The sequence below is a fragment of the Ruditapes philippinarum genome, unplaced genomic scaffold (assembly GCF_026571515.1).
Source record: "Ruditapes philippinarum isolate M1 unplaced genomic scaffold, ASM2657151v2 ctg4816_1_1_1_1, whole genome shotgun sequence".
NCBI lineage: Eukaryota > Metazoa > Mollusca > Bivalvia > Venerida > Veneridae > Ruditapes > Ruditapes philippinarum.
In genome coordinates, this window is record NW_026851957.1 from 1 (window position 1) to 72,089 (window position 72,089).

General features: G+C 32.3%; 3 protein-coding genes across 4 annotated transcripts; 2 read left to right on the forward strand and 1 right to left on the reverse strand.

Moving 5' to 3' along the window:
* Positions 1 to 69: 69 nt before the first annotated feature.
* On the forward strand, positions 70 to 37,801 carry LOC132744068 (interferon-induced protein 44-like). Its single transcript, XM_060732678.1, has 10 exons — positions 70 to 269; positions 2,799 to 2,939; positions 3,225 to 3,396; positions 16,607 to 16,873; positions 20,088 to 20,146; positions 26,157 to 26,369; positions 31,047 to 31,202; positions 31,369 to 31,537; positions 35,651 to 35,860; positions 37,353 to 37,801. Exons 1-10 carry the CDS (start codon positions 75 to 77, stop codon positions 37,466 to 37,468), a joined length of 1,698 nt encoding a protein of 565 aa, XP_060588661.1. The 5' UTR covers positions 70 to 74; the 3' UTR covers positions 37,469 to 37,801.
* Positions 37,802 to 47,214: 9,413 nt separating this feature from the next.
* LOC132744088 (uncharacterized) lies at positions 47,215 to 54,560 on the reverse strand. 2 transcript variants are annotated; one of them, XM_060732700.1, is made up of 7 exons: positions 54,402 to 54,560; positions 53,302 to 53,391; positions 51,951 to 52,047; positions 51,521 to 51,591; positions 50,347 to 50,773; positions 48,712 to 48,924; positions 47,215 to 48,287 (listed from the first exon to the last, which is right to left on the reverse strand). In XM_060732700.1, the coding sequence occupies exons 2-7, from the start codon at positions 53,380 to 53,382 to the stop codon at positions 48,061 to 48,063; spliced, it is 1,116 nt and encodes a 371-aa protein (XP_060588683.1). In that variant the 5' UTR covers positions 53,383 to 53,391; positions 54,402 to 54,560; the 3' UTR covers positions 47,215 to 48,060. The 2 variants fall into 2 exon arrangements, with proteins under 2 accessions (XP_060588683.1, XP_060588692.1); XM_060732709.1 differs by lacking the exons at positions 53,302 to 53,391; positions 54,402 to 54,560 and adding an exon at positions 52,680 to 53,286.
* A 104-nt stretch (positions 54,561 to 54,664) lies between these two features.
* Positions 54,665 to 64,213, forward strand: LOC132744079 (interferon-induced protein 44-like). Its single transcript, XM_060732689.1, has 15 exons — positions 54,665 to 54,845; positions 55,815 to 56,333; positions 56,399 to 56,456; positions 57,344 to 57,381; positions 57,993 to 58,196; positions 58,520 to 58,660; positions 59,173 to 59,338; positions 60,249 to 60,512; positions 60,853 to 60,908; positions 61,229 to 61,459; positions 61,601 to 61,756; positions 61,956 to 62,124; positions 62,386 to 62,595; positions 62,760 to 62,857; positions 63,733 to 64,213. The coding sequence occupies exons 2-15, from the start codon at positions 55,827 to 55,829 to the stop codon at positions 63,775 to 63,777; spliced, it is 2,343 nt and encodes a 780-aa protein (XP_060588672.1). The 5' UTR covers positions 54,665 to 54,845; positions 55,815 to 55,826; the 3' UTR covers positions 63,778 to 64,213.
* Positions 64,214 to 72,089: the final 7,876 nt, after the last annotated feature.

Genomic DNA, 72,089 nt, shown 5'->3' on the forward strand with positions numbered 1-72,089 from the left:
AATTCATGTATTTTGTAAATATCATTCTTTGGAATATCTTAATCTCTCTTACTATTTGAATATAGGACGACGATATGAAGAAGATGAAAAATAATCTGGAAAACATCGAACCTTTAACTGGAATAGGTTTACAACATTACAATATTCTTCTTCTTGGAGTGATTGGAGCTGGAAAGTCCAGTTTTTACAACACAGTAGCAACTGTTTTCGAAAATAAAGTTAAAGATATTGCCCCTACAGCTGAAGAACTGAGTAGTGTTACAAACGAGGTACGCTTTTTTTCTGGCCAATATTTTGGGACTTTTGATTTGCCTTTCTTGTGGCATCCATAAATGCGTCAGTCGTCACTTTTTATTCAAATGACTTCTCCTTAGAAACTACCGTGTGAAATATGATTTAACTTTCCTGGTACGTTCCTTGCATGAAACTCTTCTAAAATTGTTCAAACGATTCTGCTCCACGTCAGAAGAGCCCTGTTCGCTGAAAGAGCAAGCCATAGACTTAAAATAGTTTGTGTGTAGCATAATAAATGCTTTTTTCTTTTATATTGTAATGTTAATACTTCAAAACTCTTCTTAAATACTGCAAGGGCTATAAGTTTATATATTAAGCATTAAATATTGTGTGGTGGACCTCTACACAGTTGTTCAAATTTAAGCCCTTGTGCCTAATTGCCCCTGCCCTGGGGAACATAGATTTTCTTTGTATGTTTATAGTAAAAATATAACAAGTATAGTAGACATTCTTCTTCTCTAATACCATGAAAACTTTAGCTTGTATTTTTTGGTGTGTAACATTAATAAATAGACCTTTTGTTCACATTAAAATTTTATTCTTCTCTTAAACTGATTATTCTTCTCTAAAACTGCAGGAGCTAATTTTACATGAAACATTTTTAGAAGACCTTCACCGAGTATGTTCAAATTATAGCCCAAGGAATTATTATAATAATATCACAATATTGTTCAAATTAAAGCGCTGGAGTTTAAATTGGCCACGCCTCAGGGGTAATGAATTTTCTTATTATCTATAAAGTAAAACCTTTCAAGAGCTAGAACATAGACATTTGGCAAACAACATTATAATGTTGACCTCTACCAAGTTTGTAAAAATCATAGCCCAGAGATCTAACTTGTCAACTAATTCAACTAATCTTTCATAGCAGCCTATGACTTCTCATAGCTTCCATTGACCATTGACTTTCCATAGCAACCATTGGCTTCTATAACAACCACCGATTTTCAATAGCAACCAGTGGCTTCCAATAGTTCTCGCTGACTTTTTGTAGCAAGCAGTTGCCATTTCATAATGACTAGTGGCCTCTATTGCAACCACTGAACACCCATAGCAACCATTGACTTCCATGAGATCCATTGACTTCCATTGTTATGGATGGATCCGTTGCCATACTAAGCAAACAGTAAGTTTCAATATCAACCAGTGACTTACATGCTACCATTGACTATTCATAGCAACCAGTGACTCCAAAATCAACAACTAAGTTTCCATATCAACCAGTGACTTCCCATAGCAACCAGTGACTTTTAATAGCAGCCAGTGACTTCCATAGCAACCAGTGTCTTTCATAGCGTCCAGTGACCTCTATCGCAACCACTGATTTTCCAATGCAACCACTGACTTTCCATAGCAACCTTTGTCTTCCTCACCAGTTAATTTTACAGCAACCATTTACTTCCACAGTCAACAATGACACCCGTAAGCAATATGTGACTCCATAGCAACCATTGACTTTTTGTTGCAACCATGGACTTTCGGAGCAACTATTGTCTTTCAATAACAAGCTAAGATTGAATTTCCATAGTAACCATTTGCTTTCTATAACAACTATTGACCAGTGTTTTTACATAGCAGTCATTGACTTTTTATATAGCAACTACTGACTTCCATAGTAAACATTAACTTTCAATAGCAATGTAAATCTGCCATTGGATTGACTGACTTCCAAACAAATTCATTGAATTTGTTAAACAATAAGTAACTTTTCCCTTACATGTGCAATATTTCAGATACAAATATTCTCTTTATGATAACGATGTTAAAGATTACTATATTACTTATTTTCGGGCTTTTTAGCTATTTTTGCAAGAGGTTCACAACAAATGACTATATTTCCATATGATGTTTAGGAAACTTTTGACTAAGAATTCAAAATCTATTCTCATCATCATTATCATATTATATTAAGAGACTAATATCGATTGTAAATATCTGAAACTGGGTCGTTTTAAAACTAGTATGTTTCTTATGTTTTAGATAACAACACGCATGCATGTACTTAAAGTTGTTATGATGGCGTAACTGGACGTTTTAAATCATTGAAAATTAATTGTTTCATCATTAGATTTTAAATTTTAACCGATATTGCAATATATATACATTTTTTAAATATATTAAAAATAGCAATGCAAGTGCCTATTTATAGACTTTGGCAGTACTTTAAACATGATCACCGATTGTTTCGTTTAATTTACTTCTTTATCATAATGATTAGTTAATGTATATAAAATAAACAGTCAAATACGATGAGATCAGTCGACATATATGTTAAAATTTCAACGCATTAAAAAACGACTTATACACATTTTTCAGAGATGAATTTTGATATTTGATTGCTTTAAACATAAATGAAATCTTAATGAACGTAGGCTAGACTTTTTATTCCCCGTCAAAAAAATATATCTAAAGGCTGTATTACATGTTTTTTATGCCCTTGTACAATGAAGTATTGATAAGTAAATCACTTACTGCAAACATCCTTTCTTTGTTTACATATACAGGTACATGCCTATGATATCTTGAATGAAAATGGAGATAAAATCAACATCAAACTACTGGACATTCGTGGGTATGAAGAAGAACGAGGCTACGAGCATGAGCTAGACTTAATTCTGGATGGAAAAATAGCAGATGGATACGAGGTAAGTAAATCAATACATAATTTATTCTTTTTAACAATTTACCATTCAACTTGCATGAATGTGTTAAAGTTTGTTTAAAATCGTAGAGCCTGTTCAAATAATATCAGATTTGTAAATTGAACAAGCAACACCTTCAAAATTTTAATTGATACATGTTTCGAAAACAATAAGGTTAATAGACTTTAAGCAGGAAGAATAGATAAATGATATACAAACATTTCCTGAGTAAAAGATCTATCTGATTTATTCAAAGTTTATTAAAGAAATTTGAAATATTTTAACCAGTTTCCTGACAAGTCTCCAGCACGTGATGATATAATTATAACAAATACCAATCCTACGATTAACGATCAAGTTCATCTAGTATGCCTTATAGTGGATTCAACAAAATTTAAAATACAGTCCGACAAAATGGTTGACCAGATTGACACCATAAAGAAGCTTATCCGTCGGAGAGGTATTTATGTTTTCATTATATAAGCCATTTATTGACTTGATATTTTTGTAGAATATCTAAATAAAGTTACCATTTAGTATTTTGAGGGATACTCAATTGTTGTCTCCTCTTCATACAAAAAGCAAACATCCTTTTCTTAATATTGTCATGATATTCAGCGGAGTCTAACTCTAGTGTGTCCTATTCTACATCCATACAGAACTACTTGATCACGACTTTTAGAAGAGACAGAAATGACAGTACGTTAAGACAATGATTTATATCTTGAAGTTTGTTAAGTACGGCTTTGTCCTAGTTTGATTGAACCATTCAGATTCGCTTGATTGAAGGTTTAGTACCGTTTTTCGGAAAAGAATCTACTTGTTGGCTATTTAAGGCCTCTTTAGATAAAGAACCTGTTTCTACTTTTTAGATCACCTTTAGCTTTTGTGATCGTTTTTTGTCCGGTGTGCGTCATCCGGCCGTTCGTCGTCTGTCCGTACACTTTAACTGTAAACTCATAAACCGCTAAGCTAATTTAATTTAAACTTAACAGGAATGTTTCTTTGGTGGTAACCTTTAAAAATTGTTCAAAGAATTAAATTCCATGCAGAACTCTGAAACCCGAAAGAAAAACTTAAAATATCTTCTTTTAAAAAAACCAAAGAGCTAAAGCTTAGTTATGATACTTGGCTGAACATCTTCTAGTTTGTGTCTACCAAATTTGTTCAAATAAAAGCCATGGTGTCATAATTGGCCCCACCTCGGGGGTCATTGATTTTCCGTGAAATTATGTATATATTAAAAAGTTAAAAAAGTCTTCTCTTAAAAATACCAAATAACTAGAGCTTAGAAATTAAGCATAAAACATTTTCTTTGCAGTCAAAGTTTTTCTTACTACCCTTTTAATTTTCTTTTATGTCCATTATATTAAGCATAATCATCCATGTCTGCCTTTCAATAAAATAACCTCCTAAACTAGACACTTTATCTGACAAATAAGCATTTGATTCGTCAGTAACAGATCAGAATTTTCAAGCAAACTAATTAATGGAAAAACTAGCTATTATTGAGTGCTCATATACTTCCTATCATTTTGTTCTTTTTGACTAGTTAAGCATTGCATAATTATGTTGATGCGGAATGACTGTTGATTGCTCTGACACATCAAAGCAAATATCAGGTCTTGTTTAAGTAGCTATTCGATGCCATTACACTTTTTTAAAGTTTATTTGACCATATACATTTCTGGAATCTGTTTCCATGTCAACATATTTAAATTCATCAATGCAGTCTTGCTGATCTTGTTCAGTTTGTTAACCAATATACTTGAAGTTATTATCTGATTCTTTCCCGAAAAATAAGTTCCTTCTAAAAGGCAAAATAAATACAGCCTTTCCATTCAATGTCAATCGCATGCATGGGAAATATGTCTTTTAAGTTTCCTTTGTGAAACCAAGGAAACAGTAAAGTAGTTTAAACTGTGTTTAAACATATATTCATTTACCACAACACATAATTATCAAGACCACATTGGAGGATGCACAAAAATTGCTTGTTGAATATTTTTGCCCTGCAAAAGGGTAGCCAGTTAAATGTCAATTGTATTATTTAGTAACAAAGGCAGAAAGAAACATTCTCAACCATTCTTTATAAAATCTTGATGAAACTGATTTGATGTTACATTCTTCTTAAAACCCCTAACAGCTAATCTAAGCCCTGTTATCCTGTCAGTGTATGCAAATACCCATCTTTTTGATATTGTACATGTAATGTTTTTTATACTTACCAAATTTCATTCAGCTTTCTAATTCATTTTCCTTAGCATTCTCAACATGTGTTTCACCATGTCTTGATACTGAGACGTGAACTACAATTACATATTTTATTTCATCATAACTATGCCCTTCCTAAATATCTTTACAATCATTATATTTTTTTTTTATTTCCCTCGTCATGGGTATGTGGGGGTCGAGGGCACCTCCTTCCATACCTTACAAAGATTTTTTTTATCATATCTATATACACATGTATCAAATATTTGTTGATTTAGTAACAATTATTGTCATTGAGTATTAATCACAACTTCACATTTCCACAATAATATATACAAATGTACATACACAAAATAATATACAAACAAAATCACAAGGAAAATAAAAGAAGAGAAAAAAGGAAAGGTAGCTCATACATTGAACAGAGAAAACATTATGTAGTTGTTTCTTATACTCAAACTTTTAACAAAAGCAATGGCTGTATATTAATAAATTATAAATTTATATTACTTTAAAAAGAATTAATGATTTTTTTGAACAATTGTCCAATTTTCTTATGTTATCTTTTGTATTTGTTGCACATGGATCAATAATTGAAGAGGCTAATTTAAAACTTCTAAATTAATCCATCTATAATTGGTAAAATATTTTTTTCTCCTACATATAAATAAACATATCTCTTTTATTCTCTAGACATAGGATATTGTACTTGACTGGCTCTTTTTTGTTATAACCTAATATAAAAGTTTGACAATTAATATCAAATAAAGCATCATGATTCCTAACAATTTTAATAATTTCTGTAATCAATATTTTGACAAATGAGCATTCCCAAAATAGGTGTAACAATGTTTCATGTTCTGATTTACAAAAAGTAACATACTTGTAACAGATAAATTCCATTTTCAAAAGAAGGTAATTTAGTAGCTAATATTCTTATGTGTTAGTCTTGTCTGAAACCATTGCAAGTAGAATCATTGGTAATGTCAAAACCCAACTATGTATTTATTCCAGTCAGATTGACTTAATTGAAAGCAAGTGTTCCATTTAGTCTGACAAGTTGGCATATCATCATTTTTTATGTATATATTGTACATGTCTGATGTACCTTCAACACAAAGTAGTTTAGGCTTTAAATAACAACATATAATGGGAGAATAGGAGGCAATTTCATAATTATCACATAACTTTAAACTTAATACACTTCTGTATTTCTTGACAGCACTTGTAATTAATTCATATTAAATGAAGTTTACTTTATCTTGCTTCCAATTCATTCCTTTCAAGGAAAATACCATTCACATTCATAATATCTTTGATAAACCTTATACCTTTATCATACCATGTTTTTATAAAAATAGGTTTTCTATCCATCAAAATATATTGGTTATAGAACAGAGGCATTTCTAACAACATTTCCATAGAAATAATCGGTGTTTTTTCTACAAATTCTACATAAGCACCTAAAACAACTTTCCAAAATGAATTTTTCAAAATATTATTATATATATGCTGTATATAACTTTCCACAATTAAATAGCTTCTTAATATCTAAAAAGTTATCTAAAATAGTGTAACATTTATCACATTCAGATGATACAATTCTTCTTAACCATGAAAATTTTAAACTTTTCATGTAAGCACATACATCAATCATTTTTAGACCACCATTTACATATTCTTTCACCAATACAGAAGATTTCATCTTTGGTGTACCTTGCCACACAAAATCATAAAACATATTACTTATTTCCTTTAACATCTGAGAATTTGGATTTGGAAGTGATATTATATTTTTCTTAAGGCTTGTCTTTAAAGTTATTTTGGGTGTTCAAATATGCCAAATTATGTCTTCCAGACCTAACCGTACGAAAAACTATGGATTTTACCCATTTGTCACTGCCTTTGTTTCCATTCATTATCTGTTCATCTACAGACTATATTTTTGGCTTCATTTCAAGTGTAACAACAGGTTGTGTTTGAATATAATATGTACATCAGACTGTTTTCTAAAATATTACCTCTGGCTGAACTGCTCCGTGCACTACTTGTTCCTTATGTTCGTCATAATCTGAATTTTTGCCAGCGCCTGTTCCTTCTAAACGTTCAAGGCCATGGTAAATAATTATCAAACTGTCTCTACAATACTTTCATTTGTCATTGTATACAGCGTTTTCATTCATATTAAATTTCGAACCGTTCAAGGACAGGAATGGACTTTAACTTATTCACAGTCATGCTTAACAAACACAACTTTGTTATCCTGTCCTATGACTGTCCCTGGTCTTTTCCATCATTTATTATCATCTCTCTTGTAATTAAGTTTATAATTATGCTGATAATATTCTTCTGATGCTCTAATTGTGTGATGGCAATGACTCTTATGAGGACTTCTAACGTGTTGTTTGCTCCAGAGCTAGTGGCTTATCTGTAAGAACACCAGGCAGATTTGAATTACAACCAAACACAAGTTGATACAGTTTCCACCATATACTATAGACCATTCAATGCATTTACAACCTACACCAAAACAATCTCTAAATCAAGCTAAAATATGGGTCCCTACATCCAAGGTCACACTTAGAGATCAAAGATTAACATAGTCTGTAATAGGGTATATTTTGTGTCCGATCTATAACTTCTTCATAGTTCAAAATATTTTAAAAATACTTAGCACAAATAGTTGCAATAATAATACGATATGTCATGCACAACACCTGCACCCCTTCCTCCAAGGTCAAGGTCACACTTAGAGGTCAAATCTTAACATGATAGATTTTTAAATTCCGTGTTTCATTTTATTTCTTTAATAATTTTTTTGTATTTGCAGATCTAGCATTGATCATAATTTTGGACTGAAAGTGTTTAGATCCATACCTCAATTTTTTGAAATAGCACAATTTAATGCTTCCCGAGGCGGGGGATGTTGGTAACTACTCTGTTACAAATTCTTGTTTGTATTGTTGTGATTAATGCTTCCGAGGGATCACTTGGTTCCAGATTGTTTTACTAAAAAGTCTTATAGTGTTTAAGTTAAATCTTAGAATACAGGTTTATTTCTTTTAAGTAGTCGATCAATGTTTTGGAAAGAACTGAGTCAAAAAATTCTAAAAGTGAATTTATTCAGTAATATCTAGCACGCACCTGTACAAGATCATGGCAAAAATGTTTTTACAGTGAAATATTCATTGCAATCTACAAAAAGGAGCACCATCGCCTGTCAAACGGTGAAAAAATGTAACCCTAGAGTGTCCTTTTCGACAACTATGAAGAAGCACCTGATCATGACGGTTTACAAGAGATAGATATTGCGTCACGTAAAGGCTTTAGGTAAAGTGGTATCGGTTGAGTATTTTAAGACTCTTCAGCAAAAGCACCTCGTATTCCCACACGGTTTTGGGTCAAAACTAATTTCACTGACTTAGTTTTTAAGATCATAGTTTCCTTACCATAGTGTTATCAAAGTTTCGACATTTAATTGATAATTAACCAGGGAGTGAATCTAAAAAAAAAACAAATTCGTGAACAATTATGCTGTAAAATGTATAAAAACGCTAAATTAAGAGCGTTTGCTTCAGCAGTTAATTTAGATGCATAATTAGGTAGTGTCATTCAAGATGTAAAATGATTTTCAAAGACGGCTGCAACCTTCTTTGCAACCGTCCGTGTAAATATGGAAAAATCCTTCTTGTTTTTTGAATTTGAAAATGTTTCATAACATTTTTAAGAGAATTGGATGACATTCTGTAATCATCAGGTTTATCTTAGCATAATTGACATCTTTATACGTCACATTGACTTATTCGACCTTATTGGTACTAATGACATTCAGTTTTTAATCAAAGAGGCATGTTGTCCAAACCATTTCTTCAGAGATGTGGGCATCTGCTGGCTTTTGCATTATCAACACCAGTCACAGTAAATTGCCTTTTATCTTTTATCTCAAACTCTGAAAACTCAAAAGTTTGAACACCAACTCAGGTTCTGGTTGAGACATAATGACCTTTTAAGTCTTATACAATTTTTTTTGTTTCAATTTGTGACATATACCTCAATGCGTAATACCTTGCTAGCATGAATCTTAACAAATTTGAAATTAGCTTCGTAAGATTCATATAAAGGTCATCTTTCTTGAATATCATATTTGAGAATTCTATCTTAATTCTATATGATGTTCAATGTGTCTACATTCAATACACCGAAAACTCTTGTCTCTTACTGATTTTTGTCATTTTTACAGAAGTGACAATGCTATTGCCTGACCTATTTTACGCGTTCTTTCTTTTTCTTAGAACATCTAGAACATGTTCCAACCGGCTTGTCACATAAATCTTTATACAACGCCTTTTTTCTGGGTAGTTTTTTCACCACAACTTGTTTTACTCGACAGGCGATATGATTTTCATGCGACATAAGGACTGGAGATCCTTATCACTAAAAAATAACCGTAAAAATTAAGGGATTTATTTTTCTTGATTGTTTTTTATTAATTATTTCTGATCACTTCGTGATTCCGCCACACCGGCACACGACTGATCATCATATTACCAATTGTTCTGCTACATTTTGCAGCAGATAACCATACGTGCAGTATATCACGATAAGATTTGAAAGAAAAAATTCTACTATATGATAGGATATTATTATTATCAGACAAGTTTTTAAATTGATTCGATGTCATGTCATGTCATAAAACTGTGTGTAGAGTATGTCTGTCCGCAACCATTTTTGTGCATACTATTATCCTTGGGATGGCGAATATTTGCCTGTTATGCAATAATCTAGCGTGAAAGTCTGAGAGAAAAGCAGATTTATGACGCTTCCTTTGATGCGCGTAAAACTAATTTGAATCGGCTTAATTTTTTTATAGCTCACCTGCCACAAAGTGACATTGTGAGCTTTTGTGGTCGCTTTACGTCTTGCGTCCGTCCGACCTCCGTCCGTCGTCCATCCGTAAATTTTTACTTTAAACGACATCTCCTTATAAACTACTTAGCCAATGTCATCCACACTTCATAGGAATGTTCCTTTCGTGGTGACCTTTAAAAATTGTTCAAAGAATTTAATTCCATGCAGAACTCTGGTTGCCATGGCAGCCAAAAGAAAAACTAAAAAAAACTAAAACTAAAAACATCTTAGATATTTTGCAGGAAACATCTTCTTTTGGGTGTTTATTAAGTTTGTTCAAATAAAAGATGGCGTCAAAATTAGTCCTGCCCCGGGGGCCATTGATTTTCCATACATGTATATATGTATATCATGCAAATTTAAAAATCTTCTTATAAAAACCCCAAAGAGCTAGAACTTAGATATCTGTTGTTCCCCTTTGCAATAGTAACCAGTTATGTTTTTCGCGCAAGCACCTTTTCAGATGCAAATATGAGCTTTGTGATATCAGTTTTTGATTTAGATTTTATAGATTCAGATTTAAGATTTTATTGCCAAATACATGTGGGCATTATACCCGTGAGAACACAGCATACATACATACATACATACATACATATATACCATACCATACCATACCATACCATACCATACATAAATACATACATACATACATATATACAGAAACATAATATCAAGGTCATAAACATATATAACATATATTTAACATTTATTGTATATTTCAGGCATAAGTTTGAATTAATATGAACAAAATAATCATATAACAGCAAGGTTTAAATGAATCTGCTATATATTACAACACTACTTGTGTCTTGTTAAAGAGAGTTTATATTCAGGTGAGCGATTTCAGGGTCATCATGGCCCTCTTGAAATAAACAAGCAATTAACACATGAAATGGAATTTATCAACGGAGGGATCCGTGTCAAGCATAATTGTTTGATCAATCAGAGACTTAATTTTCTTTAATTACATAATATGTATGGTGAAAAAAGTCGCAGAAAATGTTTGACGTTACTTAATATCTTTATGAGAAAAGATAGAAAAAGTCTGAAACACTGTTTCCTCGATAGAATGATGATAGTTTTATGTCCAAAAAAATGAAAACTATACCTTAGATGATGGGACGATTGGAAAAATTGAAACCGTCTTCGTTCAATAAATTATTATTGTACAAAGGGATAGATTTTTTAAAAAGAGGTCATATTTCTAACAAGATCAAATATTCTTTAACTGCTATAACATTTCACATTAACATAACAATTACTTAATTAAATAGAAGTTGATGTTAAATGGTATGGTTAAGGTAGTACCGCAGGTAAAGTTACTGTTGTATCTTAATTCATTTAGTCTGTTTGAAAGTGTGTCACTATTATTTTGTATAAAAAAAACACTTTTGTAGCGGGAATTTTTACTTTTTATGATACTCTAGCAGCATACTGAAGCGAACTCTTTTTTTCGACGTTGAGGGACTATTTACTGGCGATGTTCGAAATACACCTTTTGCTACTAAGCCACGTAGGAATACAAGGAAACGAAAAGTAGATGATTTGGCTACAGAATGTTTTTATTCTCATTTAGATTTATTGCTACCAAACGGCGATTTTAAACCCTTAATAAGTAAACTTATTTCATCTGAATGGAAATCAAATAGGGACATAGGTATATTTAACAAAGTTCACGATATCAACTCATGTCTTTATAAATCACCATCTCAAATTTCTTTATAACTGCTTGTGGTCAAATTGAAAAAATACTCACTTATGTATAGCTTGCAATGAATATTTTACAGTCAAACATTTCCATCTTGAATGTTATGATTTTGCACATGTTTGTGATAGATTTTATCGAGTCAAATCACCTTGGGAACATTATTCCTCAGTTCCAATTATAGCCCTTATCGATTACGTAAAGGAAGTAAACTTATATTCTAATATTTAATTATCTCGCTGGTGCGACTCAGTTTAAATATTCTTATCATTGTGTTCGGGTCGGTATGACCAGTATTGTGTCAGTGTCGACATTAAACCTGAACAGACAAATAAGCAAAGGTAAAACTTTAGTTGGTACTATGACATTGGTGGAGGAACAGTGGTCACTCGGGTCAAAGTAAATGTTGCAAGGTTGATAAAAACGAGTTTTACAATTTTGTTTATGCAACCTTTATTTATAGACTAATGTATTTCATGTGTAGATACATTTGGTTGTTCTATTACTTTAGATGGAGCTAGGAATAACTAGGGTCAATGTCACTTGTGCAAAAATAAGATTTCTTACTTTAACAGCCTTTATTGACCATCAATGTTCTTGTGTTCAGAGTAATTGTGAGAAACTACAGGCTAAGTACATAACTTTTTATAAAAAGTCCCTTTACTATTAGGTGTTCACAACAGCAACATGTTTCAACATTGATGATTGCTGAAAAATGAATATTTTTTTCACTTCATGTTTTTCCATGATTTTTTTCATAAACATAGATCCGTCGAAATCATATGAAGCTTCATCATTATGTGGTTGATTCATATTTGCAGCATCTTCTGCTCATTGATATTTCTAAAGATTATTTAGTACTTTAGCATCTTCTCAGGTGTACTTTTTTGTCCGTATTGTTTCTCAGCAATCACTTACTGGAATCCATAGGAACTTCATATAAAAATACTTCCGATTTCCAACAGAAGGTTTGCGAAATAGTAGCATTTTTGGTTGAATGTATTTCACCAAAAGTTACTGCTCCCCTTTATGATTAAATTCAACAAGACTGCTTTAAATGTATCAAATTGTATGAGCCCACGAAAAAATCCTAGAAACAAAGTGGTGCGCCTCGGAAGATAATTCACAACAAAATTTAACATAAGAATTTGGCAGAACTCGGTGTTTGATTGAGTCTGTAACATGAAGGGATAATGAATAGGTGGGCACACTTCCTCACGCTCCCTTAGCACTTCAGCATAGCGGTACTCAGTGTTCCAACACTTAAAGCTACATTGAATAAATATGTTAAAATAGTTTTTGCCGTCGGCCTAAAAACCAAAGCATTCTACAGTTTTTCATTAACCTTTTTAACAGTATCGTTGTAAATCTCATCAAATATTGTTCATAAATTAGGATTTTAAATGGAAAACCCCCACGGTAACACTAAAGTTCGTATACGAATTTTAACATGCAAATGAAGACTATAATCAGCTCGTGTATGCGGCTACGTCACGGTGTTATAGGTGCTATCCGGAACACAGCAAAATTAAGATTTTCTTGTGCAAGGACGACACTTTTACCCGTTTAAGCTTCACGGTGCACGAGGCCTGTGGTTCAGAAAAAATAATCATCTCATAAAAAAGATTAAATTTGTATGAAAATATCCGTTACATGGCGGAAAATATTACCGTTAAAATTTAGGACTGCTACTTATAGTCCATGTTTGTTGATTTAATATTGATGTACGGATGATCTGAAGGCGGAGTTTCTCATGTCAAACAGAAATTGTACTTTCCGAATTCGCCCAATAAGGTTGCAGGCATTTGTATGCTCATTAAACTCATTTCTGGTTTGTCTGGACTAACCCAAAAATAAGATCTGGAGTCGATATGAAAAACCCAACCTTTTAATGAAATGTCGCTATTTCCTTTTTTAATGGAAAAAATTTTATTTAATGTAACTTTAATTTAAGCCTCATTACTATTGAGATTTTGTCCATTAAATAATATTCATTTTCTAAAATGACACGGTTTTCTATTCACCTTGTTGTGAAGGCTCCAGTTTCCTTACTTTACGACACTTCCAAGCTTAGAAACAGGTTTATTAATAAGCGAAGGGATTACATAATATACATAATTAATATTTTACTTAAAAATTTGTATTATACAGAAAAAGTTATAAGGCCCGAATATTCGACTTAAAATTTAATTTATCTTAATACTTGATAATATTAAATATTTAACTATTGTGTTTTATGGACATTTTATTCTTATCATTTACTAGTTTAATATTAAATATTATACTTAATTTAATTGTATTTGTATTGATACCTTATTTTACCGTTACCCAGAATAGAGTAACATTCTTTTCTATAGTTACACACACTATAAAGAGATTGGTTCTAATGTCACTTACACTGGCCTTTAAACTTAATGAAATACTAGTTTTTTATTTAGCATATGTTTATAAATAATTTTAGTTTCTTAGAAGTAGTTTGATTCTTTTAATTACTTTGTAATACTTAGTCATTATTATTATCTTTTGTAAAACAAATTAAATTTTTTTCATGTTTAACTTTTCCATGCATTACTACCTATTATTAGGATAGTAATGTAAACATCTAATAAGCCCTTGAAAATTTATTGCTGAATTCTGTTTGGCTGACCAATCAGATAAGTTGTTACAAACAGGGCCACCTTTATGTAGAAAGCCCCCACTGGGCTTTAATAGTTCATTTAATCAAGTATTTTATTCTGGACTATTCAGAAATCATGGAATTTTAATAGTACATAGAGTTTCACTTCAAAGACAAGATATGCATATAGACCTTTTAAGGTCGCTAGCCGCTTTTCTCGCGCATGTGCAATCTGCGTAGGGCAAAAAGAGATCGCCCTACAAAGAAATATAGTAGAAGTTCATAGCCAATTTCGAGTTGGTTTATGGAAAAAGGTAGAAAATTATATGAAATAGCTTTTAACAAAAACATAAAGGATGCCTTTATAGCTCTGTGGCCAATTTTGATAAAGAGATAAATAATTCCCTCTTACGACCACGGAACTGACATTGACATTTAAATTGTTGTAAAAAAAATATCTATTATAGCAAATAATAAAGAGTTCATCATAATTGTTTTTGAAATAATTTATATAAAACCTAAAGAAAATTTAAAAATATATGATATCGAGGTTAATTATCATTCTGAAAAAAGTCAGAACACGTGATAATGCATTTTAAGTTTTCAATTTACCTGATTTTATCCTTTATCCAACTGATGCCGGACAGACAATTTTAAAATCACATAAACATATTTACATATTTTTTCAAAATATTGAGATGAGTAGTGGGTAGTGAAGTAACACACTATTAACATCCGGTTCCTCGTAACACATTTAAAACGTCATACTATTTGTCATATAAAAAAATCAATAAAAACTGATGAGATTGTTATTTAGATTACGATTTTCATATTTTTACTGATGAACTACGACGTGGTATTAAAACGTCCCGGTTGAATAATATTATAAACTCGCTGGAAAAAACAACCGGTCGCGTGCCAATCTGTTTGACACTTACTGCCTTGCCAATCCGCTTAGTTAAAGGAAGTGTACAATACAAAGTATGCAATAATATGTATTACAGGGGTAATAAAATTAAATATTTAACACCCTGCTGGTTCAATTTAAATTTCAGATGGAAAAGTCGTCCAGTGATATCTATATAAGAGGACCCTTAAACATGCTCTTTTTTCATAGAATTATTAGTCCCCCTATATTTTCGTACATCTGTTAAAGATACGTTTTACGTTTTAAGTGCCAAAATTACTGTTTTCTGGGTGACATAACTTGAAAAGGTTTTAAATATGATAAAATGTAGTCATCGTCATTGTGTGTTTTGCCGTACGCAGAATGCGCATGCGCGAAATACAGAATTCGTTACTATGGAAAAATCGTATTGTAGGAAGGTCTATATGCGACATGTTCTGGTTCATAGATTACTTCAAGGTGATGCCCTTTGTTTAATTTTCGTTAACTACATGTATGTTTTTTTTAAATAAAAATTTCTCGCACAACGATTTCAACTTCACGAATGAACGATCTCAACTTCGTAAATTCACGATTTCAATTTCGTGAAATCTATAACTCATGAATGTGAAATCGTGAAGTTGAAATCAAAATTGAATTCGTGAAGTTGAAACCGAGAATTTGTCAAATCAGGAATTGACAGGACATTCGTTATTTTCCTATTATTATTCCAAATTTAATTTTAATGGACAGAATGCATTCAAATATTGACTATACTGTATAAGAATTTGAATGTTAGAAAAGTTTTTCCATTCTGTTAAGGTTTCTTACCGAGCGATATCCTTTGATCTAATGATATTTTACTCTTTTTTTTCAAATTGTGATTGATTTATTGTGGACTACTAGCATTTGGACATTTCAGTTACAAACTCAGTTTCATCAAGGAATTGTTTCGTTCCCAGGGTCCAATCCTTATATGTTTTTGTTTCATATCCTCAATTCTTTCTTGTAGTTTTTTGTTTGTGTGCGTGCATGCGTATATTTTTGTGTGCGCGTGTGTAAGTGTGTGTCATAGTATATACTTTTAACCGTAAAAGCCTGTCAAAATCAGACTTACCCTTACAATGGTATCTTCTTTTAAATATGATTTATGGTTTCTTTATGATATAAATAATAAAAAAGAATATGAATCTAAATTGCGCATTCAACGTATCTTTCATCAAGCCATTTGAATTACTTGTGGTCTATATAGGTGCCTAAAATGTATTATTCCATAGATCATACCAAAATCACTTCCCATCAATACGTCTGTTCTTACGCTCAGTCTTCTATTTCAGGACTTCCTTTAGTAGCTGTCGCAACAAAATTTGATCACCTTTGTCCGAAAATATCTGAGGATGCTGATCATATTTATTTGAGTCCTAAAGCTAAAGATGAGACTTCCGCAATGTCTGAGACATTTGGTATTGAACTGAGACATATATTTCCAATTGTCAACTACATAAATGATCACGAAGAAATTACGCCAGGAAAAAATAAACTTGTGATTGAAGCTTTGCATTCCATGATGCAAATCACAAGGGATCATCTTTTCCACCACAGAGGTAATGATAATTAAATATATATGTATCTATAATGATTAAATTTAGCATGTAGAACATTACAATGGTCATAGTATATGTTATGTTAAAATGTTTATAAGGGTCTCTGGAACAATGGAATAAGTCAAGGAGAAAACGCTTAGACAAACACATGTATAACGTGAAAAGCATCAAGTATAAAATTTAAGAATTGTAAAGGTTACTACACCTTATATATTGCCTAATGTCAAATAAGATTCTTCAAATATTGCTTGATGTTATTCTTCTTTTAATAATAAAACAAATATTTGAATTATAAAAAAGCAGAAATCTCGGGTTGCCCCTATATTCTGTGACAAGATTGTTTAAAAGCCATAATAAAATAGGTACGAATTTGATATTTAATGTGTCATAAACCCATTGGAAACATTTTTACAAATTTACAAAGAGAGATATCAATTACCAACACAAATATGCAATAAATACCATGACAACTATTTGAATCCCGGCGCACGTCAAACGTCAGAGATGGCGTTAAAACTATATAAAGCAACTTCCGCAAATACTCTCAGTGGCATTCAACGCATGAACGTTGCAGATTTACCAATAAATCGTCAAAACAAACTTTAACCATGTGGTTGTTAGTCTCTGTTGAATGTTTTGATGGCATACATTAAATTTTTGCACCTGCTTTACCTATGGAAAATAGGCGGTTAAGATCTGTCTTCCTATCCGTTTTTTTCCTTATTTTTAAATTCTGTAGTACAGAACTCTGGTTCTATTCGACACATTTGTTGAAAAATCTTAACATGTGTCATCCCGAAATACTCACAAAACCTGATAACTATTCACTGCGCCGCTAATTCTTCGGACGTCGCCATTTTAACTTTCTTTTTTTCCATGAGATATTTTCATTTTACCGTATCTCGTACGTTTCTTACAAATTTCCAACTGAAATTTTCTGAGATCATGTAAACAAAGCAGGGGGATCAACGTGATATTGTGCAGACACATCATCAATTATTTGAAGTTTACTTGACTTATTTATGCCTATTCATAACAAAATGCAAATTATTTGACGTGCGCCGGGAACACAAATCAATGTCGTGATATTGATTGATTTTTTTAAGTAACTAGAGTAGATTCTTTGTAAATGATTTGTTGTTACGTAAAATAATAAATTTTTAGGTTGAATGTGTGAATATTATCTATTGGCGTTATAACTAAACCGTCTGTAAAATTTGTCACGGATTTTTGGACAACCCTCGTATCTTGACATTAAATCCAAATAAGTCTAATCCTTAAGACGATAAAATTATAATTCGGTCGAATGTTGTTAGTCGTCGCCTGCACGCACTAAGATGACATTATGGGACAAATATAAATGTTAATTCCTTGTACACTTTACTCTCGGAAAAACACACCTTGTTATGGGTTGACCTTGACCTCGAGTCTGTATATCCGTTGCATGGGTTATGTACATTGTCTTGTTCAGGTGATCTTTTTTGAGCCAATGCTGAAGGAACTCTTTCAAGGGATTTAGAACTTTGTGATCTTTACCTTGAGACGATACAGCAGTGGCATAGATCCTGCACTTAACTGTGTTAAGGTGAACATTCGAGTCAACTTTGAAGCAAAAACGACGGATGGACGATTGACTCCATTTAGGCTATTGTATACCATAAATTATAGTCGATGTTTCCCGACATTCTCGAAAACTGCTTTACAGTTCCCTGTTAAACTACAAGATCCCAAGATTTTTCAGATTTTTCTCTCCAGTTTTATTAAATATGCATAGCATATTTTCAACAAATATAAACAATGTTGAAAATCAAGCAACAGTCTACTTTTTTGGGCATCGTTAATATTTTTTTGTTAAACCGAAAGAATTTAAATCAGGCGCTAGATCCGAACAATAACAAATGTATTAAGTTAAGCAGACTGTCTTGTATTCGTGTTTGTGTTAAATAAGGGCTTACGCCTAAGCATCAATGTTAAGGAAAGGGAAGGAGATGAAAATGAAAGCGATCCTGATAACGACAGACGTTTATTTAATACATGTTGCCGGTGTTCATTTCTTGGGGACTGTTCAGTAATTTGTGGTACCAATGAGTACTTTTAACAATGGTAAAAGTTACCAATGTCAAGAAATACCCGGAGCAGTAATATTAAGACAATATCCCAAACAAGCCGACTAACGGACAGACAGACAGACTCCAGAATAGCTCCCTCCGCATCACATCGTATTATTGGCGCCAGTTAAAAGTAGACAATTATCATCAGGTTATTTTTTATTCATTTCTCTATTTTTTAAAATATGTTGTGTGAGTTAAAATGACAAGTTTGAGAGATCCATGTTAATAATATACATAAACATTTACCACTTAGTCATGCATCAGTGTGCATGTATCAGTGAGTGTTTAAAGGGTTGTACAGGTGTTCAAAGTAGCCCAGTTAAAGAGAAAATGTTGTCGGTGTAGGTAGAAATGTAAACTAACCAACCAATTATCAGTAGTCCAGCGTCCGCTGTCCTCTCCGGAGTAAGCTGTAAAAGGCTTTAATATGAAGGTCCAAAAATGATGTTAATGTGATAGAATTTCAAGAATTCATTTTATTCAGTTAAAACTATGAAAAATAAGATAAACAAGAAAGGTTGCCATTCAGAGAACGCTTAACCCAACACTGAATGCCGCTCTTCCTTGTTTTGTTATTTTTTTATTTTTAAATATTTAGACACGTGTTTTTGGGAGTTTTGATTCAAGAAATATTTGCAGATTTGTTCATACGGTGGTTATCATGGAACCTTCAATGTTTCACATTAAGGCATGACTCCCCCCCTCCCCCCACCGTGATCACTATAGACAAATGAAAAAATGACAACACAAGTCAGTTATAGGCCTTTATTAAAAGACACCCTTATTGTTTTATAAATCACTACCAAGTTTGTTCAAATCAAACCTCATTTTTAATGTCAAAAATTGCCCCTGTTGTCTGAGATCTACGAGACATAAGAACCTTTTAGAAAAATAACCTTTCAACAACCCCCTTTTAAAGCTTAAGTTAGAACAAAGATTGTTTAGCATTGCCATTTAATTTGCTCAAAGGCATTGGATTAATTGTCTTCATTGCCGTCTTGTATATTTTCCTTCTAAGGGCCTCAAAATTGTTGATATTAAACGCTTGTATCTAAATACTGTATCATATGATTATCAGCATTGACTATAAATTTTCTTTTAAGGAGCATTGAGGGACGAGGATAATAGTTGGTCCATGCGTGTTAAACGATTACAAGTCTGCGTAAGTATAAGATCACTGTCATATATACTCTCAGCAAAACTGCACACTGTTTTAATATACCCGCATCAGCATTTGTTTTGACATATTCAAAATTGCCTTATCTCAATATACATAAATGAAATGCATTTTCAGTTTTCTGTGGAATAACGGCTGGTAAACTGATATAGTAATTCTTTCCTTGTTGGCACACGCTCGCAGTCTTTAAACAGCAAGCTTCAAGAATGTAACAAAGAAAATGCCGTCTTACTAATATTTCAATAGCTCTATTCAAACAGATTGTATAGTTGAAAAAATCTGAATGACACTTCTAAACATTCATATTTTAACAGTTTTCTCTGAAAACAGACAATTCGCTTTTCCGTCCAGGGCATAAAGCTTTTTGTTATAATATGGATTTTTATTTTTTAACTCACATTGCACATCATCTTCACTCAATTGACAAAGGCTAGGTGGTGTAGATATTTGGCATGAAACATTGTATAGTGAATCTCTACCAAGATTGTTCAAATTATAGCCCTTATGTCAAAATTTGCCGCGACCAAGGGGTCATTGATTTTCCTTATATGTATATAGTAAATACTTAAAAACTATCTTCTGTTTCAGTCCAAATATCCTGGAAATTGGTGAGAAAGGATGTTTTTGTAATTTATATGGCAGTCTCGAATATCGGTTATCTGAGGTCGAAAACAAGGTCATTCAGCACAAATATGGAAAACCTCGTTAATACTTTAGAGGCTAAGATTTTTGTCAAAATATCCTGGAAATTGGTTAAAACGATGATTTCTAGCTCAAGTTTGATTTTGGGTCATCTTGGGTCAAAAAGTAGATCATACAGCTCAAATATTGAAAAACCTCGGCTATAGTTTTTGGTCAAAATATCCTGGAAATTTGTCAGAAATGTTGTTTGTATCATTTTTAGCTCAAGTTCAAATATAGTTTATCTGTAGTTAAAAACTAGGTTACACAGCGCAAATATTGAACCTTGCTAACACTGTAAAGCATACTGTTTAGGTCTAAATATCCTTAAAATTAGTCAGAAAGGTTGTTTAGATGGTTTCTAGGTCATGTTTGAATATGGGTTATCTGGGGTAAAAAAACTAGGTCACACAACCCAAAATATGGAAAATATTGTTTACATTCTAGAGGTAATATTTTCATTCCAAATTTCCTGAAAATTTACCAGAATTTTATTTTGATGATTTCAAGCTCAGCTTTGAACATTGGTCATCCATGGTCAAAATTTAGTTCACATAGGCTTGGTTTATACATAATTTATTTTAATTTGATTATGTAGGAAGCTATAAGCTTATAGACACATTTCCAAATCAGTTCCTGAAACCAAACAATACTGAGCAATGAGTGTAAAGTTTCTTAATTAAGGAAACGATTAGCCCCTGAGGGGGTTGGAACCCATGCGGCTAGCAATCATTAGATAACTTGTACGAAGCGTTAATCACACAGACCTAAAAAGGAAAAAAAAACATGTTGTCACACTAGAGGTTACATTTTAAAGCCCAAATATCATGGCCATTGGTCAGAAAGATTGTTTGAATGATTTCCAGTTCAGGTTTGAATAAGGGGCATCTGATGTCAAAAAGGTCAAAGCACATAAAAAGGTATTTACGAAAAAACCTTATTAACAGTCTCAGGTGCAGATATGAATGTTATGATATCAGTTTAAAATTATGGCATTTTATCTGCCTTTTATTCATTGCCAGTCTGCCTAAATAATCAGGTGAGCGATATATGGGTAATCATGGCCGTCTGGTTTTAAATTTAGTACAACGTGATTCTACAGAGACAATATCACGAACTGTGATCCGGATGTACGCAATCCGTAATCGTATCAAACAGTCATTGAAATGATGAAACTGCTTTGGTTTTGATATCTGTAGTAATTCGTGGCACTCAAACTAACAAATGATTAATTATTCATATAAATGATGACCAGTGTGTTGATCTATACTGTAACTTGAAATATCACTACGGCCTACTAGTGGGCGAACACTGATAAACGACCAGGGCGTACCGGATACCGAGATCTTTCCTAATCACTGTTGTGATACCAATTTGAACGTCCTCGGCTATTATTCATAAAACCTCGGAGTTAATACGGATTGAAAGTAGTTCTACCACCTGGTTTCAGATGTTGATTTTCGGTAATGAAAAACAATGACAACCATGTTTAATTCAATATGCCCACTGATCTATAATTTTAAACACAACTTAATGTCTACAGGTTTTTTTGGGAAATAACTTGTCAACAAGTATTAAATTACTGTAATTTGTTTATATAGTCAATTTCTTAGAGTATGTTAGACCGAATTACTGTATCCGCTCTGTTTAATCATACTATTGAGTTCAAAGTCCTTATCCGAAGACTAACGGAGAGGGCCGAAAAGTTTTGATTGTTGTGAAACGTGACCATTTTGGATGACATTTCTTCTCCTATTTATATGTGCTTTAGCGTTAGTGACGAAGCAGATTGTGCAAAAATGAAACACGAAAAATTGACGCTTTTATGCTCCCAGAAAAATTTCGAGGGAGCATGTAGTCGTCGGGTCGTCCGTCCGTCCGTACGGACGTACGTCCCGAATTCGTCAGTGGGTAGGTGACTATAAAATTCAAGTGCCTTCCCTCTAAGAGAGCCTGCCAAAACAAGAGCCTTTGTGTGTTGATTCCAGTTCCCTAACTTTGCACATACCTCAAACTGAGTTTCAAATATCTCCCAATCACTTTCACCTGAGTAAAGGTCTGGCTTCAAAGTTATTGAATTGTTCTGACTTCTATGATGTATAGGAAAGAATGAATAACTTCTATTAGTGCGCAGTTCAAGATATCTCTGCCTTTGAGTTTGCGAAGGACTTCTGCTAATATTTTGGTCACCCCCTGCTTCTGAGTCATTGTCACCCATTTGGCCTGTTAATTGTATATTTCTATTTACTTCATCACATGAGGAAGACCTAATATTATTGTCTTCTGTATTTGTAAAAACAATTTCACTTCCAGAGTCTGACATTATTATTATATTCTTTCTTTTTTTTCTTTTTTTAATGGTGATTAACTTTTGTGTAGTTACAATTCCTTTTTTGGTATTTTATAAAAGTCTTCAAGTTCAAGGTCAATTCCAGGAAAAATGTAAACAATTCCTTTAATCCTTTGATTCTGACACCAATTGTAACAATTGTAAGCTAAGTCAAAAACTGTTCAAATAACAACTTTTATTGATAAAAAGTTAATTCCACAATTTCTTTATTCAACTCTGAAAAGCACTAAATTTGCTATGTTTAACAATAGAAAGTTCCACAAAATGCTTTGTCACAAGTTTTCACGACTGTCAGGGTTTAAAGCCAAAATGCAAACTGAACACAGCCTATCATGGCTACTTATATAGACTCTGAAATGGTCAGGACTGTCACAATTGACCAATCATAACATTCCATTTGGCCTGGCAGTCTGGCAGGAAAGACAGGAATTTCTTAAAATGGCAGCCATATTGACAGGAATAATTTAGAAAAATGTAAATTAACAAAGTTAACTAATAACAAAATATGCAATAAACACTTGAATTACATGCTTAACTTGATGCACTTAATATCTGGACCAAAAACAATCATGGTTATAGCTTAGAAAAATGAACTATTGATATAAAAAGATTCCAAGTGCCAGGAACTTGAATTTTCCCTCCTGACAAACTTAGAGGTCATACCGGTCATCAAGATTATTATAAAATACAGCAATGCCACTTAACTATTTGGAAAGTAACTTATGTCTTAGGTAAATATGGATTGCATTCTATGTTCTTACATGTAAAATGATAAGTGTTTGTATATGTTTATGAAAATAAATGCATTTAAAGTTTCGAATCAAGGTAGACAACTCTTATTAGCCATTATGATGCCAGGATAAACATAATAGTAAATTAATCCTTTTCTTGAAGTATAAACTTTGTTAGTGTGCCTTATATAGTCCTAGAGCCTCAGAATATCCTATATCATGTTCTTAATTCCTTCATTTACCAGAAAATTATCTAAACAAATAAACTCAGCAAATATGAATGGCTAAGGCAAGTTCAGGAATCCTGACCGGTAAAGTTCAGGAATCCTGGCAGGTAAGTTTGAAGCATTGACTGAACAGTATTACCTCACTCATCAATAAATTATGCTAGTTTGATGTTCAAATTGTCATAAAACATATTTTGTTTTAAACTGATATATTCATTACAAGGTCCTAAAAGTAATTTAGTTGATAAACATTCACAGTCCCTTACACTATTGAGACGATGTGTCGCGCGTAAAATTTGGGTCGCTAGCTTGAAGGTCATGGTCACAGCATGACCTTGCAGCAATATCGTGTCCGGCCCATAACTCCGTTATTTGAAGTCGGATTTTACAACTATTTCACAGAAATGATCACCATATTGAGACGATGTGTCACGCGCAACATTTGGGTCGCTACTTTGAACGTCAAGGTCACAGCATGACCTTGCAGCAAAATCGTATCCAGCCCATGCCTTCGTTACTTGAAGTTTGATTTTACAAATATTTCACAGAAAAGATCACCATATTGAGACAATTTGTCGCGAGCAACACTTGGGTTGTTTTTACCCTTTGAACTTTGTTTGTGACTTAACTCTGACACTACAAGAGGTATACCTTTCTGTGTCCAAAACCTATTCGGGGAGCATCACCCGGTTCAACCGGCTCTTGTTTCAACTTTCTTTTAATTAAGATGTCAGTACTGATGATTTACGCATTATACCTAACTAGATCTGTCCCCATGTTTAAATTGAAATTTTATGTATGCCGATTTCATTTTACAATCTGGAGGTCATTGGCAATTACCACTCGGATATGTTGCCTGTCTTAACAATGTGTCTTTTGGTGTCTTATTTATGATATGCAAGCTTCATATCATCTTATCTACTTTCTTGCATTTTATTTAGTTCGACCAATTGTTTTGTCGTTTAGAGCACATGTATTCTTTTACCTGGGGATTATACGTCGCTTTCGATGAGATGGCAAAGACAAATTACATGGGAGGTTCCATGAAAATAGCAATATGGGCACATCTGCCGATGTTTCTGAATTTAAAATTTAAAACATTTGTATTTTAAATTCTGTTAAAGCCGATGGAAGTAGGCGTGGACGATCGCCTAATATATCCGTCCTTGCGAGCATGAAACATTTTCAATTTTGCCGGATTATTTTTTCACCGTGTATATCCAGTAACGCTGGAATGTGAAAATTATGCATGTTTTGTGCAAAAAGTAATGCAGAATTTGTGCCATAAATAGAGGATATCTGACATTTCGAACGCGGTAAGCAAACTGGACAATTTATGTTTTATTTAACCAAACTGTGAATAGCCGTATACTGTCGCGAAAACACTAGCCTACCGAAAATTGAAATTATACGGTATAATATGCGTTGTTGTACTTGTAAGAGTCGACAAAAAGCAAATCTCACACTAAAAACGGTGGTCAAGCCATCATTTTCACGAATGATCTTTTAACAGTTAGCAATTTCGTGGAAATAATCTTGATGAGGGATAAAGAATAATGTCTTCACGGCCGTATGCGGTAATTCCTTTTTCATTTTGGTTAAATAAAAAATTGAATTGGCCAGTTTACTTACCCGTTGGAAGTCAGATATCCGCCATTTATTGCACAAACTTTGCATTACTTATTGCACGAAACGTGCATAATTTTTCTGCCCGGAGTTACTGAATATATACTGTGTTTTTGGCGTTCTATAGGGATGTTTTACTCTATTTCATAATCTTTCTTTGTAAAAGAGTAACAACAAATTGACCGACAAATCATTTAATTATCTAAATATAAATAATTAAAATGAAATAAAAGCAAAAATATTCAAGCTCATGAATACCACCAGACTGGTAAATTGTCTGACACAAAAATTCGAACAATGGATTGTACAGGTCAAACTGTGTAAAAATGAATGAAAGAAATGGCGTTATGTTATATAATAATTTATAATTCTTGTTTCAGAGATCGAACGAGCACAGAGAAAATGAAATAAAAGATCTTTGTCAGGAGATGTCTGACGATAACACTCTGCGTGTTTTATGTTATGGTCCCGTGAACAGTGGGAAATCGAGTTTCATAGACTCCATCATGTCACTTTTAACAGGTAAAATAGTTTCGAGGGCAACCGGTGGATATAGTAAGGCAAACAGCAACGGAACTTCGAAGACAGAAAAGGTAATTGAAGATAAAAGAACATCACCCTATAACTATATATATATATATATATATATATATATGTAATGTTCATGATTACCGATCTGTTCTACTGCTTCAGAAATTCTCCTTCAAGTTTTTTGTGTTAACACGTTGTGTCACTCTCAGAACAGCAACATAAGACCAAAGTTTTCCTTTTTTTTCATTTTCTCAGAAAAAGATAGGGTGGGAGGAGGGAAAAAAATCAAAATGAACCTCAACAAAATAAACCCAAAACATCTTAAATCAGTGACTATAATTACGGTGAATCCTAGATATTGGCGCTCAGGACGTATCGCCCCAATGCTCATCTAAGGGTAACAACTTGAATCCAGTCTTAAATGAAAGGATTTATAAGCGAACACCTGCCCCAACAAATCATACATTTATATTATCGAAATAAATGTTGCATGTTAGAATGATATATAGACCACCATAAAAAAGTTTTAAGGGGGTATACTGGAATCAGCTTGTCCGTCTAGCCGTCCGTCGTGCGTCGGTTTTTCCTTGTCTGCCCAATAACATATTAATCCTTTGGCGCACAGTCTTCATATTTAATATTGAGATTGGTCATAATTAGTAGATGACCCCTATTGATTTTAAAATCACTAGGTCAAAGATCAAGCTCAAAGGGGTATTGACAAAAAAGAACCTTTTCCGCCAAATAACTTAAAAATCCTTTAACCCATATTCTTCATATTTAGCATGGAGGTAAGTCATGAATATATTTAGATGACCCCTATTGATTTCCATGTCACTGGGTCAAAGGGCCTTGGCTAAAAAAAATCTTCTTCGCCCAATAACTTAATATTTGGGATTGAGGTTGGTCAAAACCATTAGGTGACCCTATTGAAGTTGAGGTCACTATGTCAAAGGTCTATGTCACAGGGACCTTGACTAAAAAAGGGTTACTCGTCCAATAACTGAAGAATCATTTGATTCACAGTCTTCATATTTGGCATGGAGATAAATCATGATGATAAAATGGCCCCTGTTGATTTTCTGGTCACTGGGTCAAAGGTCAAGATCAGAGGTCTAAACTTAAAAAGGTTTTCCGCCAAATGACATTATATTCCTTTGACCCATAGTCTTCGTACTTGGCATGAAGGTTGGTCATGACCATCAGATAACCCCTAATGAGTTTAAAGTCACTTGGTCAAATGTCTAGGTCTTTAGTTCAAACAGATTGTCCACTCAATTGCTTTAGAATGTTTTGATCAAAGTCTTCATGTTTAGAATTGAGGTTGGATATTACTAGTACATGACCCCTACAGCTTTTGAGGTCACTAGATCAAAGGTCAAGGTCAGAAAGGCTTTGACTAAAAAATGCTTGTCCGCCCAATAACTTAAGAATCATTTGACCTACAGTATTTATTTTTGGCATACATGTTAGTCATGCCCATTAGATGACCCCTTTTGAGGTCACTGGATCAAAGGTCGATGTTACAGAGGCATTGACTCAAAAAGTTTGTCCGCCCAATAACTTAAAAACGCTTTGACCCGAAGTCTTCATTTTTGGCGTGGAGGTTGATCATGACCATTTGATGACCCATATTGATTTTGAGGTGACTCAGTCAAAAGTCAAGGTCACAAAGGCCTTAAGTTCAATAAGCTTGTACGCTCAATTACTTACGAATACTAACAAAAATAAGTTATTTTTTCGTTCTGTAAATTTTTAACCAAATTGTGTTTTATATTGCATGAATAGTTAGACAAAGCCACCTGCCGTAAAATGGCATTTGTGTAGGAAATTATATTCAATCAATTAGGTAAGAAATGAAAAATTATTTTTCCAATAAGTGCAGGTTTATTTTCACTATTTTAATCCATATTTTTATATGAATATGTAAATATCGTAAATAAAGGTTGTATGATTCCTTAACCTACAATGAAAATTACTGACTCTGACAACTGCAGCTCAACGGTCATCAAATGTGCCGACTACTTCAATTACATGTACACAACTTTTGCCGTTAATTTATGCATGTTAAGTTATACAGGAGATGTGACGCTGTGTGTAATATCTACTGCCAAATATGGCTACACCAATTCAGGGTGTACAAACAACATTGAAATGGAATTTCATTATATGTCACTTATTGGAAATGCGTGCATTTAAGTTGGATTGAATAAACATCTGTACATATGCTGTATGCGGTCATTAAAAATGCGGCAATTTCATCACTTTTATAAACAAACTCGACGAAGTTAAGAAAGTTTTTATGTGCTCCATTTGCGAAAGCTCTGCATTAAACACAACTAAACTTTAATGGGAATATAATAATTACGATCCAAAAGAACTTTTACTCTTTATTCAAAAATTAGAGTCGGCGGGTCTGAGAAACGAAAAGTAAACGAACAGTGACTTTATATGACTCACAATGGTATGTCCTAGTTAAATAAGAATAATGTTTGAACACATCAGCATATGTTTCTTAATACAAACTTTAACTACTTTTGTTTTTGAATGTTGATTTATTTATAGTGGTGCTAGGGGGGCGTGGACGGTAGCTTTTATTTTTTCCACTGGCTAACTCTAATCGGACCTGCAACATTTTCATTTCTGTCGCCTTGGGTGTTCTACGGGGATTCCGTTTTCATTGATGACCGTTGCAACTTGTGATATCTTAAGTCCAATACTGGCCTTTCAATATTATCATGAAAGTATCATAAAGTCACAAATAGCAAATATCTTTATTGAATTTCGTGCATTTACACTTTTCTATTGAGGAATAAAAGAAAGACCTAAAACAGATTTGTGTCTATTTAAACAAGTCTGTCCGGGGAAAATAGACTTGACAAAAATAACAGAGATGTATTATTATCATTGCTATTATACTTAAGCGAAACACGTCTTATTTGGACTGGGGTTATTTAAGTTGGCAGACGTTTATGTTTCTCTTCTTTTATTTATTCCCGACATAGGACAAAAAGTAACTCACTCTGGTACTGTTTTGAAAAAGCCAAAAATGGCGACATCAGATGAAAATAAGGGGCGATGGTATTCAATACTGAGCGCAGTTAAACATGCTAAATATGACTCTTGTTGTTGTTTCTTTATGCACTCTGTCCTGTTTGGTGGTCTACAAGGCTCATTGACGGCTGCCATACAGCTCTTGACACCTACTGTTCTGAGAATAGAAAGAACACTCGAGATAGCCATGAAAATAACGCAATAGTTGACAATTGCCGAGTCGGTTTGATAGTTGGAGGTTATGTGTTGTACAACATTTCTCACACCCACCTAGCACCAGTTTCTGCTGTATTCAATCTCAGCGAATAAAAATATTGGAATCAATTCACATAAAACTACTTTTGCCCATAATCCTACAACAACAACTTGCAAAAATGATTTAAAGATTTACTCAAAATCATGAAAATGATACTCTCCTCATGAAATTATAATATTTAAGTAAAATACTTCTTTTATTTGTCAAAGTGGTATAGTTTGTTGAAAAATCATATTAAAGCTAGACATATACATTAAAAAAGGACACCCGTTTTCTTTCGTTAAAATAAGGCGATAAAAACTACAACTAAATTGCAATAAAGTTAACGTTTCATGTAAAATTTTAATTGATTTACAAAACTGAAAAACAAATAAACCAACGTAAATATTGTAAATAAAAGAGATTTGGCGGCCATCTTTAACGCCATACTGGACATCCCAGATTCGCATCGGGGTTGGGTCAATTTGATCATTTATTCGAAGAGCTGTAGGTCCAGGCAAACATTTCGATCTATGAAACTTGCTGTTGTCTGAAATTGAGCAGTTTCCACTAAAGATAAGCAAGTAAATTGGGCTAATTTGCAGTACTATTAGAAATTTGGCACGAAGCATTGCTTGTAAACGTTCGTGAAAATAATATATATTATTCCACTTGTGTAAATATTTGCCCCATTCCGTCGTTTATTTGATTTGTAAGATTGATATAGACTAGGTAAGATAATTGGCATTTACAGAGGACAAAACTATCATGTCCAATGGGGGAAGTATTCGATCCGCCCCAAAGGACATCTGATTAATAAAGATGTTTTTGGAAAAACACATTAAAGTCTTACAGTGTGAAATTCAATGCCCAGAGTTCAGGTTTTTTGGCATTTAGCATTGCTTAGTTGACCTGTACAAAAAATTGCAAAAATCATGACCCTTAGATAAAAAATGGCCCAAAACCTTTAGACTTTTATTATAAACATATCTTGTTTTTTGTTGTTGTTCTTTTTTTTTTCTTTTTTTTTTTTTGCTGTTAAACTTATAAATGACAGATCCTAGATATTTGGCATGTAGCAAGAATATGAAGTTTGTTTACAAAAGTTACACGAACCATGACCCTGGGGGTAAAATTAACTCTGCCTTTAGTGTGACATGCCTTATGTATACTGATAAAGAAATGAACGCATGTAATCTTTTTGTGGAAAACTACAATGCTCAGAATTAATTTTTGGAATGTTCCATTGCATCGGGAAAAATCTCTATAAAAAGTTTATAAATCTTACACCTAGATTCAGAAGTGCTCCCACCCTAGTTGTCATTTGTATTTATCGTAGAGAAAAATATGCTATTGTATACTGTTTAGACATATAACTCGTATATATTCAACAAAAAATAATTTGTACAAATATATATCGTATATTCTAACAATTTACTCACTACATTAGTTCCAGATGTATCAATTGAAATTCAAATCCGAACCTGGAAAGACAAACACATCGAACGTATTTTTCTGTGACATGCCGGGAATTCAGGATAAGGAGGGAGTTAAACTTGAACAAGCAAAGCTGATCGTGAAAGGCCATGTTCCAAATAAATTCAAAGTAAGAAAGTTTTAAATTGTTTATTATACTGTGTTTTGCAAACTATTGAAAAACATCAATTTAATATGTGCTGATTGATTTTGTATGTATTATTAAAAAATGAAAACAGTTTTTTAACATTTTGCAGAGCTTGTATATCATTTCATATAAAAATGTTTTTTTCTAGATACAAAATAAAAGCATCGACAAAGATTCAAAGCATTTCGTAAAGGATGCAGGATCAATGTGCAAAATTCATTGCGTTTGCTTCTTGTTCGATATATCCAATATTGAAACATTGACAGAAACATTTAAAGAGACTTGCAAACGCTTCCAATGGTGGCTTTCAAATAAAGGTATGCAAAAAGAATTAAATAATTTTATTAACAAGGTATTGTGCATCAAATTCACCAAAACAAAAGTCAATAGATATATTTATTATATACTTATAAATGAAATATTGAGAAATATTGATGAAATAAAATGCGTATTTTCATTTTCCGTATTTTCACTGTAAAAATTTATTTTTCACTGCAGTGAAACATATTTTCCGTATTTTCACTGGTGTCTTGCCGGACTACTTTCTTTTAAATTCTGCCAGTACTCAATATTTATGGGAAAGTCTTTCAAATTTTAATGTCCAGAAAGAGAAAAATGTATATAATAAACAGAAAATTCAAGTTTTTTCTATAAATACACGATTTATTTTCATCTTGTGGCATGAAAATTACCATATTTCACTCGTGGCTACCGCCACTCATGAAATATTTATTTTCATACCACTCGATGAAAATAAATCATGTATTTATAGAAAAAACTTGAATATCCTCTATATATTGACTTTTTATTTGGTGAATTTGATGCACAATACCTTGTTAATAATATATATATTTTCTACGACAATTAGTCAATAATTGTGTGTTTATATTAATAATTTAAGGTAAAAAAGGGAAAACAACTCAATTTGAATCAAGAAAAAAAATAAACTGGTTTTAATATGGCGTCAGGACTTAAAACGGATACACGAACACTGCGCAATAAAATTAATGAGTGTTTACATTATTTTTCCTTATAATACTAATATTGAAGTAATAAAATTTAAATTGCGAAACAAACGACAAAGAAGAGAACGCATTTTCATGCCCCCGGGAATTGATTTTTGACCGTCCACTTGTCAATCTGTCCGTACGACGTTAATCTTAACTGGCAAATTGGATTTACTTTATGTTCTTCCTGTACCATTGGCTTCATAAATTACGTACTTACTTATCAATACAATGCTCACGATCTTGGCAAGAAATATAACTATTGCTTTCAGTTATCGCCCTTTTGAGAGGCGGATACCTTTAATGATCGTCTAATTTTGTGTGGCGTAAGGGGTCACTTGTGGCAAGATAAGATCACTGGAGTGAAAAAAATAAACATTGCTCATACAGTCTGTATTTTTAAATCGATGTCTTTCGCGTGTAGCAAGGACACACCTAAGAAGTTCCTCTTCCTTCGGGTTTAGTGAGGGTCATTTGGGTCAATGTTAAGGTCACCAATTCCAAAAATAAATTTTTACACTTTTACACCTGTACCGACAGATATCTTTAGTGGGGACGTGAATTGACAAGTCTTCTATATTTGGATGGAGTGAGAGGTCAGTTTGGTCAAGGTCAACAATTTCTACTCTTTTACCTTTACAGCTTTTTTCTTACATAGGTAATTCAAATTTGGTAGGAAGATAACTTGAATGGTCTTCTCTCTTCGGATTAAGTAAGGATTCAGTGGGTCATTGTCAAGGGTACCGATAATAAATGTTTACATATTTGCTTTTATAGCAGCCTTTATTTATGATGAACTTTTCATATTTGGAAGGAACATACTTTGGATTGTCCAGTGTTAAAAGTCACAAAGTCCAGGGAATCTGTGCTAAAAGTAGATGTGTTACACTTTTTTGTACAGCCTTTGTATTTTTGTACCAATGTTTCATACTAAGAGGGAACATACTTCTTTAAGTTTGGATATAGTTTAAGGTCACTAGGTTTCAGGTCATTGTCTTGCATTTTTGTATGTTTGATAAAAAAGATATATGTAAGTGGAATGGTTTTCAACTTCATCAAATAACAATGACATGTCAACTGATATTTTTCACAATAAGTCAAGTTATATAACAGTCTTTACCACCTTTTTGGCAATTTTTCTGTCTATAGCTGAATGAATGGGTAAATTTTTCTTGAAAAGTTGTTACAAGAATCTAGGCAGAGGGCGTTTATATTTACTAAACACGTTATTGTTTTATTATGCGCTAACGTATTTTACAGTCTGTGGTGTACAGTCCTTGAAGTATTTCTTCAAAAATTTTGGAAGACATCAAAATTTAGGAAGACATGTTGTTTTTGCCCTTGCCGTCTGTCTGTCTGTCCGTCCACAATGAGCTTATCTGGCTTTCACAGATCACACTGCTGGTTGGAGTTCAACCAAACTTCACAGATTTGATCAATCCCTAGTTGGACATATCGCCGGCACGTTCCGTCTCGCTGCACAAAATGGGTATCAGAGCTTTAAATAGAAAAAAATGTTGCCTTGCTTTAACATCAGCCAGCCCGCATAGATCAATCGGTTAGGGCTCGAGTCTTGTAATTTCGACAGTGTGGGTTCGATTCCCGGGTTTGCCAACTTAAATTGCTAATGAGTCTTTCAAATGTGACTTTAAATCGAGGTCCCGTGTATAAGTGCTTAAACATTTGGCACGTTAAAGAAACAGGAGAAGCTTCTGGAATTGGGGTGTCTTTCTGTATCTTGCACTATTCACCAAAATATAAAATGACTAATGCTCAACTGGAGGACTGACCCATATGGGTAACCGGTGGAGGTATAAATAAATAAACTTAAATACACACACAGCTTTCGTAGGTCAAACTGCTGGCGGGATTTCAACATTTCTTCGAGGGAGTAATCAGTACTATACCTTGTTGTGCATTCTGCTTCGCTAAACAAAGTGGCCGCTAGAGCTATAAATAAAAAAAGCTTGTCCAAACTGCTTGGGGGATTTCGACATTACTTCGTAGGAGCTAACCAGTACCATACCTTGATGTGATATTGCAGGCATGTTTTGGTTCGCTTCACAAAATTGCCACCAGAACTAAAAATAGAAAAATATTGTCCGGCTTTCACAGGTCAAACTGCTGTCGGGATTTCGATGAAAATCAGTAGATCAGTATCATCCTTAGTTGTGCACATCGCTGGCATGTTCGACTTCGCTTTACAAAATGGCCGACAAAGCTTTAACTAGAAAAATTGTGTCCGGCTTTCAGAGACCAAACTTCTGGCCGTTTTTCGACAAAAATTCATAGGAGTGATCAGTACCATACCTAGGTTTTGATGTTTTGTGACAAAAACCCTTTTAGTTCAGAATGAGTCTGATTCAATTTTTAGATTAAGAAAATCCGATTTAGCATGTGATACGATACAACACCTGGTGATTATAATTGTCAATTACTGATTGACAAATAGAAGAAAGATATTATAATATCTTCAAATCCGTAAAGCTCTTAACATATATTGTGTACGCCAATACTGTCCTTTTTACCAAATCTGTCAAAAAGAGACAAGGTGAGCTTTTGTGACACCGTGTTGTCATCGTCAGTTCGTCTGTGCGTTAACTTTTTCATTCAAATGTCTTCTCCTCCAATACCACTTGGCCAAATTTTATTAAACTAGGCAGGCATGTTTCTTGCACAAAGCTGTACAAAATTCGTTTAAAAAATCAAATTCCTTGAAGAACTCTGGTTGCCATGGCAACCAAAAGAGGTTGTTTTTAAATCTTTAAAAAATCTACTTGTCAAAAATCAGAAAGTGTAGAGCCTTGATATTTGGTATGTAACATTAGCTAGTGGTCTTCTACAAAATTGTTCAAATTATGACAATATGGTCAAAAGGGGTCCGAATTAGGGGGCTCATTAGTTTTACATAGAGTTATATAGGAAAATCTTAAAAACTCTTCATGTCAAAAACGACATGGCCCAGAGCTTTAATATTTAGTATGTAACCTCATCAAATGGTCCTCTATAGAGCTTGTTCAAAGAATTCACATAAAGTGAAAAGACACCAAATAAGGGGGCTCATCAGTTTAACAAAAGGTTATATAGGAAAATCTTTTTAAAAAATCTCCTTGTCAAAAACCACATGTCCTAGAGCTTTAATATTTGGCTTGTAACATCATTAAGTGGTCTTCTGGAAAAATTGTTCAAATTATGCCTCTAGGGTCAAAAGAGGTCCCGTTAGGGCCACATAAGTTTCACATATAGTTATATGATTTTCTTTTGTCGAAAACCAAAAAGACTAGAGTTTTGATATTTCGTATGTAACATCAGTTAGTCGTCTTCTACAAAGATTGTTCAAATTATGCGCCAAGGACTAGATACAGGTATACACCAATGCCTCAGGTGAGCGACCCAGGGTCCTCTTGTTTTTGTTTTTTTTAGATATTCCTTATGTCGTTGTGGTGACAAAAGGCGATCAAACAAGCACAGCAGTCAGAGATAATGCTCTTCAGATATACGAAAACAAGTTAATTAGAGAAAACAAAGACAAACTTATTGAATATTTTAGCTTCAAAGAAAGCAAAATATTCCCTGTTCGGAATTATGTCCATGAAAATCAAACTCTTCCCGAGATCGATGCTCTCTTGTTAGGTGAGTAGTATTGTTATCTTTTCATTACAAATTTTTAAACATCGTCATTTTGCATTATTTCAAATAACCTGTAATATAGCATCATGTTCAAGTTTCTGATCGCAAAAGAAACTAGAACTATTGCTGAAGGGGATTCATACCTCACCAATATTTTTGACAGAAATTGGAATAACTTTCACAGCAAAATACAACATATTAAAAGAAATTGTCTTGTATGAAAAAAACTGTACAAATGATAGTATTGTAAACTATTTGTAAATATTAATATTTCCTACCTGAGACACAAAGTAGCTTTGGTGATCCTGTTGCTCTTCCTTAAAATTAAATTTATCATAAAGTTTATTTAATTATTTGTCTAATTTCAAGACAATACAGTATCACTTTTATTCCCTTAAAATATTACAATACATTTACATTTCTTACAAGAGCCATCGCCAGACAGGGGAATATTTTGCTTCTGTCCCAATATAAATCAAATTCATAAATAAATCTAAAATATTGTGACACAAAAATCAAAATTTTATCAATAAACCTTGATGGTCAAGGTCATATTAATACCATCCAACATGTTGGTTAGGTCAAACACGTTGTTTTAATTAAAAATGAATCTCATTGATACCTAATGACAAAGATATGACAATTCAAGCCAAGTTCAATGATTTGATCTATGCAGATAAAATGCCCTTAAACTCAAGATTAGTTTAGCTCTCTGCAGCATTTGAAGCTTAAGGTATTTAATCCAATAAGACAACGTTTCACGTGCCAATAACAATGTTACAGCAAACAACAGGAAAAATAGCGAAAATTTAATAATTATACTTTCAAGGGCATTGTCATTTATGAGTACAGGTCAAGGTTAGTTTGATTTCAATCAAGGTCTTGTCCTTAATAATGATGTGTTGATGAAGACATAAAAAAGCTATAGACAGTTGGAGCAAAATATCAACAAGATTCAATAATTTTACCTTGAAGGTCAAGTTCATTACTCATAATCAGAGCCAAGTAGTCAACTTGAAGGAACATTCAAGATGTTTAATATTTCAAAGAATGAAGAAAATAAATTTATAAATAACAAAGCTATAGTCATTTTGAAATACTTTGACTATTTTCTAATTTAAACAGGATTATCATTTTGTCAAATTAACTATCAAAGTTATTAAAATTGACAAAGACAATTGAATTGTGATATTGCATTTTTGTGTGAAATTTCAAACCTTTAGTAAATACTGAGATAGCAGGACGGGACAAAGTGATTCCTATAAAACCTGTCTGATACGGTCATAACTGTTACACTTAAAGAAGCTTTTTTTTTTTTTTTTTTTCCTTTTCCTTCTTTTGGAAATACATCATTGTAAAGTTTTTTGTTTAAATTGTTTTTATATATACTCTGAAGTCACAGGCCTTACTAGGTAGTGGGATCTTTTAGATTGACTATAAACGTCCTATATGTGTCCCCACAAAATTTGTTGTAAAACATAATGATCTACTTCAGACGCGCTAAAAGAAATCGTGAGCATTGGATACGAGTATTTGGGAGATAACAGTGGAGATGAAAGTGTGGTTTCTGACAGCAGCACAGATGATGAAAGCAGCAGTGATCAAGAATAAGTTCTTGTTGAAAGCACATACAGTAACTGTTAGATATAGGTATTGAGGGGAGAACATTATCATCTTTTGAAATTATATTATTTGTATTAATTGTTGTTGTTGTTTGCTTTATTTTGTTGTTTGTTATTTGTTTCCTTTATTTAAATTTTGTTTTACATGCTTGCTTCAAAGAATGATTGTTGTTGTTTTTTATTCGAAAAACTATCTTATTTCATTTTTTATTCGTGTTGAAAAGTTCAGTGCAGTGTCTTGATATTGCACACGACAAAATTGAAATATTTTGGTTACTTTAACATAAAGTATTCGAGCTATATTAATTCCGATAAACAACTAGAAATGTCACAGTAAAAATTTTTTTTGTATTCGTTTAAAATATTTGGTTTAGACGATTAATGTCTTGCCCTTAAAATAGGAAGTAAGATAGCTTCTAATATTGATAAGTGTGGGAAATGAAAATTAAATATTATCTTATCTTTTTCTCATTAATATTAAATTTAGCTATCTTTATATTTATAATTCCTTATACATGTATTTGTTTTTAGTGATTTTATTCTTTCATTTGTATGTCATCAAGGACAAGGGTTAAATATTCCGAGAAATAAGCTTTTTTCTACTAAAACTACAGACATGACACATTTTAACTGTCTACGTAAAAACCTTATATATTCTTAGTATTGGAAATATGAAGAGCTTATGATTTGTTTTTAATGTCATTATCGCTTGATAATTATTTGGGCTTTTTTGTTGCGAATAGCATTTTACGGTTTTGTTATATCATCTATATACATGTATGTTAAAAAATGAATTTACGTAATACAATGCTGTAAGTTGTGTTAACAGTATGAAACATCGTAAAATGTAATCAGGGTTAAGATGCACTTGACATTGATTGATAAGCTATAAAAGAGAATACATATGTTCAATTTGGAAGAATTGAACTTTTATATAATAAGTGCATAATGAAACAAATTGAAACTGAATATTAGTTTTCATTATTACGAGTATGTCCATATTATAATGACCAAGGAAAACATCTTTAACTGCATATTATTGATTATAGATATAAAGAAAGAAATTCATTTTGACAGTTTGCATATATACACTGACAAATATGTTTACTTTTACTATTATCAAACTTTTCAAAACTGTGTATGGTCCGTCATATCCTTATATTAGAAATGCGTTTGAAAATAGAACACCAGACATAGAAGTTCGAAAACATAATTTGCATGGCATGTTAAGTAATAGTTATAGTACATGAAACGAGTTAGTTACGAGGGTATAACACTGGCTGGAGCGACATCAAGGGGTGTTTCTGCTAAAAAATGGCGAGACAATTTTTTTTGCAGAAACATCCCGAGATGTCGCCCAGCCAGTGTTATACCCCGTAACTAACGAGTTTCATATACTATAACTGTTTTATCGCAATGGCATAATGCTTTCTTTTTTTGTAATAGAAACAAATAAATGAATTAATCGTTAGCTACATTACAGTTATTTACCATAAGACAGTTTTTCAAGTTGTTTTCGCTGCCGCAAAAAAGACATCCAATATAAGAGGCGGATTGTATACTGTTACCAAGATTGATTTAAGATTAAAGGGCTTTTTTCAGTGGAAATAATTCATTCAGCGGATGTACCTTTTGATTAAATGAGAGTAAATTTCATTTCATTAATTATCTTTGTTTATATTTTTCATTGTATTTATATATTTATTTTATTTTATTTTATTGATTTCATTTTTTTATTTTATATTTGTTTGTTTTTTTTTTTGCTACTGGAAATGGTCGTTACCACTGCCCCATTAGAACCTCTATGAAATTACTGTATTGATATGTACAAGGTGCGAAAAAAACTCGACCGATATATAATAGTCGAGTTTTTTTCCTATATGAATCAATGAAAAAACTGTACTGTTATATATCAATACAGTTTTGAAATGCTCATTGAAGTGTACTGAGTATAATGGGTTATAAGAACAAAGGAAAAGTTCCAAACCATGCGATAAGGATATATTATGCTCAAATTATTAAGAAAAATATAATAACTATACAGTTTCTTTCGAAATGTAAAATAAACATCTTTTGAATACACATAGAGAAAATATGTTACGTTTTAAACTCTACTCGCTACAGGTAATCACAGTTCGATTATAGTGTCATAAAAACTGACAGTTTTGTAAGAATAGACCGAATTAATTTGACAAGTAATAGCTATATGGAATGCAGCTTCCCAAACTTAGTTTAAACATTCACTTTTTTCAAATTAGACCTATTCAGGAAGAACTTACTAGATTTCAATAAATATTTGCAAAGAAAAAGTATTTTTACCAAAAGATGAGCATAGTTCATCTTTAAAATGATTTTAAATATACACATGCTAATGTTTACCCAATTTTGTAATTATTTAAAACTATTATTATAATTATAGTAAACGGATTTTGAATCATTCGATGATTGTATAATCAATGTTATATTATATCAGAATTAACTTATCTTTGGTACAACTATATAAATTCAATGAATTGTACAAGTACTCTTGCGTTTCTTTTTAAATTATTCATACATTGATTTTGTACATTGTATAATTTAAAATTATGGAATAAAGGTCATTTCAATTCTAACCACGTTTAATGGGACTTGAGTTAAATCTATCTTTGAATAATTTATTTGTGTAAAATAATCAAGAAATTATATGCATGATCAAATAAATCATTTTTATAATCGGACTTGTCGTTCTTTTTCTATTGCAATCATACAAAATTTACTTATACAGTAATGGTATAATTTCAGCTGAAGATATTGGGATAATTGAAAAATCTCCGGAGCAGAATATTTCTTCATTCAAAGAATGTTACTTTCGTTAAAACTGTTACGTTTCATAACCTTTTGTGTACAATGGCTGTTCCAAAAATAATGCAAGATGCTGCTTTCATCAAAAATAGCTCGTGATTATTTTTAAATGCCCTGATCATCATGATACACTACATCTAACTCAATACACATTTTCAGTCGAGCAAACCACTTTTGAAGGCGGAGCTATTTGTGTTACTTTTTTGTCTATGGACTCGATTATTTTTTCAATTAATCCCTTCGATTTACATCTAAAGATAAATTCAGAATCAAGAATATCTTCTGATTTCAATTATAAAAAGTCATATATTGGAGTAGAAGTAATTTTAGTTTAACAAAACGGTCATTCGTGTCGCGCTGTGGTAATCAATAACGAACATATTCAAACAATTAATTGCACTCTTTATAAATTTATAGGAAAAAATAAGTAGGCCAATTTTTACGAATTGTTATATCATTATATTATCATTTTGAAATGTCTTTTCCGTAGGTTCTTTCCGGTTTTCTTTTTTACGGCTCCGATTGCACTTTTTTGACCGTGAATATTTGAATCGGCCTAGATCTGGCTTCCATAACTTTATATGTCGCTTTTATTTTGACGTTGTGCGACTGTAAACAGGTCTAGCAGTAGTATACTAAAAAAACCTATTCGCCGTTTAAGTCTCTTTAGCTAAAATCGACCCTGATTTCCCGAATTTTTGCTTTACTATATTTTGTTTGAAGGCAATCGATTTTATGGTAGTTTGAGTTGAATGATGATTTGTCTAATGTTGTTACATTTTAACAACAGAAACTTTCGTCTGCAGTTTTATTAACATGTGTTGTTATGCGTTTATTGATAGGAATGTAAACACACTGGTTGGTCAGACGAGGTTTTAGAAGTAATTCAACAAAATAGTAGATTGCCTTTCCAATAAATCAATTGACAGACTTTGTTCATTTTGACTACTATTTTGAATGTTCAAGAGAAAATACCATAGGAACTTAAAATTCTATTAAATAACCAATATTAGAGTAATATTCAAAAATACCCCCTTTATAGTATAAATGAACTTATTGCTCCGCGCCTGTGGATTTGTGTTTACTTTTTTGTCCATGGACCCGATTTTTATCAATTAATCCCTTCGATTTACAGTTAAAAATAAATTCGGAATCATGAAATCCTTCCGATTTCTATTATGTAAAGTCATATATTGGTTTCCCTTTTGGTGATTCGCGGAGTGTCATATTAATGAATGAGAACGGGAACAAAGTTCACGCCTCAACCGCTGTGTAGTCAGTATAAAAGACAAAACAAAAATAAACTTAAATTCGGTAATTTATTTCTTAAATTTGTATCTTCTACAGGAATTATTTATTATTTTGTATATGTATGTATTTTATTGCTTTAAGTACATGAATCCGAAAGCTATAAATAGATGACTCAGCATATTATTGTGAGGGTCCAAAAATCTTTTTATAGAAGTAGTTTTAGTTTTGAGTCTGAAACTAAATGAAACGGTAATTCGTGTCACGAACTGGTGAATTTAGCAGGAAATGAAATGCAAACATATTCAACCATAAATTGCACTCTCTATAAATTTATCGAAATAAATTTAGTAGGCCATTTTTACTAATTGCTATTTCATACTATTATTATCATTCTGAAATTGTCTTTTCCGTATGTTTTTCTTTCTTTCGGTAAATTAATAGCTCCTTCATTTTTATGGCCCTAATTGCACTTTTGACATTTTTTACAATGAATATTTAAAAAGACCTCTATTTCCCGAATTTTTGTTGTGAGAAAGTGGAAGGCAATCGGTTTTATGGCAGTTTGAGTGGAATGTTGATTTGCTGAATGAGATACCATTGCCGCGAAACATGTAAAGGACATTTTGAAAAATATTGATTAAAGATTTGTTTTGGCTTATTTACATATGGAGTTTTATATTTCTTTCCATGATTAGTTGTTGCTATTTATGTAAAATGAGTAGCATTATATGTGGAAAAAAAATGTACATGCTTTGATATTTCTTATCATCTAATATTACTGACTACAGAAGTGACACAAACAGAACAATGTTGCACTACTGTCATGTCACATTACATTTACAAGCCTTGTAAGTCCCGTTTGTATTGGAATTACTTTCCTTACCAGGTAGGCATCAGTGAAAGCATATTTTTTTAATTAAATATATGGCCCCTCTCTCATGGACAGTGCTAACAATAAGTATAAATATGCAAAAAAAGATTTACAAAACATCTGGAATAATGTACAATAGTACTTAATCTGAATAGAACATGACCTGTGCGTAGGAATGATTTGGTAAGATATCTGTAATGAGCGCGTTTTTGCGCTGAGCTTCTCAATTGCTGCATTGCAGCAACATTTGTACTTGTACTATACAGAGGGGTATATTTTGGATATTATAGACATGTATATTTCGGATATTATCGTTAATATTGATAGAATTTCAAGTTCTTGTGGGAAAACATTCAATATTCTAATCTCTAGCATGCCTATCAAAGTTCATGATGAACAATGTCTTTCGTCCGCCCATTCATATATGATATACAATTCTGGTAAAAAAACAAACAATTAAAATTGACCATTGAAAAGAATATCTGATCATCAGTCATGTCCACTTGATCATCTTCACTTGCTGCATTTTCTTGCTTGGACACCATTTCATGCCTTGCTTGAATGCTTTTCTTGTTATATAATGATATTCCATTTGCTGCGAGACATATAACGGACATTTTGAAAAATAAAGTCGATGAAAAATTTTGTTTTGGCTTATTTACACATGGATATTTCTTACCATGATTAGGTGTTTATATTTGTAGAAAATGAGTAGCATTATAGGTGAAAAAGACAATGTACATGCTTTGATATTTTTTAATCTAAAATTACTGACTACAGTAGTAATACAAACAGAACAGTGTTGCACTATTATCATGCCACGTTACAAGTATTGTAGGTCTTGTTTATAATGGAAAGTAATATTACTTTCCTTACCAGGTAGGCATTAGTGAAAGCATTTTTTAATTGAATATCTGACCCCTCTCTCATGGACAGTGCAAACAATAAGTATAATTGTGCAAATTTAAATGATTTACAAAATACCCGGAATAATATACAATATTACTTAAACTAAATAGAACATGACCTGTGCATTGGAATGATTCGGTAAGGTATCTGTAATGAGCGCATTCTTTGTTTTCGCAGAGCTTCTCAATTGCTGCATTTGTATTTTAAGGGAAAAAGACAAATTCACAGGGGACCAACCCGGAAAAAGGCAGATGTGAGAAGACGATTACTTTCTCACATGTCAAAAACTCGTTACCAATAAGTGCATTATAAACGGATGCGTTGTTATGTAAGAGACAGATATACCGGAGTCCTATTTTTGAAGAAGAACTTTCGTTTTTCGTTTGTAACCTAAGGTGCTAAGATTTATCATACATGGACCCTAATTATTATTCCACTTCCGTTTTGAGCGGTATTAATTCTGCTGTAGACTCGACCTAATGACACGTTTGTCATACGGACCAACTGTACTACTAGATCTTTCTTTCATTCGTCTTCTTTCTTTCGATTTCGAAATTTGTTGATGTTCCTTTTAGTTGTAGTTGTTGTTTGACAGCCTATCGCGTGCAGCATGTGCATTTGTCCTTTTCTAAATTTAGCTACCCACATTCAATAGATCTTTAGGCGATTTAATAATTCTCATTTTTGTGATTCTATAAACTCGAGGTAGTACATTGACTGCGGATGTTCTTTTGGAAATAAACCATTAATGACATTGTATTTTTGAAAATGTATCGGACCATCTCGTTGTCGGAATTTTATGTCCATGTGTAGTTGATTATTTATAAATGCGTGCAATGTAGCCAGATATATGTTAATAATTCATTTAAATTTTATCCTCAAAATAGTTTATGAAATCTTACTTAAATTTAGAAAGTTCATTTAGTCTAATCAAGAAACAAAATAATTGAAATAATCATACTTTGTCTTTTTTACTAAAACAAAGTATCGTTTTCTGAAAGGAACTACAAAAGCCTCATTACCATAGAGTTGTGACTCTAAGGTTCTTAGAGAATGCTTTACGGAGACTGGCATCTTTGGGAAAGGTGTGAACCATGTTCAAAATATCTGCCTAAGTAAGTATTGTACAGAAAACCCCGGCTGATTGTTTCAATTGTAATAAATACTCCACGATGTCTGTAGTCTTGGTCTATCGAGTCTGGTGATGTTAGCAGTTTTACTCTGGTATAAATGTAACTGCTTTTCAAGTGAATGTTATAGAATTTCTAAGACAATAACTTCACAAGTACAGCTGTACGGGATCTGAAAATGCTATATAACGAAAACAAGCATCTTATTGCACATTTTGGAGTGAAGTATATTTCCTTTTTTACATAAACACTCGTCAAACAGTGGCATTTGGATTGGAAAAAATCTGAAAAAAATTGTGATTCATCGAAAGCATAAATCACAACAAAATTACATGAACTTGCAGACTCGGTTTGATTGAGTCTGTACATGAGGGATAGTGAAAAAGTGCAACATCCCTCACGTCCCCTATCACCGGCTTCGGCTGTACTCAATTTAATTTTCAACACTTAAAAGTGTTGGAATCAATGATCCCGAAGGACCACAAAAGTTTAACAATGATGAAGTGAAGAAGGAGCAACTTTTTACGACTGCAATACAACACTTGACACCTAGTGTTGTAAAGTGTAATATTCTTTAAAATCGAAAGCATTAATCACAACAAAATTACATGAAAATTGCAGACTCGGTTTGATTGAATCTGTACATAAGGGAAAATAAAAAAAAGTGCAACATCCCTCTAGCACCGGCTTGAGCGGTACTAAATTGGCAACACTTAAAAGTGATGATACCGAAGGACCAGAAAAATGTAACAACATTGAAGTGAAGTACGGGACAATTATTTTTAGGCTGCCACACAGCACTTGACGCCTGCTGTTAAGTGTAAAAGTGTAAGACGGCGTTCAGACATGCACAAAGGATAAGTCGGAATAAGTTTAATGTTTACATGTTAAACTATGCATATGGTCCAAATTACATAGCTGTACATTAAAGAAAAAAATATATATTGACCATATTCTCAGAGCAGATGCAATGATAGGCATATTTGGTATTTTTTTTCATTTGGAACATCACGAAAGTAAAGTAATCATTTTGTTGCAGGTTACTTTTAATTATAACTACAAACAAGAGGGCCATGATGGCCCTAGATCGCTCACCTGAATTATCAAACTCATCCAAACAATTACCTAGACAAGCATTCTGACCAAGTCTCATGACAGGTGAGTCAAAAATGTGACCACTACAGTGTTAACAAGGATTATCCATATTTGAGCAGTGCGACCTAGTTTTTTACCCAGGTGACACATATTCAAACTTGACCTAGAAATCATCAAAACAAACTTTCAGACCAATTTCCAGGATACTTGGATCAAAACAGTAGCAACTAGAGTGTTAACAAGATTTTTCTATTTTTAGCTCCGGTGACCTAGTTTCACATGCGATTTCGAACTCATCCAAGCAATTACCTAGACAAACATCCTGACCAAGTTTGATGATAATTGAGTCGAAAATGTGACCACTAGAATGTTAACAAGGTTTTTCCATATTTGGGCGGTGTGACCTAGTTTTTCATCCAAGATGACCCATGTTCGATCTTGACTTAGAAATCATCAAAACAAACTTTCAGACCAATTAACAGAATATTTGGATCACAACAGTAGCCACTAGAGTGTTAACAAGATTTTTCTATTTTTAGCTCCTGTGACCTAGGTTTTCATCCGAGATGTCCCATGTTCGATTTATTCCCAGCAATGACCTAGACAAGTATCCTGACCAAGTTTGATGACAATTGAGTCAAAATTATGACCACTAGAGTGTTAACAAAGTTTTTTCTAATTTTAGTTCCTGTGACGTAGTTTTTCATCCGAGATGACCCATGTTCGAACTCATATGAGCTATCACCTAGACAAGCATCTTGATCAAGTCAAGTTTGATGATGATTGGTGCAAAAATGTAACCGCTAGAGTGTTAACAAGGTTTTTCTATTTTAGCTCCGGTGACCTACTTTTTCATCCGAGATGACCCATGTTCGAACTCATCCAAGCTATCAACTAGATAAGCATCCTGACCAAGTTTGATGATGATTGATGCAAAAATGTGACCACTAGAGTGTTCACAAGGTTTTTCTATTTATAGCTCCGGTGACCTAGTTTTTCATCCGAGATGACCCATATTCGAACTCATCCGAGCTATTATCTAAACAAGCATCCTGACAAAGTTTGATGATGATTGGGTCAAAAATGTGACCACTAGAGTGTTCACAAGGTTTTTCTATTTTTAGCTCCTGTGACCTAGTTTTTCATCAGAGATGACCCATGTTCGAACTCATCCAAGCAATTGACTAGACAAGCATTCTGACCAAGTTTGATGATGATTGGTTCAAAAATGTGACCACTAGAGTGTTCACAAGGTTTTTCTATTTATAGCTCCTGTGACCTACTTTTTCATCCGAGATGACCCATGTTCGAACTCATCCAAGCTATCACCTAGACAAACATCCTGACCAAGTTTGATGATGATTGGGTCAAAAATGTGACCTCTAGAGTGTTCACAAGGTTTTTCTATTTTTAGCTCTTGTGACCTAGTTTTTCATCCGAGATGACCCATGTTCGAACTCATCCGAGCTTTCAACTAGATAAGCATCCTGACCAAGTTTGATGATGATTGAGGCAAAAATGCGACCGCTAGAGTGTTCACAAGTAATTGTGGACGGCCAGACGGACGACGGACGACGGACGACGGACATTCACCGATCCTAAAAGCTCACCCTGAGCAAGCTCAGGTGAGCTAAAAAGTAAACCAGTAAATGTAGAATCATTAAAATATGACAGTGACAATCTACAAGGGAATGCAATGCTTACGGAACGTAAACATAACAGCTTTAATTCTAAATTTTGAAAATATTGTTCTTTATCATTGTTCTAAATCTTTTTCAGTGTAATATCTTAAAAAATATAGTTAACTGTCCTCGGTTGCTTCTACATGCTTTATTTCAGTCAAGAGCAGATACTCGAGTTAAACACGCGACCTTCCGTAAAATAGATTAATATATGACAAATTTCATACTCCTGGTGGGTGGTGTGACTAGTACGGCAAAATGATTCGAAGTGAGCGGCTAAGAAGATATATCTTAGATATTTCAAACTTATCTTAAGCGGTTGATTAACATAGAATTCAGTACTATATTAATGAAAACGGAATGCATCAACGGTGAACAACAATTCAAAATATACTTACTAAGAAGTGTTTTATCTAAAGCATCCGGAGTCCAGAATAAATGGACAATAATGGCTTTATAAACTTAATTATATACATAAATTAAGTTTTTTTACATCAATTAATAAGTTAAAGCATATGGCATACTAGGTAAAGAAGTATTCAAATGTTCTCTGTCTATCTCTACTTGGAAAACCTGATCAAATGACAACAAAAGGCTTTTTAAAAAAACAAAATCTAAAATAATATGTTTTGCGCGCACTAAAATTCAACGTTCTTTCGTGCAAACAGCCATCTATCTTTATTTCCTGTCAGGGGTCCGAACTTATTGGATTTCAGCGGTAAAACACAGACATAAGGAGTTAATTATCAAATTCAGTTTTATATAATTGTACAAAAGTTCTTTTCCAGATTGCGTCGTAAATTTAAACACCTGTCCCTGATATACCTTTCTTAATGAAATCACAAACGCTTTTCATTGCATTTTCGTTCATTTCACACTGGTATAAACCTTTTCCATTTACAAAGGCCAAATCAAATATCCCACCAAGGTCCTTAAAAGATCGATCTGTGAGCACAGCAGTACTTGCTTGTTTCGTCAGTGCATGAATTTCTTTGATATGAAATAACAAAAGTGCCGTGTTTTCAGGTCCTGCAAAACAAAAGTAATATGTGATACAATATTAAAATAAGATTTTTTAATCTTAACTTGTTTTAAAGAAAATGCATCGGATTGCAATGCTTAATGAAAAGAAAAGATGCACCATTGTTTGGTGGCAGCCTTTTTTCTTTCTTTTTTGACAGAATATTTAAGTCATTTACATACTAAACCAAGTTTTATTTAAAAACATTAAATAAACTATATGTTAAATCTTTGCTATACCAGTACGTAATATGAGTATTAAAAACATCTTTTTATACAGAACAAAAACATTGCATACTATAAATATAATGCCGCTTCAAAAGGATCTTTTTTAAAAAAAACCTTAGCGCAAACAAACACAAGAATCTGATTTAGGTGATGCATATGATATTGATAAGCTTATATCAATAAAAATGATGTATGTTATACGCACGTGGTACATCTTTAATTGCATTTGCAGCGTCTGTCCCTACTCTTGAAGCAATAATGCTGAGGACAATAAGCATCTGTGACTGATCGATGTCTGTTATCCTGTTGCATTTGACAAATTGAACATCTTTCAAGTGATTTTTCAGCATCGTCTTTAACTCTTCTTCAATATCTTTTATGGTATTTCCGCTGTGTGAATGATAAAGCTGAACCGTACCTAAAGAGAAAATAAAAAGTTTGTATTTTTAGAAAACAGTCAATAATTTGTAACGTTAAAAATATTGTAACTAAAATTTACAGACATATAATGTAGTATGGTCACTGACATTGCAAAAGAAAGTATGCATTCCCTTTATCTTACTTAAGAAAAGGATTGCTTCCTGTTATTAAGCATTTGTCCTCGATGATCCAAAATATAAATTATCGCATTACTGATTCACAAACCACTGAATTTAACAGTGAAAATTGAAAAAGAGCTGTCAGTAGGACATTCTAAGTACTTGATAGTGAAACAAAGTAAAGTTTTGTTAGTTCAAGAGGGCTAATATTCTGTCAAAATCCTTGTTAGAGTTATGGACAATGAAATCCTATTATGCTTCTCAGATAAGTATGTGAAATTTCAACCAATTGTCTTCGGTAGTTTTGGAGATACCAACTTGCATGCAAAAGCTTAAACAAAGTGTGACACCGACGCGGACGCTGGATTGTGTACAATAGCAATAACTGTCAAGCTAATGAATGAGACAAATGGAAATTCAATAATATTTGTATCTCGAAATGAGCTAGAACTGAATACATATGTTGATAATTCTATCTTAGATTTTCGAAGTTCTAGTATAAAACACACAGTAACAGTTTGTAATTGGAATCAGGTGATAAAAAGTTTAAGCTGAAACTTGAAATCTATTAATGACTATTATTCAAAATAGACATGAGCCTACAGGACACGAGTACCCAAATTTCCCGCTGAATTGATACAAACAGTCCTGTATTATTTCTAGTGCAAATAAACATTGTTACATTTTTGGGAATACAAATGGGAAAGGTAAATATATGCTTACTGTTTAGTCAGAGGCAATAACTTTGCTAATCTCCAATAAACTTGCAACAAATTACCAAAGTGCGTAAATTTACATGGATAAATATTTTTGGAATGTTTCATAGCTCCAGCAGTTATAATCCACACAAGTATGCTAGTTTCAGGGGCATATTTCTGCCGATTACCAATAAATTCAGTCGAAATACAATAGGGCGTAAGTTCAAATGCTGATTAAGATTCCAAGACAGTTTTACTGTTCTAGCAATTGTACTTTAAAGTAATAAGCGATACAACCTATATTTAGTCTACGGACAGACAACGTGGTAGCAGGACATCGAGACGGACAAGGGCAAATCTTTATCCCATAAAAAGAGTCAAAATGCCCAAGTTCACATTCTGCAACAATTTCTATAAAGTTTAATGATTCTAGCAGGTAGGTTTTTGGATTTACACGAGACACAAACCGGTTTACGTATGGACAGCGTTTAACAGTGGGAGGGAACGTGTAAATGTACACCCCATCCCCTTTCAGTGGCGGGAACATAAATTAATTATATTATTCTGAATAGCATATATGTTTTAGCATGTGTGTTTATATACCTGATATTGTTGGCGGCTTGAGTTTTTCTATTTCATCAGATAATCTCTCATTTTCGTACTGTAAATGTTTATTGTACGATATTGTTTGTTTGAGTTCTTTTCGCAACTCTGTAACTTCGGCACAAACTTTTAAATTTGCATTTTTAAGTTCCTGTATTTGTTCCTGACTTCTAGATAGATTTTTGCTTAGCTTTTCCATTTCTTTTTTATGCATTTCATTCGCTACTACATCTACTAATCTACTGTCAATTGTTTGATGTTGCGGCATTACTTGATGTCTATTCCAGTCTTTTTTGCTCGTTTCTTGTAAAAATGGAGAATCTATTTCAAATTGTTTCAAGTGATGTGAGCGGAGAATCCCTTGAATGTTATGATAAAGATTCAATACGGAGTCCTGCACTGGTGTTGTATGTATGAAGCGTGAAGCCTGTATAATTGAATTAGTTGTCTTAGTTTCTGATTTATTTTAAAAAAATAATATTAAATCAATGTGATAAATGTCGAGCTTAAAAAGTCATTTGCATCACGATTAAATAAAAAGAAAATGGGCGTTTTATTTGCTTTGTTGTTAATAAGAATTCTTTATTGTTAATAAGAATTAAATATAATGAATAGTTTACATATTAACTTTTTTATTCGTAAATGGTTGGCATAAGAAAGACGCATAAATTATAAATTTATCAAACAGTCAAAATACTCTCAGGGTGACACTGCACTGTTATTTGTTAATTCTGTTGACATGGTGGTATTTATTCAGATAATTCTTTAAAACTCAAATGCAGACAAATACGTTGCTTTTCTACTACTTATGTACTAGTATGATGCAACAACTGCGAAATATTTGAAATACATTGAAAACTAGTTAGTTATGCTATAAAATGGAAATCGTATGATCTACATTTAAGCATGTTGTGCTTTTCTTTTTTTGTTTCGGGGGACTGGGTGCTTTTCAGCTGTACTTGTTGAGGAAGACCTCCGTGCATTATCGCAGACATGAACGGACACCCGAGTAGAACTACTGACGTTTCGTAAGCAATACTGGATAGCTTTCTCACATAAAAGAATACAGAGTCCGTGACAGAACTAGTACACCACACCTACAAACTTAAATTGAATTTACAAATGTGCTTAACATATTGTCATTATTTAATATACAAAGAATACATATACATACTTGTAGATTTTCTAAGATGGACCGCCCCTTTGTTAATACATCAAACTTTGTAGCATCATCCATTGCTTCATCTAAATACAATAATTAATGTCTATTATCTTTTGTTACAGAAAATTAATCTACCCTTGATATATAAATAACAAAACTTATGTCCAAGGGATTTCGATTGTCAAAAAAGCTCAAAATACGTTGCCCATTAGCTTTACTTTATATGCCAATTTTCTTATCATAAACTTAAATTTATGGTCAGAAATAGGGATGCTTATGTAAAACGTAAACAAAATTACTTCACTTTACAGATTATAAGAAACTTTAGAAACCTTTACTGATTTAAAATCTTGATTAATTTAATGACTTTACACCTTAATCTCAATTAAATGTGAAAATTCATTTATTAATTGTAGATACAGAAAAAAGGATCTTATTTTACTTATTGCTATCTTATATAGCTGCTCCACATATTCCTGCTGTGCAACTGTTGCTTCTACAAGACTCATCACATTATTGTAAAGATTGCTGAAGGTTCTCTGTGTAGTAAAATGAAATAACATGTTATTGTATTCCACAAGTTCGCATTCATAATTTCATTAATATCGCTTCGCTACGCCGTGCATTTTCATTTATTAAATAATTATCAAAATAAATGAAATAACTACACTGTACTTGTGAAAAAGTGTTAGCATTGATTTTCCATGCATGCTGTTTTTGTGTGGAGGAAAAAGATACAAAGTAAATTAACTTTCAATGAATGTAAACGTATACGAAATATGTCCTTTAAAATTTAGACATCATTGAAGTGTTACACACCTGAATAACTGACTTCTCATTAAATAAGCACTAACAAATACTTCTTTGATCAAGCGAAACGGTATGTTCTGATTTGATACGTCGTTTAATTTTACATACACACTTTATGTGTATGTTTAAAATTCTATTTTTATAATGCGCTATAAATGAATAATATGTTTTACATACAACTTTAGTTTGTAACAAGTTTGTAGCAGTTGATACACGTTCAATTTCAGCATAACTGTCAAATAAAAGCTAAACCCGCTAAAATTCCGTGGGTTAATTACAAATATACATCGACCAATGATGTTACTATGTGTCTTATCATGCAAAAGAAAATATTAAAGCAGAATTATCAATATTTTCTAACCTCTTTGCCTTATTGGACTTTTTTTGAAGCAATAGTTGTTTCTTTTCAAATGCTTTTGGATAGAGAAAAGTCAAGTCGGAACATTAGTTTTAGGAAAGAACACATGGTTAAAACATATACATATACATAACTGTATATCAAAAATACAACTCTAGTAGAACATATTAGGGGTTTCTTCTTATTATCATACTAATATTTTTTTGATGCCAAACGACCATCGTCAGAACGTTTCTGTCGGAAGAGTGTCTGCATTTACAGGTCAAGAGTGTCGGTTATAAGTCAGGGAAGAGCTTACCTTTGAACAATTCTTTATGATCTTTTCAATGTGTACATATTAAATCTTGAGACAATTGTTACAGCACAATTATTATAATAATTAAATTACAGGAAAATATAAAATGAATTATATATCAAAGTGTCACTAATACTGAACTAAATTTTATGCATCTTATTAGAAACAAAAATAAAGGGCTGAAATAAATTTGTTAGTCATATACGTATGTATATATTCTTTTAAGGTAAAGTATATAAAATGCTTCTATGTATGTATATAAAATTATACTTATTAAGGTAAAGTAAACAACATATTTCTATCACGAGTGTATATTTAAATTTTGCCCACCGGTAAATCTGCCAAACAGTTTGCTTCTTCCCTCGGTTCCTTCCTTTGATCTCTTGGTACATCCGATGTTGCGTTCCCCATGGTAAATCTCTGAAACAAAAAAGTTATCTGTGTTAATACTAAAAAAAGTATTGGTGTTAAATACAGTAAACAGCCGTCTTTGTGTACACTCTGTACACTCTCCAAATGATCTGTTTCTCCTGACCATGGTAACCTGCTGGAAACCAAAGATCATACGTGTCAGCATTATATTATGCATTTGCAAACAGTTCTATAGTAGCTACAGCGCGCACACATGTTGTGCATGGTAAGAAGCCGCGATAATATTCTATTTAAACTTTTTGTATAGCACAACATCAACAAATATGTTTCCATCGGTTAGAGAACAGTTTTACTTTTTTCATGATTACGTAACTTCAGAAATGTTATGACACAGCCATAGTTTTGAAATGAGAAGAAACGAAACGAAAGAAAACCATACCTGAAAACAAATCGTTAATTGAAACAGGTATATTACCGATTTCATAAAACAGAATGTGGTAGGGTTCCGAATCTATTCATATCTGTCATCATTAATGAGGCATTCTTATATATTCATATAATAATTATCTTGATACAATACTTCAGACATTTGTGCAAAACATAAGGAGTTTTACATTGTTTTGATAAATATAAACTTTTGAAGTTTTGCTTAAACCCATAGAATTTGCAATGTTTTAACCTAAAAAAAAAAAAAAATGGCCCCAGTGGGTTTTGAACCAACCCAATTTACTGAAATGATACTTTTTAAAAGGGGGTTTTTGTTAGAGAAAAAAATTCCCGCGCAATGTTTTCAAAAAAAATAATTTTACAGGTAAACATAAAGTAACGTTTGTTTGATCGTCGAACTTTAAGTAAAAGAATAAATAAAAATTCAGTTTTTTCAAAAAATGATATCCCTTTGTTTCTATTGTGCATTCCTTATTTTTATTATTTTTGCATAGATCTAATTAAAAAACGTACTGTTTTAAAATTCTATTTTTAAAAAATTGATACAAAAAAGTATTTAAAAAATAAGTTACATATATTTTACAGCATTCTGCTGTGAAATTAAACATTACCTTTATTTAGACAACAGTTGATAACTATCAATCTTCTTTTTCTGTAAATCCACTCCGGGGGACGTAGAATTATACAATGATCACAATTTCAATAAAAATGACTGCTTAAAATTGTCTGACTTACTTCCTTGATTATTTTTCTGAAAATAACTTTCGGTTTCGAGTGGGTGCACTCGATTTATGTGTAAAGGTTGGTACGAAAATAAGTTTAAACTCAAATATAAAGACTATGTAGAGAAAACTACACGGTGCGTAAAAATATCGCATTTTAACCAGTTCAAACGAATACGCCTTTTATGAAACGTAGATGTGTTGACTTTTTCAGGAAAACGTATTTTTACATTTAATAATAGCATGCAGAAAGGAATTATAATCATGTGTTATGTAATCTAATTTAGTGCGTTTGCCATACAGGACAGTCAATCAAATAAGGCTTATAAACAGGTACGTGTCACAATTTTGAAATGTTTCGATTTACGATATGTTTTCTTCTCTGTGTGTTATTATTAAGTATTTAATAGATGATGTGTCTGTTAAATTATCAACAATTTTAAAAGATTTATTTTAAATTTTAAGCTATAAATATTCGTTTACACATGCTATTAATACAAATATATCTTACAATAAAAGAATACTGTTCTGTCTACTTTCGTTTTTGTCATAATTTATGTTTGATTTTTTTTGTGGTGATAGTGTTTAAATCCACTGAAGGGTGTTTTTCAATTATTGCCCTGGTGTCCACTATGTTTTTCTTTGCATAAGGCCTCACATATTTTATAAAGGATTATTGGTGGAAAACTTGGTGTTCAGACAAGTGCTATCGTTTCGGGTTTTTAACAGTGCATTGCATTTTCTACTATTTCATACTTTTAACGATGGACACAATAAAAATACAATATTATATGAAGATCCACACCTAAGACTCAAGTTAATGTAAATCGATCCCGTTTTAATACTTTTAGATATCAATAACATCTTAAACTTAAAATTGAAGCAATACTGTGAGGAAAAAGTATTAATCTATATCTACACACATCATATAAATGTTTTTCCTTTTTCAAATTGAAAGTAGGATTTTCAACTAATCACGAAAGCGTTGTGCATATGATCGTTTTGGAAGTATATGTATTTATATATATAAAAAACCTATTCCGAGTCCAAGCTTTCGTTTAATGAAATACGGACACATGTTTAAACAAAAAGAATAGGCTAATAAGGTTACCAGGTCTCTAAAAGAAATGGGCAAGTTTAACTTGATGTTCCTTAGTAATGGCATATCCGAAATGAATGGATCCTATTTTTTAATCATTAAAATGTGATCAGGCATTTTTTATTAAAAAGAACTTTTTCAATAAGGTTACTTTAAAGCCATTAATGTTTTTTTTTATGTTTTCTGGCATGTATGTTTTGCAGATAATTTAGATTATGGACGACGCTTCCAATATTCTGAGAGACATTGAGAGGAAAGTCAGTGTTGGCGATAACCAGAAGTCATTTAATTTACTCTACAGTTCCGTGGACAAAGTTGATGTTGATGATTTCCATGTCCAGTGTGATGGAAAAGGACCAACACTAACCGTTCTTTATGGAAAATACAACACCATATTTGGCGGCTACACAAGTCAAGAGTGGTGCTCAGACAAACAGAGAACCAAACGAGATGAAAACGCATTCTTGTTCTACAAGAATGATCATGCGGAAGCTACGTGTACTTTCTTACCAATTAAAGAAAAATATGTTGATAGGGCAATAACGTGTGATGCAAACTTCGGACCAACTTTCGGAGGGGGTGCCTTTTTCTGGGAGGCTTATGACCTTCAAACGTTCAAGAAAGACAATAAAAAATCTGAAAGTGAAAGAGAAGCAGGCTCCTATATAAACAAATGGGGGTGGAATTTTGCTCCGAGGCTTAGAAAACCAGATCAAAAAAGGGTTCGCATCGACAGGAGGCAATTTGTAATAGTTTTTGGGAGAATTGACAAAAGGAATCCACATAGAAAGACATAAACGCTGGGGCGTTAGTTGTTAAACGGATAGAGGTTTATCAAGTTGTAGGTAAGAAATATTAATAATTTAGTTTCCCTGATCATTTTGATGATTTATAATCTTTTTATATTGGTACAGTTTTTTCCCTGACTTTAGTTTAGACGTAATTCGCTTGTGATAGTTTTATTGACATGTTGGGCAAGCGCAAGTATGTGGATATCTCAAAACAAATACCAGTCAGGGCTTTATCTAATTTGAAGTGATTGTCGAAAGTTCTTCAGATCTGGATATATATCTGATGTTTATCTATTTTTGAGTATTTGTTTTGTGTCAAAAGAAATGTAAGAAGGCAATGGTTATGATAATGGTTGTAAAGATCAATATTAAAGTAAGATAAATAAATTCAAGCGTAATTGCCGTCGCTGATTTGCTTGCTTATATTTTAGTGTTCATCTAACAATGCATGTCCTAGTATTCATATATAGATACATGCTACGAGGTGAAAAGTTGTTGAAATGTTTATTAAATGTGTATTGTATACATGTTTTGCATGTTTGATAGAGGGCATATTTACATATTAATCACCTTATGTATCGGAGTGAGATTTACATGTGTTTTAGAATATTAAGACACATTCTATATTTTCTTAATTTTCACTCAGATAAAATATTTAGATTGTTGTGATTGATCATGAAAATTCTTTCTACGACCGGTCGCACTGTACCTCTGCTTTGGCATGTAAAGAAAATTATCAGTTTCTTGCGAAAATGAAGGCAGCTAGTACTGGTAAACTGCTTGACAGCCTGCCCAGGAACGATGCTGTGGCTGAACTGTGCTCTAGTAAAGTCAATGTGGCGTGCTGCCGTGATCCGGAGTGACATTGTCAGATACCGAATGTTAAGACAGCAATTCTGAATTCGTTCACAAATATTTTCTTTAATATTTGAATGCTTCAGACGACCAGCTTCAAGAACCATGGAGGACTAAACCAACAGTATGTGTTAGAATTATTTCTATTATTAATTTCATATTTGTCTGATTGATATAAATACAAACAGAGATTATGCTTAAACTTACAATATATAAAACTAATGCTTTAAAATAAGTGATAGCAATAAAAGTTACGACATAAAGGTTCTAAATACTATTTGTTATCGCTTTGTTAATTTGGCCGAAAAGTTATTTCAGGTAAAACCGAAGTATTATCTTGAAACGTGTTATTATTATTATTATTATTATTATTATTATTATTATTATTATTATTATTACATGGTGTATCAATATTATTATTATTATTATTATTATTACTACTATTATTATTATCATCATCATCATCATCATCATCATCATCATCATCATCATCATCATTACTATTATTTAAGAAATTGTGTATTCATTTAAAATATTGTAGAAAAATACTTAAATTTATGAATTGATTCTTTTCGAAAATAAATGATTACAGTATGGCAATTAATTCTTCTTTTTGTCATAATTTCACAAAGTAAACGTTAGAGTTTTTCGAAAAAGTACATGTCAATGTTTTTCTTACTGATTTACACCGAAACAAGATGCTTGGTTTGCTACAATAATATATCATTTACATAGGATACTGAAATGGAAGAAATAAAGAAGAAACTAGAGAAAATGGAACCATTGCCAGGCCTTGGTATCAAAACATATAACATATTACTTGTCGGTGTCATCGGGTCTGGAAAATCAAGCTTCTATAACACATTGGCAACGGTTTTCATGGGGGCTGTAAAGTCTCATGCACCAGCAAGAGATGCGCCAACAAGTGTCACAAACGAGGTGAGATACTCTCTTAAGTTAAACGTTTTTCCTTTTTCCAAACAATCCATGAATTTATTATACAAACAAAAATCTAACAGAGATTTTTATTAAATCATTTCATCTTTTAACTTGGAAATATACATTTTCTGACTCTTTGGATTAGTAAACGACAATAATAACTTAATTATTTGCTAAGAAGATGGTATTATGCAATACAAATGTAGTACAATTCTTTCATTAAAGCAGTTTCTTTTTATTTTTATTAACGTTTTACTCGTAGTTTTGCAGATTATCTTTTTTCAATAACTAATTAGCTAGTTTGAATTTTTGCTGCATTTAAGATTCACGCATATGAGCTGAAATCAAGGAGTGGAAAGCCTTTAAATCTCCGAATATTTGATATCAGAGGATTTGAAGCTGAGAGGGGATATGAGCACGAGTTTGACCTACTTCTGAACGGTAGATTACCAATTGGGTTTAGTGTAAGTTTATATGATTATCATGCAAGACGAAATTTATGTTGGCTTATTATATACAGCCATATATAAGATTATAACAAACCTGTAAGTGGAATCAGTAACTTCATCCTACAATCGATACATTGTTTGCTGTCTTTATAAATTTTCAATTCAAATTCTTAATTGGAGTTCTGATGGCCATTTGTTAAAGAAAACAAAGAATTTAGGCACAATTTAATGCAATTAGCTTGCAATGCGTTATCGATGTACAATGTATTATGCGTATAAAGTATAAATATTTGTACTACATGTAGTTACCTATTGCCCATTCCAAAGAAAGGGGTCAATTATTGTTTTCCAATAAATTAATTTATCCCAGCATATCTTCATTGTATACAGTAATTTGATTACATAAGTGATGTGTACTTATACATACACACTCTAATTGTGGCAATATAGATCGCTAAGGAATAAGTTTTTATTTAGCATTACTTCTTTCATATCATATTAAATACCGTTTCTTATCATGTTTGCAGTTTCCAGATCAACCAGGGCCTATTCAACAAGGTGACTTGGTAAATGCAAGTTTGAAAGACGAAATACATTTGGTGTGCTTTGTTACCGGGACTTCAAATTTAGACACTATCACGGATGATCTACATAAACGTATAATGAGTATACAAAAATCTATCAACAGGAAAGGTAAAATTATACTAAAGCTATCCGTATAACTAACTATACTTGCTGTTTTTATATCTAGAACATTTGAGAACACAGATATTCTCCGTCTAGTATCTTTTTTAGTTTTATCACTTTTAGTTTTATCTTGTGCTACTATAGGGACACCACTGAGGTTTTATCTTATGTAACAGGAAATAATTGCTCAAGATCTCTATACGAATTGATAAAAGACGGAAGCTTGTGTGCAAACTTTCAGTTCATTCGCTTTCTATCGTTTTTCCCGAGTAATAATTTTAAGTATGAAAAATAATCAAAAGAAGAAAAAAGTTAAAACACTTTTGGCTTATTGATGATTATACTTTTTATTTAGTTCGAAGTATATTTTATAATATCATTACCATATGTTTCCGTTTTTAGTGCTTCAATTCATCTGTGTAAAAATTTGAAATTTTATTTTTTAGATTTTTGAATTGTTTTAAGTTTAAAATTAGCTAGAATAATTTTATCCTGTGCTATGAGTAATAAGCAATAAGATAGGAAACACTACTTGTAAGTTGAATGATCACGGGCGAATATTTTATTAGTTAAGGTATGTAAAGTGTCACTTTGATAATCAGTACTTTATACGAATATGAAATGATTTTAATGTTTGGAGGTTTTTGGGTTTTTTTAGGACATGTGAAATACCATGTAGTTACCATTAACACTGAACGGAAAAAAGAACAATAAGTAAACAAATCATGGGCAGTATATGAATATAGCTTAACGAGCACTTTGCTTGTTTATAACAAAAAGAATTCAAAATAAGTGACATTCATATTTATTCTGTAAAGGTTCCCCTTTATCACTTGACTTTACATGCCTTAGCTCTTATGTATGATGTATAAGGATATATATTATATATGCATTACGTAAATTATGTATGTTGTAGGTTTACCAATGGTTGTTGTTGCAACCAAATTTGACGACCTTTGTCAGAAAATATCTGAGGATGCTAACAGAGTCTACAAAAGTCCAAAAGCTCGCGATGCAACGAAAACTGTCTCAAATTTCTTTGGTATACAAGAAAAATACATATTTCCAATTGTAAACTACGTTAATGATGAAACTATAAAAAACGGCAAAGATAGACTAGCTCTACAGGCATTGAATACTATGATTGAACTTACAAGAGATTACCTAGAAAATCACAAAGGTATATGTATCAGTTTTACAAGTTATAAACAATCTTTTATCAGTATTGTGTGCTTCATATGCTCGCCCTTGTTGTCTCTGTCCGGTGGCGAGGGTAAACAAACCTAAACACATAATGAGTACTTAAAGAGAAACCGTATCAATTTTCAAGCGTACGATTTAAGACAATGAAGTAAGAAGATAAGCATTATTGGTTATTAGCTATGTCTTTGTAACAAATTTAGTGCCTCGCCCAATTTAGGTTTTACAGCTTAGTATTCATTATTGTAACAATACGTTACAACCTCGTAGTATTTTCTATTCTCTTTTACAATTCATTTTATAACAAATCCCGTTTGTAGAGATGGCCTCAAAACTTGACAGGTGGTCAGAACGTGCAAGCAAGTTACATATACCGGTAAGAGCAATACCTTGTCTGTATTTCAAAATTAGGGTACCCTAAGATTGAGATCATTGATCAAAGATCATTTTTCATTTGAAACACGTTAAAACATCTTTCTTCACTTTAATATTTCCTGCCTCTCGATTAAAAGATCATTTAACAACTCAAAATTTTATTATCGTGATATTGATGTATATATTCTACTGATTTTATTAATAAGATTCAATGACAATAATGATCACTTAAATCATATACAAGTTTGTTTTATTATATACTCTTTATTTCTAATTCATGCAAAGCACATATCTTTTTAATGGTAAGGTATATTTTTCCAGAGGCATTCCAACGAGAAAGAAATCGAGCTAATGAAGATTGGGGCTGAACTTGAAGAACTAGGCGACAATGTTCTACGTGTTCTTTGTGTTGGACCCGTGTATAGTGGGAAAACAAGCTTCATCGATTCGATTTCATCTGCGTTAAGAGATGAAATATATTCTAAAGCAACGGGAGGCTATGCGACTGGTAGAAAACCAAAGGATGGACATTTCGTATCTACAACTGAGAGGGTAAGTAATCTGTGCAAAGAAATGTTGAAAAGAGTTTGAATACTAAGAATGTTCTGCTCTGTTTCACATTAATGTCGTGTTTGCATACACGCTTCAGAGAATTTTTAACAAAGGTTATAATTTGGTTTTTCTCTTTTTCAGTATAAAATGTATCAAATGAAATACAAACACGAGTCTGAAGACATTATTGATAGCAATGTGTTTATTGGAGATATACCAGGTTTTCAAGAATCTGATGGCATCCAACTGGACGATGTCAAAAATGTCATTCTTGGACATGTGCCAATAAAATATAAGGTGAATATATCTATACCCTTTATATCAAAGAGATAATTGAATAAAAACATGTACAAAAAGTTAACATTTGCTGAAGTACTTTAAGTTTTATAATTGTATAGTCATGTGCTGGAAATGTTTCTTTTTCTTGCACAGGCAAGAAGAAAAATCGAATTAACAATACTGGATTATGTTATTATCTTTTCATTGTAAATTCTAGATAATACAAGGCATGAAGAGGGATTCAAAAAAGTTTAAGCATCGACCACTCAAGAAGGACAAAGTACATTGTGTTTGTTTTGTGTTTGACATATCTACACCTGCTGAAGAGCTCTCAGAAAAAATGCAAAAGACATTTAAATCTCTACAAGCATGGCTGCTTGACAAAGGTAATATAATTCTTGATGTACAAAGAAAATATCTTATCATTTTATCGCAAGTGAATTCAACTGAACTTATTTAATCTTTAACCTGCTAAAGGTGTGTAATGATTTTGCTCAACATTGAATTTGGAACAGTCTGATCAGAATTTATGCAACTTCCATTTCAGAGTACCAAAGGTTTCGAGCGAGTCTGATCAGACGGCAAATACTATCTTCTCTTTGTTTGTTAATTTGTCCGTCGCATAATTTCTGATTTTTTTATTTCAGATATTCCTTACATTGTCATTTTGACAAAAGGAGATTTACTCAGTGATGTGGTAGATGAATGCAAACTTCACGTATTTGAAAACAAAATTTTAAAAGAAAACAAAGACAAACTGATAGACATGTTCAAGTTTAAACAAAGTAAAATGTTTCCGGTGATAAACTATATACACGAAGATACTGTGGTGCCGGAATCTGATGCTTTACTTTTATGTAAGTTTGATTTATCTCTACTCATATTTATGTTGGGCTGTTGGTTTGAGTTATTTTGTAACTTGTGACATTGTTGCAACTCGTGTAATTGATTTTCAAGAGATTTTTTTACAAAATCCTATAACTAATGAGAAGAAATAAACTGACACCCTGCTTTGTTTCAGCGGCTTTCAAAGAAATTCTCAAGCTTGGTAAGGAGTATCTGGAAGATATGGATGAGGATGGTTCTGATGACAGTGATGATGAAGAAAATGGATCAGAGGCATAGTTACATTCATTTTTATTTTGGTGAGATTTCGACAGAAAAATAACTGTAACTGGCCTAACCGGATAAATCATATGGAAAAATATCATTGCTATTAATTCAATGCATGGCGATTGTTTAGGTTTTAGCATAGTTGCTCTATGCATATTTTTGATATGACAACAGAGAGGTGTATGCCTCATTTCAAGAGCACAACTTCAACATTACTAAAGTTCATTTACAAGGGCAAGATATAAACCAATAATAATACTTGGGAAATCTAAAGGGTAAAGACCATAAAGCTATATCTTATGAAATATTTCTTTAAAGTTTATAAACAGTAAAAGTACGATGTTAAAAATACTGTTAATGAAAATTTTTGAACGAGTTGTTTACAAAATGTCTATGTTATTTAATTCACATTAATATAGTATGTTAACAGAATGATAAGTTCTGGAAAGAAATATTATTCTGCTATATTTATTATGATTTAAACGGTTTAGTAATGATTTTGTGTAAGGTGTTTTGGCTTTTAGATAACCAAACAAACATATTTCTTTCATACAAGTATTTTGAAAGTGTACTTTTTTAAATTTCAAATTGAAATTTTATAAATAACAGACAGCAGATAAAAGCTTTATACGAGTATACTTTAAGGAGCTATATATATTTACCTGGGACTCATATTGAAAAGTCCAGCATATCTTTGAAACTCGAGAAGTACTGAAATATCCATGGTCGTAGCTGTTCAAATTTCTTTTCATCTTGAATCGTCCAAGGGAATTTTGTATCATTTATATAAAATATTTGAACTACAATGTTTTTATATCTGATAACTTTTGAGTCTTGCTTTGCCTAATAACATATGCTTACTTTACTGTTTTGTGTTTCAGAAAACGCTGAATAGACGGATATCCAAATCAACTCTTTCAAGATAGCATGGGAACTGGAAAGACAATGAGTACAAATAGTGAAATTTCTAAAGTAAAATAATTGGTTTATTCATATGAAATATTTATTTGCTTTTAAAACAAGTACAATAAAATTATCTTAATTGTACATATCGAATGTGCATATTGAAACATTTCTACAGGGTATACAATTTCCATTCCTTACATTGAAACTGCACTAGTCTCATTATCGAAAATTGTAAGTGGATTTACCGATATGATACAAGAATGACATTGCCTTCACATTGGTTTCACATACATTGTATGGCATATGTACTTGAACATTATCAATACACGTATAGGTTTTATGAAGATTATAAGAATATAGATAGAAAATATGTGTTCGCCTAAAAGAAAATACGTGTTCGCCTAAATTGATATTTATGTTTTATTGGTACAGTAATAAAATTCAATTTATATGTTACTGGCTTTTTTTCTTGATTTTCAAATTCAATATCGGCGAAATTGACAAAAAAAAGTATTTTCATGTTCATTTTAATGAGAAGAATTGGTGGTGTTAAAGCGTATTTAAAACAGCATTTCAAGCTGGTCTTGACTATAATCATGTTCTCCTAATTTAGAAGTTTCACTAGAAAGTTGTTCCACATGATTATATGTATATAATTATAATTCATGAATGATTTAACGTGCTTCCAACGGGTATCTGTTGAACGATTTTGATTTATATCTGCACGTTTTAAAAGTTTTAAATGTGTGAGGCCAACTGGGAATATTTTTGGATACAACGGACAATTTTAACAAACCTCTGTATAACAGAACACTTATGATAATTTGCCTTTTAAAAAAAAGTCAATAAATCAACAAGTGGGAGCATTGTCAATAAAACGCCTCCAGCTAAACATACCACTAACCAGAAAAACCGGGCAATGACGGGAAGATCCCAAGGGTTAAGAAGGGTTATATGCTTTAGTATAATTATTATACATTTAAGCTAGAGTGTAAAGAAATTTGTAGATTTAATATAACTCTCAAGTTCGCTTTCTGTGGTTAACCGGTCCTGTTGTCTTATATTATTAAGGAGATATGGTCATGATTCCAGTAAGCTAAACCCTCGGTCTGTGGTTTAATATATAACAATAGGACCAATGCTTCCCGTATTTTTTACTCAATCGAGCACAAAGGAACCTCTGATAAAACACTTATATAAAAAGGACTGCCTCCAGGACCGCAAGCAAAGCAATACCGGGTGTGCGAATAATACATTTCCGTTTAATATACTAAATCATTCTTTACCTACTTGACTGACAAGAAGTGTGAAATATATCACGGAGTTACCTGGACTTCCAAATAAAAATAAAGAAACGTGCTACAATCGCCTGTCTTAAATGATAATGATTCTTACATAGCCATCCATACCAAGACACCAAAATATCGGTCCCTTACACAAATGTTTGACCAAGTAACAGTGTATAGAAACCATTCATCATAAAGAAGGCAGTATAATTTAAAAATAGTATCCTATTTGTCCCATCGCGGAAAGCAAAGGTCATTTAACCTTTTCAATTTTTTATTTCAATTTTCCAAGTGAGCGTTTCAAAATTTGAAAATTTGCGCAGTCGAAAAGTATTTATCAATACTCAAGACAACACAAGGTCGATGATAAAGTGATAATTTTGAGATAGTATAGTGTCATGTTATAGTTATTGTTTCCCAGTTTCAACTTATTTGGTGCCTTCTGGGTGCCCTACTTGGGTGTGCGGGGGGCTGCGTTTTTTGGGTGAAGTTGTTTTTCTTTTTTTGATCTTTTTTCTTGTTTTTTTTTTTTGGTTCTTTAAGGAAAATTAAAGGGGAAACAGTTTTGTATTACACGATTCTTTTATAATTTAGGGTGGCATAAAAGGGTTTTTATGTAAAAAATTTATGTAAAGCTAAATCTGAAATTTAAAAGTTTTTAAAATGAAAGGGAAAATGTATTTATTTTGACTTCCATACAAAACACCTAATCACTATAACTGAACTCATAGACTAAAATTATGACTCGGGTTATTTGCCAATTATCAATCTTTTGAAAACTATAAGAAAACGCTTTGCGGGAATAAAAATAAAAGCATATCTAGGGCATAATTAGCCTTTAATCAATCATACAATGAAATACTTATATGATTACAGTTAATGAACTTTATATGAAACATTTTAATGGATAAAAATCTAACAAGCTTTAGATATAAGAATCAAATGATTGATGAAAATACAAAATAGCTGTTTTTGACAATATGGATCTTATTCAAGACCAATGGAGTAATTTTGAAGACGTAATTGAAAAATGTGTACAAAATGAAGACGGTACACATCTTTAAGGCTGGAATTTTAACAATAATTTCTGTTCATTCCAACACCTTATGCTTTTGATTTTAGAACGGGTTAATGTATTTCATTGAAACTTAAACTTACAAATTAAAATCACTGATAAAATTTCTTTTAAATTTGATATTTTTAGAAACTGCGTTTAACTGTGTACGCTTTGTTTTGGTTGATGCCTCTACAACGGTATGGAGTCTATTCGTTGCCTTGAAACTTGACAACTCATACTTTGGTTCTACTTAACAGATAAGTAAATTATAATTGTCGATCCGAGAGTTACATACTGCACTGGTATTAAGCGTTTTGATTATCTCGATTTGACAAAATGGAAGCTGGTAACATGCAACTTCGATAAAATTGCAAACTGTATTTAGAAGTGTATAACTTGCAATTCGTCATGACGTTGAGAATGCAACTGCACCAGTTGACACTCTCAGGTTGACAACAATACACCGTACAATCAAATGGGTAGACAACCGATCAACGCGTTGACAGAAGTACTAGTACATGTTGTATATACATGTCGGTATAAAAACATAATTGATGGACGGTTAGTTTTTATCTATTTCTAACATATCACAACTGTGTTCGAAAATATAAATGTCATGGATTCATAGTCAACATCTAGAGGAGCCGGCTAAGAAATTTCTGGCCCTGTGCAAACTTCACTTTAAGTAAATTTTGATTGAGAATAGCCACACTTTCCGATGAGATGCGGCATTTCTTTTAAAAGGTCACAAAAACTTAAGTATCCACATGCTAATAAATCATTTTAAGATACAATATGTAAACATCAACATTTTGTCACCTTACCTTCAAAAATGGTTTTCTTTTAAAGATAAAGGGTATTTAAGTTTGAATGTCTTCAAAATTTGAGTTACATCATCAACCGTAATCAATTGATTTAAAGTAAGATTATGTTACTTAATAAGTTAGTAAGTGTGCTTGCGTGCGTACGTGCGTGCGTGTATGGGGGAGTAAAAATCCGTTCATTCAAAATATACATTAATTTTTACCAATTTGTCGTATCATAGCTGAGATACTGTTTTTTTCCATTTTCCGCACTCTCTTTCAATATTAAAATATTAATAATTTCTCTAAAATGCTCAATTAATTATTTTTAATTCAGAGTGGGTAAATGTGCATGTTGATGCATATTGAAGCGTAGATCGATTTCGTAAGCATGAGGGCCACTAGAAAGTACCATTTATGAATATAATTTCAAATTAAAAAATTATGTTTAACTCTTTCCAAGTTACTATAGCACAAAAGCCCTACAAATTGCTTCGTTTTCAGCATTATTCATGCTGGTGAGTGGATGTCGATTTTAAATAGAGGCGAAAGGTTGATGACGTTATTCAAATTTTTAAGACATTCAGACTCAAATTCACTATATATCTTTCAGAGAAAATATCATTTGAATATTTTTTTCTTCTTAATTTCCATTTCTATTTTCTATTTCTTTTTTATTTCATTTTTGTTCCTCTATTTATAAAGAAATTTCCATTTCAACCCGTGTACAAAAATATTCTATATCGCATTTGTAACTTTTTCAAACAAAACTGGTCAAATAAGAAAATAATACAGTCAAATATTATGGTACCTAACCATATTACGAGCATCTTAATGCATGAAACAACACTGACACGGACGATCTGCCTGCTGCGCACATGAAAATATGTTTGTGCTTTATTCATTTAGGCTTCAGTCTGCCTTACCTATTTTTCGCATTGTTATTAATCTTTATGCACACAAAGGCTCAAGCTTGGGAAATTACTTTGGCAAAAATGCCCCCAGGTTGATATTTGAAAACAAAGTGTGAAATATACCTCCAATATAAAACGTTTTTGAAACGTTCATGTTTGCAAAATTAAAATAATTCTGTTATATACATAGAATGAAAAGTAGAAAAAACTTTAAAGTAAAGATTGTCCATGAAGTTATATATTATCCTTTTAAAAGGACTTATTAAAGCCGTTAACTGATAACCCGCTTGGTTTGCGTTATAATCTTTGTATATAAACCAATTCAAGATATATCTGTGAAAATAAGCCTCCTTATCGATAGCAATAAGGCAATGGAATACTTTTTAAGTCTGCCCTTCAATAAAAGGGCGGACAACTTTTTGTCCCTTTCTCGTAAGAGAAGGGGAATACTGTGATGCGTGTATGTAGTCGCACGGTCACTTTCCTCAAAGTAAATCCTCGATGCATGTATGTGGTCGCATGATTGAAAAATTCAAATATAATGATAACGTCTTCAAATGTGTTTTTGTATGGAAAAGTCTTGTGCAAAATCCGTATATTCTTAAAATCTGTAGAAATGGTAATTAGGAGTGTTGAAAGTCTAATTACGACTTCGTCACTTCTCTTTAGGAGAATCAAAAGTCCAATAAGGACTTTTTTCACTTTTAATTAAAAGATATAAAAGCCTAATTAGATCGATTCTCCTAAATAGGAGAGATAAAAAACAAACTTACTACTATTTGATACTACCAGTTACAACTAAATAGAAATTTTTACTCATAATTAGGAGAAATAAACTTACTATTAGAAGCTTTCAAATCCTAATTAGGAGAAATAAAACATTATTTTAAGTTGAGAAATAAAATAACATAATAAAATAAAAAAGAAGGAGCTTCAAAAGACTAAATATGAAATAAAAGTCTAACAGGACTTTGAACCTTCTAATTACTTTTCTAAACAAAGAACAAATAAGAATTTTATTTGTCCTAAAGTTTTTAAAACTTCTAACAAGCGAACTCCTTTTGAGCCCTTACGCCATTTCCAATGTTATCAGGGGAGATCACAATAACCGACTCTATTTTAGGTGCAACAGTAACCTCCCTTTGAACCCTTACACAATTTGCAATGTTACCTGGGGGAAGTAACCGAGTTTATTTTGAGCGTAACATTAACATCCCTTTGAACCCGTACACCATTTGTAATGTTATCAGGGGAGGTCATTCTTACCGACTCCATATTGAGTGCAACCGTAACCTCCCTTTTGAACCCTTACCTCATTTGCAATGTTTTTAGGAGAGGTCTCTCTAACCGACTCTAGTTTGAGCGCAACAGCCGCCTCCCTTTGAATCCTTACTTAATTTGCAATGTTATCAGGGGAGGTCACTCTACCCACTATGTCTTGAGCGCAACAGTAGCTTCCATTTGAACCGTTACACAATATGCAATGTTATCAGGGAAGGTCACTCTTACCGACTCGGATTTTAGCACAATAGTAATCTCCCTTTTGAACCTAACCACCATTTGCAATGTTATCAGAGGATGTCACTCTTACCGAATTTATTTTCAGCGCAACAGTTACCTCCCTTTGTACCCTTTTACCATTTGAAATGTTATCAGGGGAAGACACTATCACACGATTTTGAACGCAACAGTACCCTCCCTTTTGAGAGAAACAGTCCCCCTTTGAACCCTTACCCCATTTCCAATGTTATCACGATAGAATACTTTAACCGACTCTATTTTGAGCGCCACCTCCCTTTGAATCCGTACCCCATTTGCAATGTTATCAGGGGAAGTCACTCTTACCGACTCGATTTTTTAGCACAGCACTAACCCTTACCCCATTTGCAATTTTATAAGGGGAAGTCACTCTTACCCACTTATTTTGAGCACAACAGTTACCTCACTTTGAACCCTTTTACCATTTGCAATGTTACCATGGGAGATCACTGTAACCGACGCTATTTTACCTCTATTTGAATCCCACCAATTTGCAATTTTACAGAGAAGGCCGCTCTAACCATCTAGATTATGAGCGCAACAGTAGACTCTCTTTTGAACTCTTACGCCATTAACAATGTTATCAGGAGAGGCCTCTCTAATAATAACTTTATTTTGAGTGCAATAGTAACCTCCCTTTAACCCTTTACCCTATTTGATATATGTTTCATATTTGCCTATCGATTTATTATTAGATCTATATCATAAATTCAAAACGCTATTTTGAATTTTCTATAGCTTTCTTCAGCAGCATTTATTATATATACAAACATATACAAACAATTCAACAAGGCTTGATTTTTGGTAACAAATAGCATCCATACAACGGAAGTGTTGAGGGTTCAAAGCACAGGAACTTGAAATTCTATCAATATTAATGATAATATGCAAAATATACCCCCTATACAGTATAAATATTTATTTATATATATTGTATATTTTGGATATTATCATTAATATTGATAGAATTTCAAGTTCCTATGGTTCAAAGAGCCACCGTTTAGTAGAGATGATCCAGGTTCAAACGACCCACGCATACATAATCTGCATACAGCAAGAGGCAAGCTCAATTTAAGATTTCTTCTTTTTGCTGTCAACTTGTAAGCCAAAACCCCTTCCAGTTAGTTACCATTAAAGAATAATTTTGCAGAGTTTCTTTACTTGTTTGGTCTAGCCGTTAGGTCACTTACTAAAATTAATTTAAGATATAAGTGGTATGAATGTGGACAAGTGATATAGAAAATAGTTCCATAGTTTCTGTTCAACTTTTGCTCGTTTGTTTTTGTTGCACGCAGGACTTAATTGTTTAACTTTTAGTTTATATACTTTTCAAGAAAATAAAACAAACAAGAGTGAATATTTAAAACAAACAAGGGTGAATATTTTAACAGTGTATTATTGCACTTTATATCTACTTTCAAAGCTTAACAATTCATTTACAAATAAGATAACAATGTCATGACAGCAATGGCATAACTTGTATTACATAACCTATATCTAAAAATATACATCCAATTAATAATCAATATTTACAAAATTTGCAAAATCATGAAAAATGCAAATACCAAAATACATGAATAGAAATACAAAATGTACCTCTCATTTCTCAGGAGTCAACTTTTTAAATGATAAAACACCATCCAAATCACGATAATAACATTTTATAAGTAAAAAGATGTTGATAGTTTGGGATTTGTCCGAAAACAAAAAAATCAGATTTTGAGATAATCTGCATTAAAGATTAAAAATTCCTTACTTTCTGTTCAATTTAGTAATAGGTATTGCCCATCTTTTCTTGTTTTTAAATTCACCAAAATGCCCAAAAATGATTTTAATAATCAACCTAGGATATGCATAAAGTGAGTTGGTCCATAATAGGTTTGTTATAACATAAATAATTATATTGACAGTATTTAGTACCATGTCATAACAAACTATGAAAGAATTATATTTGGATGTTGTTGATATTTGTGAGATACATGTTCATACTAAATCTTTTAGAGCTATAACAACATTGTTTTTCAAGAAATATTTTGTAAGCTAATTTAAATGATACATTTTTATTAAATACTTATGGAAAATGTTGCAATTGTAGACCAATCCACTTTAAGCAATAGACCAATCCACTTTAAGCAAAATATAGAAATTAAGATGTGGGGAAGATGTGGTAAACTTAAGAGGTATGACAATGCTTATCTTGTAAGAATAGGTATCACAAATGAGTAAAAGAATTATGTAGGATAGGTCATTATTTTGGAACCATGAAAATCAAATATGACAATTAAATGTGAAAAATGTTATAAAAAATTTCAAATTTGACACCAAAAACATCCCTGTTGTCTGACCAAGCTCTATATTGTTTTGCGCTTCTTTTTACTTTTTGATATAAAAAAACATCTCTGTAGTCTGGCAAGCTCTATACAGTTGCTTGTATAATTCTAAAGATGCATTTGATCAACTTCAATACTGTTATATGCTTAACGTTGCATGCCATATCAAACCCCATAAGATTAACATTATTTTTACAGACTTATTTCAAAGCATGGACAATTTAGTTTAAGTTTTAACACTGTAAAGGTAACAAAGAATGTTCATTGTTACAGATGTGATAAATAAAGAGCTCTAATCCACATTACAGAATAATGTCAAACTTTGATGCCTCAAAATATAGCTCTTATCCAGAGGAATCTTTTATACACATACTAAGGCTCAAGCTTATAAATTAAAAATTTA

Excerpts from the sequence above, each read along its gene's own strand:
- LOC132744088 (XM_060732700.1), bottom strand. The coding sequence starts at position 53,382 with ATGGGGAACGCAACATCGGATGTACCAAGAGATCAAAGGAAGGAACCG. Across the intron at positions 52,048-53,301 it reads ACTGTTTGGCAGATTTACCG|AGAACCTTCAGCAATCTTTA; the intron begins GTGGGCAAAATT and ends TTTACTACACAG. Across the intron at positions 50,774-51,520 it reads CCATCTTAGAAAATCTACAA|GCTTCACGCTTCATACATAC; the intron begins GTATGTATATGT and ends TCAATTATACAG.
- LOC132744079 (XM_060732689.1), top strand. The coding sequence starts at position 55,827 with ATGGACGACGCTTCCAATATTCTGAGAGACATTGAGAGGAAAGTCAGT. Across the intron at positions 56,457-57,343 it reads AGAGGTTTATCAAGTTGTAG|ACGACCAGCTTCAAGAACCA; the intron begins GTAAGAAATATT and ends TGAATGCTTCAG. Across the intron at positions 62,858-63,732 it reads ATGAAGAAAATGGATCAGAG|AAAACGCTGAATAGACGGAT; the intron begins GCATAGTTACAT and ends TTTGTGTTTCAG.
- LOC132744068 (XM_060732678.1), top strand. The coding sequence starts at position 75 with ATGAAGAAGATGAAAAATAATCTGGAAAACATCGAACCTTTAACTGGA. Across the intron at positions 2,940-3,224 it reads AAATAGCAGATGGATACGAG|TTTCCTGACAAGTCTCCAGC; the intron begins GTAAGTAAATCA and ends TATTTTAACCAG. Across the intron at positions 31,538-35,650 it reads ATGGTGGCTTTCAAATAAAG|ATATTCCTTATGTCGTTGTG; the intron begins GTATGCAAAAAG and ends TGTTTTTTTTAG.